This window comes from Ruditapes philippinarum, unplaced genomic scaffold (genome assembly GCF_026571515.1).
Source record: "Ruditapes philippinarum isolate M1 unplaced genomic scaffold, ASM2657151v2 ctg5031_1_1_1_1, whole genome shotgun sequence".
In the NCBI taxonomy this organism is placed as follows: domain Eukaryota; kingdom Metazoa; phylum Mollusca; class Bivalvia; order Venerida; family Veneridae; genus Ruditapes; species Ruditapes philippinarum.
Window position 1 is genome coordinate 1 of NW_026863685.1, and position 62,767 is coordinate 62,767.

General features: G+C 31.4%; 2 protein-coding genes across 13 annotated transcripts; both read left to right on the plus strand.

Moving 5' to 3' along the window:
• Window positions 1-8,490: 8,490 nt before the first annotated feature.
• Window positions 8,491-15,375, plus strand: LOC132722981 (dual specificity protein phosphatase 18-like). Its single transcript, XM_060707611.1, has 3 exons — window positions 8,491-8,909; window positions 9,672-9,804; window positions 11,560-15,375. The coding sequence occupies exons 2-3, from the start codon at window positions 9,711-9,713 to the stop codon at window positions 12,081-12,083; spliced, it is 618 nt and encodes a 205-aa protein (XP_060563594.1). The 5' UTR covers window positions 8,491-8,909; window positions 9,672-9,710; the 3' UTR covers window positions 12,084-15,375.
• Window positions 15,376-18,711: 3,336 nt separating this feature from the next.
• LOC132722982 (dual specificity protein phosphatase 14-like) lies at window positions 18,712-57,950 on the plus strand. Of its 12 annotated transcripts, none has more exons than XM_060707625.1 (4): window positions 33,428-33,483; window positions 36,961-37,504; window positions 56,196-56,229; window positions 57,228-57,950. In XM_060707625.1, exons 1-3 carry the CDS (start codon window positions 33,443-33,445, stop codon window positions 56,202-56,204), a joined length of 594 nt encoding a protein of 197 aa, XP_060563608.1. In that variant the 5' UTR covers window positions 33,428-33,442; the 3' UTR covers window positions 56,205-56,229; window positions 57,228-57,950. The 12 variants fall into 12 exon arrangements, with proteins under 12 accessions (XP_060563602.1, XP_060563600.1, XP_060563599.1 ...); XM_060707623.1 differs by lacking the exons at window positions 56,196-56,229; window positions 57,228-57,950 and adding exons at window positions 51,819-51,852; window positions 52,840-54,565; XM_060707621.1 differs by lacking the exon at window positions 56,196-56,229 and having other exon boundaries at window positions 57,228-57,949.
• Window positions 57,951-62,767: the final 4,817 nt, after the last annotated feature.

A 62,767-nucleotide genomic window follows, 5' to 3' on the forward strand; every position in this document is an offset into this window, starting at 1 on the left:
TGTAAACCCCAAGGGATTAAAAAATAAAACAAAAAATTTAAACAATAAATAGTGAAAACCCCAAAACCTAAATTTTATTAATTGAAAAGGGGCCGGTTGCCCCGTCCCGGGTTTTGGAATAGGGCCGGGGCTGACTCGGGGGCCCGATACGTTTTAGGGCCCAAAGCTGACCCGGATTCTTTCGATTTTATTAGACGGGCAAAACGACAATTTTAAAAATTTGGGAATATTAACAGATGTTCCCTTTTACAAAAAAACCGGCAATAGGGCCTACAATTTTTTGGCTTGTAGCCCGTTACGCCCTCTCCCAAAAATGGGGAAATTCCCTTGAAAAATTTCAGAAAAATTTTTAAATTTTTGCCCTTTAAAAATTTTAATTATATCTTTTTAAAAGCCCTAGTCATTTATTTTGGGTCATCTTTTTAAAATTTTGAAAAAACATTTGGAAAAACGAAGGGGGCAAATGATCAAAAAGGTTTGAAACAAAATTAGTGTTCAAAACATTCATAAAATGGAAACTTTTTATCGGGGAAAAAAATTTCAGCCCCTTTCATGAAAAAATACCTTCAAGGGAACCCCCTTTAAAATTGAATTACATTTTTTTTAAAATGTATGGGTAAATCCTTTTTTCAGTGGTTAAAATTTTTTCTTTTCTATTAATAAAAGGTTATATTTTCCCCAAATTTTAAAGCCACAGGTTTTTTTTTAAAGTTAAAAAAAAAAATTCACTGCCACTTGAAAATTGTTAACCTAAAAAACAAAAAGGCATTTAAAAGGGTTTTTAAACCCCAAAACCTCTTGATTACAAGGCGGGACACAAAACCATGTCGCGAAAATGTCAACACAACAGAAGACTGGGGAAATGATCTATCTGTTCCAATACAGGGGTTGAAGTAATTTATCAGTGTTAATTAGACTTTTATAATTAGGGTTTTAAAAATTTTTGACATACTGATATTCACTTTTTTTTCAAAAATTCTACATGTAAAAAATAGATATATAATAAAATGATGAAACATTTTCTATTTTAGGGGGAAATACTGTGGAGTAATTTTTATTAATATTTTATTACATAAATTTTTAAATTTTAATTATGTCATTAACATGTTGTCCCACAATCAAATATTTTTAAAACATATTTTATACATTGTGTAGACACATTTTACATTGAAATATACCAGAGACTTTTTAAAAATTACATAAAATGATTTATATGTCTTTTAAATAAAACACACACTAAGAGAGTAGTTTTGGGAAATGATTTTAAAAATTAAATTCAAATTTGAAAAATTTTTCAGGGAAAAAAAAAGATTTTTTTATTTTTAATATTCATTTGGGAAAGGGCCCTGGAAAATGTAGCTAGAAAAAAGGGAAACAGTATAAAAATTTAAAAAAAAGGGAAAAAAAAAAGAAGATTATTACAAACAACAGACTTATATAATATTTAATGTTATTTCAAAAACCAAACTTTTTTCCAAAAAAAAATTTAATGAAAACATGCATTTTTACCAGGGGGCACCACGGGTAAAATTAACAGACCCATTCCCAGTGGCAAATAACCCCCAAATTGCTTTTTTTTTTTTCCAAATTTTTAGAAAAAAATTCATAAGTAAAAATTTCCCTTTTCAAAGCTGACAATTTTTTTTTCATTCCATTTTAAATCCAATAGGGGGGTTCCCAGACAGAGATTTTTAAAAAAACACATTCCATTGTCAATTTTTTGTTTTTTTTTATGTATTTTTTAGGGCCTTTGAATATATAAAATTTTTTTTGGTTTTAACCCAACTTTGTACATGGTACTAAATTATTTTCCCCAATAAAGATGCAAACATTTCTTAACCCATTACTTCAGAGCATTGGGAAAAAATGGCTGTTTTAATTGAAAAGTCTCCCTTAACAGTTCAAATTGAATATGAATTTACTATAAAACGCTTCAAACTAATCAAATTGGCACAAAATGTTGATGGAAACCATTGCCCTTGCAACAAAATTTGCTCAGGTTTTAAATTTTCTGTTCCCCATGGCAACGATGGGACATATAAAAATTGCCCAAAATCATATTTTTGCCTCGTTTTTTTTCAATCAAAATTGATTTCAAACAGTGATGCCACTTCTCAATGGTTTTGAGTATAGTCAAATGCTTCTTCAGCGTTGGGTTACACAATTACCTTCATGATCAATCTGGGGTCATTTACAAGCCTCTAACAAGTCCAAAAATTTTCTTGGCATCATGTTAGAATGGTATCACACAGGTCAGTAAGACCGGTGTACACAATTTACTGCCCTGCACTTTATTTTGTCAAAAAAAAATATCACAAAAAAAAAATTTAGATTACATTAAAATGGAGTATTTATTTTTAATTAAAAAAATTTGTATTTCAAATATATTTAAATATATTTTAAAATTTCCATTTTGGGAAATAAACTAAAACACAAATTAGGGGCTCTGTTTATAAATTAAGAAAGACAAATAAGAAAAGAAAATTTTTTTTGAAAATATTGCACTTCATATAATTTTTTTTTTTTGCTTTTTTTTAAGTGGGAAATTGTCACGTCAAGCAAATGAAATAAGCTCACACTCAGGGGGGAATCCCCATTTTTCCCGATGTAGTGATCAAAACTGTATAGGCCCCTTTAAAACCATTTTGGACTAGTTGGGTATTTTAAAAGGGCTAGTCTGAATTAAATCCCCGTCAATAGTAAAGGCCGTCAGGGAACATTTTTGTTGAAGGAAAATTTTAAAAACTGGGTTTTTCCGGGTTTAACCAATCATTACTTTCCCCTTATTTTCATTTCGGTAATGAAATGTAAGAAAGGGTTTTACTTTCTGGAAGGGGCTGTAAATTTTTTTTAATTTTTAGTTTTTAGTTTTACGTGGAAAGGGTTGTGAAGAAAAGACTCGCAGTTTGACTGTTACAAGTTTCCCTTTAAAAGAAAGTATGTAAAAATTTTTAACAGTTTTTCTTTTGATTTTGTAGAAATTGCCCAGAATTCACTTTTGTTTACACGCTCGGGGAAACGTCGAAAACAAACTGCAATGATTTTTTTCAGTAAAATTTGGGAAAACTTGTCGTATTTTTGGGCATTTTGTAGGATTTCGAATGAAGTAAAAAGTGTTTATGATAGGATACATTATTCCTAGAGACAACCACAAAGATAAAATAGTGAATCTGGTGTATTTTTACCGAACAGTTCTTGTTTGTTTTGCATGATATTTTTTCTCTCGTTAGGGACCTTTATTCTTTATATATAGTATTATGAGCGTATATGGGTAAATGTGGTATATAGTGCCTGTGGTTTTAACATGTATCTTAGCTTGCCTGGTGTAATGATAAGTAATAAACCTGAGAATTGAAAACTATGAGAATAAATTGTTGTTATTAGTCCCCTTCTATTTCATTAAGAGGGGACTAAAGGCTGACCCATTTCTGTATGTCAATGAAAAGCTGAATTTTGCTATAACTTAAATGGTACAAAAGTAAGGTTCATCATACTGGTATCTGATATAGAACTATACAAAGATTTAGCATGTTATTATAATTTATGCTCCTGAAAGGGAGAGAATATAGTTGCGGTCTTAACCATCTGTCGGTATGGACTCAAGTAATATTATGGATAAATATCTGTGTTCATTCCATACAGACTTGTACTTTTGGGAAAAAGGGTTGCTCATGGAGGAAAATATGTTTTTAATGGTGTTTTTGAGATTTTAGTTGATAAAGGAAAAAAAACATAGTCTGTACTTAGGAAGACATTTGTCCTTCACACTCTTGTCCGAAATATGAATATAACTAAATATGTATTGAAGGGATTTTATGTAAACTTCACAAAGTGATAGAGACTTTTAAGAGGAAGTGCAATGTTCAAGAAACATAACTCTACCTTGCTTCATGTTTTAATTATATCCCTTAAGTTAAAAATGCTTATTCCAAACTATCACTGAATCTACATCAACTTGAACGACTCGAATTTTCCAATGTGTCAAAGAACCATAACTCCATTCCTTAGTTTTTAGCTCACCTGTCACAAAGTGACAGGTCAAGCTTTTGTGATCCCTTTTCGTCCGGCCGTAAACTTTTACTTTAAATGACATCTCCTCATAAACCACTACGCTAATTTCATCCAAACTTCACAAGAATGTTCCTTTGGCTGTCACCTTTAAAAATTGTCGTTGTCGGCGTCCCCTAAAGCTTGTCCAAAGCATAACTCAGTCACTATAAGTCTGATTGACTTCAAACTTGGTATGCATGCTTCTTTTAATAACCCGAAGTGCAGTGCACAAGGACCGGTACTCTGCAGTTCTTATTTTTTGAGTTATTGCCCTTTGTTAATTTTCATACTTTAATTTTGTCCGGGCCATTTCTCTTCAACTAAAAAAGCTATGGACTTGATACTTCATAGGAGGATAGATCTCATTAAGAAAAAGTGCAGTGCACAAGAACCAGTACTCTGTACTTCCTAATTTTTGAGTTATTGCCCTTTGTTAATTTTCATATTTTATTTTTGTCTGGGCCATTTCTCATAATGAATAAAAGCCATGGACTTGAAACTTCATAGAATGATAGGTCTCATTAAGAAGAAGTGCAGTGCACAAGAACTGTTACTCTGCATTTCTTATTTTTTGAGTTATTGCCCTTTGTTTATTTTCATACTTTAATTTTGTCCGGGCCATTTCTCGTTAAGTATAAAAGCTATGGACTTGAAACTTCATAGGATGATAGATCTCATTAAGAAGAAGTGCAGTGCACAAGAACTGGTACTCTGCATTTCTTATTTTTTGAGTTATTGCCCTTTGTTGATTTTCTTTCTTTATTTTTGTCCTGGTCATTTCTCCTCAAGTATGAAAGCTATGGACTTGAAACCATCATAGTATGATAGATCTTATTGATAAGAAGTGCAGTGTTCAGAAACTGCTGCTCTGAAATTATTATTTTTTTTAGTTATTGCCCTTTGTTATTTTTCATATTTCATTTTTGTCCTGGCCATTTCTCCTAAACTACATTGTTCACAAGGCGACACATCCGACTCGCGGAGTTCTAGTTTCTAGCTTAATTTTACAATTATCATCTCTTAAAATACATGTACAACAACTTTTAAAATAATGGTTGTCTGGAGTAAATCTTTTCAATGATATCACACTCAAACTAAATACAGTTGTAGAGACTAGTGAGCAGAAGTCTTGTGTCAAATAACCAAAATTCTACATTACTTAGTTTTTGAATTATCTCCGTATATATTTCATGATACTGTTCTGAGAGAGGATTAAAATATTGAAGGAATTTGATTGAAACTTTATAAACGTTATACAGTGAAAGAGATTAGCATGAGAATTGCAGTAAACAAAGGCCATTATAAGTTCTAATGACATGGTCACATTCATATAATGTGATGCAAAAAATATTGACCATTTGACTGTTTACTTGATACTGATAGGGTTTCTTAATCAGACAAAAATCATAATCGATCATCGAAAATAATCGAACAACCTTTTTCAATCAATCATCGATTATATAATCGAAACATTTATGATAACAAAGTAAATATGTACAATGCACATATCATGCTTTGATATTTATAAGAATTCCATTAATATTCTATATTTTGTGTAACTACCACTTAATCAACTGAAATAAACTAGATAGTCATGCTTATTTCCATCCTTGAGTAAAATATTTTAATCAATTAAATTCATTATATCTATGAAATTATTATGTCTCAATTCCAATAAAGGAATGGATAAGCTATGTATGGGAACAAGAGAAGTTGGTCATTAATAAAAATGCCAGGTTTTTTTAATGACACTATATATTTATATTGTAACCATCTTTAGTTAGTGTGTAGAATAATTATATACATATCTTCTTTGTTTGAAGTCAAAACATGTTTATTTCATATTTACAAATAGACTGTGTAGCAATTTTCTAATTTCAAATTTGAGCATAGTATGTCTGTAAACTAGAATGCCTCACTGTCAACTATTAACCTCATGGTCACCAGTATGCTTTCTCATTCATTTTAATGAAAATTATTGGGTTAACCAAAGCTGGCTTTAATTTAAAGTGTTGTTATAATACAGTGAGTCACTTAAGTAACAGCAAGAAGATAAATAACCGATGATCGATTATTGAACTTTGTATTTGATCATCGCTAATCGGTCCTATAAACGATCAATTATCGATTATACTCGATCATTGTTTAATCCCTAGATACTGATACAGAAAATTTGATATATATCACAATTGATTATTTTTTCATAGCTTTGTCTCCCTTTATAATGTCATGTGTTAAAATAGTCAAGCTTGCAGTTTCCTCTGGTAGCTCTAATTTCACTTGTTTTTCTTGTCAAAAAAGGCCAATAACGGTTTATGATCGACCTACACGTACATGTAACCTAAATATTATATTTGAACATGTGTGTCATAGAATAATTGTATCAACTACTGTTCATTTACTGAATTGTGCACTTTATATTTATCAACCGGCAACACCCTTCACTCATTGAATTATCTGCCCCGAAATAGAAAAAATAGTTATTTGATCCTTCATACGTCCCAACTGCAGTGCCTTCAGCACTTTGATTTAATTATTCCGAATACAAAGTTTTTCGGTCCTTTGTTACTAGTTACTTTAAATAGTCTGCAATTCTTATGTAATTTTGTTGTGATTAATGGTTTCGAGGGATCACTTTGTTTCCAGATTTTTGTATACCTCTAAAACTTCATAATGCCAAGATGGTGTCAAAAATGGAGCAAAATGTAAACAAAGTAGTTTTTAATATAAACAAAAAACAACAAGAACAAAAAAACAAAAAAACACAACAACAACAGAAAAACTAAATCACTATGGTATTATCTGCACTAATTTCCAAAAGGAACAAACGTTAAAACTGTTAAGGGAATAATAATTGGACAGTAGGTAACATTTTGGAAACTATAACAGGATACTAAAAAATAAGAATATAAGCATTTCGAGGGAATTTTTGGGTCTTTAAGCTGTAAACATAGGCAATTATAACGGCCCATTTATAGAAAATGAATTACAGCAGTACCTGAAATAAGAAATATAGATTGAGTGGAATCATCCCACTTTTTATTTTATATGAAAAAAAAACGTTGCACACAAACAAATAAACAATCAAATAAACAACCATCCAAACAAACAATAAGCTGAAAATTACCGACTCGGTTTAATAAAGTCTTCATATTGTATACATTTAATAAAAAGTACAGCATCTCTAATTGCTTGGACTGGTTCCGAAGCGGAACCTATTCTTTACATTTTTTTATTTTTAAGACAATGCTTCATGACCTTGTTAGGTTTAGTTTCATACTTGATCATATGTTCTGACGGTGAAAGGTCTTCTAACATCAACATTTCCTATAATGAACAGATCCTGGCACATTTTGTGTCGCCAAAATATTAACGTGATGAATTTTAGGAGATTCGTTCTACAGACAGTACAAAATTTTTAGAACATTTTATTTAAAAAGGACCAATACTAATCGAAACGTATAAAGCATTATATTGAATACATTCCAAATACTAGCTAAACTTATGCGCTGTTAGACTGATAATAATAGACAGTCATCTATACAGTTTTATCTTTGTTGTTGTGTGTCTCAAGATGAGTCAAATATTTCACGAAAATATTTTAAACTTAAGAAAAATAAGACTTTAAGAAAAGTAAAAAGATTCAAGATTCAAGTAATAAAATATATGTTATATATGTGCCATTAATGAATGATTTCGCTGTATTTATCACCATATTACTAGTGCGTGACTAACGCATTAAGAGCTGTTTTAGCATACAATAGAGCCACACCTTACGATCACTCCATTTTCACGACCAGCCCGCTATAAGGACCAAATTTTCAAAGAGCGAACTTTTTTCATCTTATTTCAATGGTTTGTCTATCCAAAGTTGAGACTATACAGCTAATATTACGTAATGCAACCATTTTCTCCCGACCAATTAACAATTTTGCATATATTTCAACATCTTCAATGTATAAATTACTTTCTTTGTTCACTTTACAATAGTTTACTTTCATATACATTTTCAAAATTTTCATGAAAATTTGCATCAATCTGGAGTCATGCTGCTAAAATAATCAAATTTTATTTTGAAAATCTCTCTAGGATATTTTTTACTTGAATATGTATACATCTTTAAAAGTATAGATCAGTCCCTTGATTGAAGTAAAAAGATCTTCTTTTTATGTGTCGTAAATTTCGTTATCATATTTCAAGTATGAAAGTAGGTTTAAGGACCATACCTCAATGTCAGACTATTTAACGTCCTGTAACACATGACCAGCTATTGGTTGCAAAAAAGTGCAGGAATTGAAAGACCATGGATTTAATGGGACATGATCGAGGAATTTGATTGAGATGGCATATTTTTAAGTATAAACACTAATTTAAAAACTAACATTACATTGTCAGCCCTGTGATCAGAAAAAAAAAAATCAATAAAAATGGGGAGAGGGGGGAGTAAATCCTATTTGAAATCATTTTGCAAAAAATGTTTGGCTACTCCTAAATAACAAGATCACTTTTGTGTGTCTGGCATATCATTCTCCTTTAGCACGTAAACTAAATTTTAATATAGGATAAGGGACAATTTGTAATAATATAGGCATATGTAAAAATCAATACGCTGGTCTGACCTCATAATGGCAATAAGGGAAATGAATACATTAATCTGACCCGTACACACCGGATGTTGATGTTATGTCAATTTTGACAGGTTGGCTCCAAATTTTAAATTAAATGAGTCACATACTTCTAGCACTTTACCAGTCAGTTTTGTATAAATAGGGTGCCCTATATGGAATATCTTATCAATTCCGATAAAAGAGAAAAGGCCAAGGTTTTCAAAAAGCGTTGCCACTGGTAGAAACTCGCAGGTAAGTATATATTTGAATGTCATTATATTTCGCGATTTAGTCTTTTAATTAAACGTTCAAATTTGTTTTACGGGGTTCTATGGTATCTAAGTACTTAACGTTTAACAGAAAACATGAAATATAAAAATACGTGATCCTTTTCCAAGACCCTAGCTCTTGTCTGTCAAAAATTTATTTCTGAACATCCAATTTAAATGTCAGTTTTGAAACTATTTCTATTGTCTGCCAATTTGGGTGATTTCAGATGAGGGTACAACAGTATCATGGTAATTCCAAAAATGCAAGATGTGTCATAATCTTCAAATTAAGTTGTGAATATCTTCCGACAACAGCTTGCTTACAAACGAAAAATAAAATTCAAGCTACATGTTTATCATGTTATGAACTGTCAATATGCCAGAATATTGGATTATGACATATTTCTTTTGACTGTGTAAAAACAATTAAGGGAAAAAATGGTCAAATATGAAGATTTTGTAAAATAGTTTTCTTACAAGGAATGTATTCATTATTCACAAATTAAATTTATAGGCAGACGCTATACATGTACTGATGTAGATGCGATTTAGTGTCACAGTAGATAAGTATCATTTGTTGTTTCCACTTGCAGTCACAGAATATGTAAATACTGTGATATCAAAGAACCCGTCATATCATAGGAACTGAGCATTTATGTTTACTGGTATTCTCTTTTCAAATATTTATTTTGATATTCAGTCAATTATCATGTATTAATTTGATAGATTTTATCTTTTTTTATAGATATATGTATCATATGAAGTGGATTTGATTCTTACAAATATGAAGGCATTTAGAAGTCCAATAGCCAGCATTACTGACAACCTTTTCCTGTGTGGAGTTGGCTGTTTAAATACAGAAAATTTACAAAATAGAGGTAGAATGATTCTTTCAACATTCACTCACCAATATTGCTTTTTCATGGCAAAGAAGTTAATAACCTAATAGATATTAAATTTACATTTGAATGCAAATAATTTTCTCGATTAAAACAATTTTGTTCATTTGATAATTTAGAAACAAAGAAAAGTAAAATTTATATAATTTTGTAATTTTTACCTTTAGTCCTTTATACTAAAAAGTGTAATAATTACCCTACATATATATTCCATTTTTGAATAACACTTGCTTTTTGTCAGTTATAATCTAGCCTTATTTATTTGGCGCCAAAGGTCCGACCAATTTTACTGACAGTATTTCCTACTGTTAAACAAATAAAGGCATTGCATTTCAAAATGTATATTTGATGTCTTTTTGACAGTCTTATTTAATGTACTGATTTGTACCATACTTATTTAATTATTGCAACGTATATTCCACCAAACTTACTTAGCCCTGGCTTCCATAACTTTAAATGTCGCTTTTATTTTGACATTGTGAGGTCTAGCAGTACTATAAAACCTGTTCACTGAAGTCTCTTTAGCTAAAATTACTCAACAGTACACAGACAGACAAGTGGATAAAAGCAGCTAATTATATACCCTGCTATCCTTTGTACAAATAAAATAAAATTTGAGAGTAATTTTAGTTCGGACATTATTTAGAAGATAAAAAATGTGTTACTAAAAGTGTGTATACATGTTTTATCACACCTTTAATTATATTAATTAAACTAATTCATTGAATTAATTAACTGAATTAATTAAAGCTGTGATTTTATATTCTAGTACAGCCAAGTTTTGTTGTTTTTGTGTCGCCTCTACGGAGTAGTGGCGACATATAATGATCACTTCTCCGTCGTCTGTCTGTCCGTCTGTCACAAAACTTGTCCGGACTACTCCTCATAAACTACTGGTGCAATTTCATCCAAACTTTACAGGAATGATCAGTACCAAGTCTAGTTATGCATATTGTTAGCATTTTCCGATTCAATGATTTTTGTCAGAGTTATGGCCCTTTAATAATTTTTAAAGTTTGTCCGGACTACTTCTCTTATACCACTTATGCAATTTCAATGAAACTTTACAGGATTGATCTGTAGCTCAAGTCCTTGCGCATATTGCATGGGTTTTCCGGTTGAATGATTTTTGGCCGAGTTATGGCCCTTTGATAAAAAGGTGTTTTTTTCTGTGTGTTGCCATATACACAAAAGCTTGTCCGGACTACTCCTCATAAACTACTGGTGCAATTTCATCCAAACTTTACAGGAATGATCAGTACCAAGTCTAGTTGTGCATATTGTTAGCATTTTCCGGTTCAATAATTTTTGTCAGAGTTATGGCCCTTTAATAATTTTTATTTTTAAAGTTTGTCCGGACTACTTCTCTTATACCACAAATGCAATTTCAATGAAACTTTACAGGATTGGTCTGTAGCTCAAGTCCTTGGGCATATTGCACAGGTTTTCCGGTTGAATGATTTTTGGCCGAGTTATGGCCCTTTGATAAGAAGGTGTTTTTTCTTTGTGTTGCCAGATATACAAAAGCTTGTCCGGACTACTCCTCATAAACTACTGTTGCAATTTTATCCAAACTTTACAGGAATGATCAGTAACATGTCTAGTTGTGCACTGTCCGTCTGTCACAAAACTTGTCCGAACATGAAATTGGCCATCATGAGGCGACACATGTGATCACTGATCGCTCTTGTATAGTTATTTATATGAATTTGATGTGTTAATTTTTCATTCCAGGTATAACACATGTTTTGAACACTGCAGAAGAACTAGAAGACTTCAGATATCCTGAGTTAGATTTACAAGTCAGACATATTTTAATGAGAGACTCACCAGAGCAAGACTTACTGAAGTTTCTAGATGATTGTGTTGATCATATACAAGACATTTGCCAAAATGACGGTCGTATCTTAGTCCACTGTGTTGCTGGTGTAAGTCGCTCAGCAAGTGTATGCATAGCCTATTTAGTAAAATACAAGCGTATGTCGCTGCGGAAGGCATATTATCATGTGTTTAATAAACGACCATGTATTTTCCCAAACTTTGGATTTTGGAGGCAATTGGTAGAATATGAAAGATGCATAAGAGGTGAGACAAGTGTAGAGTTACTGCCCTTTGTTATGGGACTGGTACCGGATATTATGAAAAATGATGCAGAATATAGGATCAAATTAGCCTGGATGCCAGAGCTATTATTAATGTTCAGTATTCATTTATTGATCTTGATTGCACAGATTGTGTCCTTGTATTTCTTTAGTTGATGAAATTGAGTGATGTAAATGGAAATTTCGCAATATAATTTAGTCAAAACTGAAAAAGAAGAAAAATATGTTTTTTTTTTGTTTTTTTTCTATAATATACATCTTTTCAATAGAATGTTATACATCTTTATTTCTTCATTTTTTATATTCACGTAAAATGAAGTGACAGAATTGATGAACTATTGCATTAAACTTATTTAAAATATTGTTAGATGTGAAAAATGTATTTAATAGTGGGAAGTACACAAATTATGCATTTTAGACTAATATATTTATCTTTTTGCATTGATTGATTATTTTGTTGTTAGAGTAAACTTGTACAGATTTATAACTGGTAATCAAAATCCATTTTCAGTCCTATTCATCATATGTATCAGGGATGGCAAAAATCAATTGTCTGTATTGCCGAGGTTGTTCCTCAGCCTGTACAGACAAATGTAATTTTTCAGACTTCACTTTGAAAATATAATGCAGACAAGTAAAGAAATGCTTCAGATAAAATGGGCTAGTAAATCGAAATTAGTTTTTGCCATTCCTGTAAGTAAAGTTAATTTGATCCTATTAAGTATTAAATTAAGAATAGTGGCATTAACCTCAGTCTCTATCCTGCTCAACCTTTACCTTGTTGATTTTGTGTAATGGACTCTCCCTGCTTTGAATTTGGAACTGTCCATTGTATGTTTAGGGATATCAACATCAAAATGATAAAATTGAATAACCAATCTAGTTTTGTTCACTACACATTCAATGTTATAGAGGTTTCAGTATATAAATACAAAAAAGGCCGCCAACAGTATGGAGCTTGGTCTGGCTGAGACTGCACAAATGTGCCGGCTGACTTAATGGTTCTAAAATGGTGGAAAGCAAAGATAATTTTTTAACAGACTACTATATATTACGTCCATTACACTAGTTGGTAAATGTTGATAAAGCACTTAAAGGGACAGGATGTACAGGGAATGTTTTAGTATTATTGTCATGATATTATAAAATCATATTAAAAAAAAAAAGAAAAAAAAAGATATTTATTTTGTAAAATGCCTTGTTTGTATTTGTTCTAATGTTGCATTGTCTATGTTATAACTGTGATAATCACTTATTGTTTTATAGAAATATACAATTGTTTATAATTTACATTAATTTTGTCAACTGCTTTATATAGATTTATTTATTTTTTTTAGAAGGAAGTAAGCTTGCACATGTATACAAATTTATGGGACTATCTATTTTTATATTTTGTTCACAACTATAGTATTGTACGTATAGAATGTTTAATTCATTTGTTATGATTGACACTTTTTCTAAAAGGTAGAATATTTTGCTGGAGCAAATAAATTAAAACAGTTTAGCCATTGTGTAAGAACTCCCATGACTTGAATTATTTTATTTTCTGGCAATTTGTTGGAAAAATACAAACACATGCAAAGATTGTCTGTATTAATAATTAATGATAAGTCTGTATTAATATTATACAATAGGTATAAACTTTGAAAAATGTATTTGAATTAATAATTATTTGATTTTGGTTATGAAAAGTATCTGGAAAGTAATTATTTTTTAATTAATTGATGTTACAAAGATTCTCGTGTTTCTGGCCCTCAGTGATGTGGGTCCATCCACCCCCTCACCTCTTTGAGAATAATGAAATATTTGCTGTCAAACTCATTTTAATTAAAAAAAATAAGTACACAGCAAAATTAATGTAAGCTGGGAAATTTATTTGTCTAACTAGACTTATTTAAAGCAGGGACAATTTTCTGGTAGTGATGGAAAAGAAGGGAGACAATACAGCATTGGCTTTTCATTTTGCAAAATTATTAATGTCCCTTTAGGGATTGTATTTTAAAATTAAATTGGTAAGGTTTGATACTTTTTATGTATTGTACTGAAATTTTATAAATAGTTCTTAGTTAACACAATAATTTAATTTTTAGCTCCACTTTGCATGTATACGGAGAGCAGTTCTATCACCCCTGACAAGTCCAGATTTCTGAATAAAGTTTTTGCACAGTAAAATTTTTTAAATATAACTTGTTATTCTTTATTCTTGAGAGATAATCTTATAAATGATCACAACATATTTGGTAAGATTCATAACTCTAGCACCAATATTTTCAGAATATCTTCCCTTTAAATTTTTTCTCTTTATTTCTTCAGGTTCGAGTATGTGTTTCTTATAAAACCCAGACAGGTTTAGGTCAAAGTTCATAATTCTAGCACCATAGTTCAAGAATAACATAGAGTTTAACTCACAAATTGTTGTGTTGTACTCTAACTTCTTTGTTACTAAATGGATTTAGCTTAAACTTTAGATATATTTTCCTTATCATCTTCAACATCCTGTATGAAATTAAAGATTCATAACTCTAGCATGTATACTTCAAAAATTATCTCCACATTGAACTTAGAAAGTATATATTTTCTTATCTGTATTACTAAAGGTATCTACTCCAGATTTTAGATAGTGTTATCTCCTCTTTAAACTTAAAGCTGCATGCCTCCAGATGACCCAAATTATTTCAAGAAAATTAAACTTGGAAAAACCATACTAAAACTTTGAGAAAAGTAAACAAATTAAAGATTCAAGTGATAATTTATATCTTATGTGCAATTAATGACTGTATTTTGTAGTATTTATCACCATATGTCTAATGCGTTGCTAACGCAGTAGGGGCTATTTATGCATATTTAGACCTCTTTTTTGGTAATTTACGTGGATTTTAAGTGTCGATTGTAATGTGTCATGTACTTTCCTTTTCATTACACAATAATTTACCTTTAAATACATTTTCAAAATTTTCATGAAAATTAGGATGAATCTTAGAATGTTAATTTATTATTTTTTACTCTGATCATCTTTATTACCTAAGATATTTACTTCAGGCTTTTGGTTGTTGTCATTTTCATTACAGAACGGAAATTTCTTTTAAAATTTTCCATTTTATTTTCAATAGCTTTTTGAATAAATATAATTGAATAGAAATTAAGTTTACTTTTTCATAGTTTTGTCTTTCTAAATTGTGTCCAGTATTAAATTAGTGAAGTCTGCTGTCTTCAGCGACAGTTTTTGTTCAAAATTATGAAATTGTTTGGAAAAATGAAGATTCGGAAATAAAAGGATATTGAATATAATAGAAAAACAAGAACATTTTTATGCCACCACAGCATCTGCAATAAGTGGCATATAGCAATTCACCTTTGAAATAGAAAGAGTTGTATAATGCGGTGGCATTTCATAGCATCTTATCACAAATGCAATCTTGTTTTCATTATGTATGCATGTAAAAATGAAAAAAAAGTAGACTAAATTACATCTGTCTGATTCTTTATGCCTCCATCTAAAAAGAAGAGGTGCACCTGTGTGATTATTATGTCCTGGCCCCATAATTAATAGATTGCTGGGCATTTTTTTGTCTGTCTGTTATCACAAAACCTTGATCATAACATGTGAGTCCTTCCACCTTCAGAACTTAAACCTCACAGCTGCACACACCTTGATGAGCTCTACAGGCAAATCCACTTATAGGTCAAGTTCATCAAGATAAAGGCCCGAGGGGGCATGGCGTTCAATCCAACATAATGATAGTAAAATATAAGAATTACAGAGGAATCTGACATGAAAACTAATTACATTAACAAATACAAAAGTACAGTTACATGGTTTAAACTGTAAATTTATGGCTCCCGTCTTTTTGAGGGGCCCCGTCAAGACAAAAACATAATGGGTTTTTCGACCCGCATGGATTCCCGAAACCCGCCTTTCCCCATCCGGGAGTCGAACAGCATCCATGCTGTTTTTGCTCCAAAACCCTTTCATATTTTTAAATAGAGAAACTGATAGCGAACAGCAAAGGATCCCCGATCAGACTGCGCCCGGAAACCAGGCTTTTTTGGATCCTGCGGGGGGCAAAACCCCTTATGTTTGGTTTGGGCGTGACGCGACTCAAATTTTTTTTTCATCAAATTTAAAAAGAATCAATAATTTTTCTTTTTGCTACCCCTTATAATAAAACAAAATCCCAAAAATTGGAAAAATTTTGGCAATTTGGGAAATTGAAATTTATTTTACCCCCTTTTCATTTGTATCAAATGTTTGAAATGTTACAAATATTTTCAAACCAAGTTCGGAGTTTTATTTGTTTTTTGTTCGTTTGATCGTTTTCTTTTGCAATTGGGATAGAGTACCCAACGACGTTATATGTCGAAAGAGACTGAGACTGGTGCACTTTATCAGACACAGGCGTTAACCCGAGTAGAACGACTTACCCGACTGAATACACATCTCAACTTTTGTTAAGCATTCATATCCAGAAACAATTAAAGTAGCTACTTTGTTTTAAATTGACGTAATGTTTGATTATAATTGTTATGAAAGACAAACACGTATTTATTAACATATGTTTTATACAGGAATTATCTTCCTTTGGTATTTTCAATCACCAAATGGAACAATGACCTTGTGGTAAAAATAAACGCCTCTCAACCAAGATATCGTGGGTTCAAGCACTACTAAAGTAACAACCATGTGTCACGATTACTGCTAAATTCCTTGAAGCGGATTTATAAGTGATTTTTATCACATAGCTTCACAATTCATCTTGAAAATATGTTTAAACTAAATACAAGTACGTTAAGTATACAGGTAAATCGATCAGTATTACACTGTATGTTCCCCATAATATGATAATATCTTAACAACCAACCTATTTTAGTTTCCTTGGAATGTTTGAAATTTTTTCTGATAAATGATAACGTATTACAACATGTTCTAAACATAAACCTGAAAGTGTATTTTAGAGAAATTCTGAAATGTGTGCTCTAGAAATGAAAATAACTGTGAAACTGTGCTTAGTTATATCCTTTTTAGCTGACCGGAACACAGCGTGCTCATGGTGAGCTATTGTGCCCACTGCGTCCATGATTGTTCCCCCATTAAAGTTGTTTAAATGGTCCCGGTCGGTTACATGCATGCAAAAAATAAAAAATAAATAAAAATAAGGGAATTTAAAAATACATGAAATAATAAATTCTTTTTGTTAAAGAGTACAAAACCCATATGGTAAAGATCATCATGGAGGTCCTCTACTAAAATGGTTTAAACACGCCCCTAGTTTTCCTTGCATGTTTAAAGTTAAAATCAAAATAAATCTTTTCTGAAAAAGTTAAACACAAAATTAATCTTTTCTGAAACCCAAAGAGCTAGGGTTAATATATCTGGCGTGAAACATCATCTTATGGATCTCTACCAAAAAGTGTTTAAAACATAAATAAATGTGTTCAAACACTAAAGTCTTCTTCAAGCAACAGCTTAGATATTTGGCATGAGGATCTCTATCAAGTTTCCTAAATTTATTGGCTTGGGTCAAAATAGTCCTATCGCAGAGAACATAGGTTTTCCCTATATGTATACAGTAAAACATTTTAGTCTTCTCTGACGAGTAGATGACCCCTATTAATTTTAGGTCAGTTGGTCAGAGGTGAAGATGGCAGTTGCCTTTAGCATTTAAATCTTTTCTAACTCATAACCATAGAGAACGTTATACCATTCTGCTCTCATGTGAGTGCTTCGGAACCAATATACTCTTATCAATATTGTACATTGTGAGTGATAATTTTACAGACTGAAGCACTAACTTAACCAATTTGGAACCTTACAAAACATTAGCGGCAGACATTGTGATATTCGAATTGTCAGAAATAATAATATTATTACAAAGCGACATTTCAGTGCTGCTGTTTTTGAACGGTATAAAGGCATGTCTTGGTTCTTTGAAATGCGGCAAAAAGTAATTGCCGTAAGAATACCACCAAAGTACATAATATGATAAATGATGTTTCATGAAAGAAAACGCAACGGCAGCGCGAAATCGTAACTAAACCCATTTAAACAAGCGTTAGAACATTTTGTGAGTAAACATTTTATTAAGATGTGAAAACTAAAAGAAAAAAATCAAAGTAAATACAAAAAAAAGAGAGAGCAACATTCATAGATCACAACCTACACAACAACACGTATCGAGCACTTAGCAATGGATACTAAACATATTAAGCGCAGGTCCAACAAAGATCGAATAACAGGAGTGGGGTGCAACGGGCAATAAAGAGAGGAAGGCGCATACTATTACTGGTTACAAGTATGTATTAGAACGTCAAAAAAATAAGTTGAAAAAAATCGTGTTTTATTTCATCAATGATAACTTAACATCCTATTAAAGGAGTCATCTCCTGAGAGTTGCACTGAAGCAAGCATAACCACAAAATGAATTGATCTTGAATTACCTCAAATTATAAATCAATTTTATTTACTCATCATAAATCATTACTTTATATATATCCGTCATTCATTCAATATCAGGATGTATAATTCGCGTTCAATAAAATGTCATTTTGATCTGTCTGTGCTCTGTAAAAACGACTGGGTTATTCAGTGTGCACAAATGCTAAGAATCGATTCCCCCAACATTGAGAAATTGGTATATTCTAGTGAGAATTTGTCACGATGGTTTTTCCTGTGAAACATTTGATCACTTTTACATGCGTGTGAATTATCGCATTTGTGGCTATTTTAATTTCGATTAAGTTTAACTGTAAAATAAAGTTGAGTCAGTGTTTACCATTGTTTGGAATATTGTGAACAAAGAGCTGTCGAAATGGTAAGTGATAAACTCGATTTATAAAAAAAGAAGCATAAGATCGCTTGAAGTAGTCCTCAACCATTGCGGATGCTTGTACGACTTTAAACGCTTGCACTTAAATTGGGGACACTAAGTTTTTTTTGTGACTTAAAACCCTTGCAGATACTTCTATGACTTTTATCCAATGGGACACTCATGTGACTAAAAACTCCTTTGTACACTTCTTTGTGAATTCTAACCTTTTTGGACACTACATGTATTTCGAACACCAATGTAACTCAAATACATTTGGGACACTATATCTTTTCAATAAAAACATGGCATATCAGAGAAGTTTAAACATCAAAATTTGCCAAAAAAGTATGCACTTTTAACTTAACACATTATGGATTTAAGTGTCTCAGCCATCCACTGATTACCATGCTTGTCAGCTCAGTAATTTCAAAATGTGTAATGAAAACTTTAAATACATGCATTTAGTTAGAAGATTTTTTTAAATTAGAAAAAAGTTATATGCTAAGGAGAGGCACGCTAGCTGTAAACCATTCCTTTGCCCTACCATGGACCAATTAGTTTTCACTTAATATATTTCGACGATTATTTAAGTTTCAAGAGTTATTTATAACAAATAGCGCTCTTTTACTGCATTCTTTTCAATCCTGATTTGGTAAGACAATCGTCTGTGACGTCATATCATGACAAAACAACCACTGTTCAGCTCTACATTCACCTAACCTAAACATGTGAAGCCATTTATACGCCTGATTTAATATCTCAAACAGGTGAGTGTTCATGCCAGTAAATGTAGGTACTAGTATTGTCTGCTTACTGAACGAGATCGACATCAATGAACGCTTTGTATGAAAGAATTGTAAAATATGCCATAGACAGTGATACAGGTAAACCAACAGCCACAGTTAATGCATTTTATAGGAATGCAATTGTGATGTTACTGGGGAAAATTGTTGCCCTGGAAGTAGTTTCAATACCCCTTTTCATTTGTTTGCCAATTGTGAAAACAAAGTAGAACAAACACCTTTTTGGACATGTACAGTAAGTTTATTAGTAAAAAAGTTAGTACTGGAATACCGGTATGTGCATGCATAATGGTTATACTGACACTGAGTCGTACCGCTTTTAAAATCATGATTCTTGAATATTCATAAAACTCTGTGTTAAGCAGTAAGTACAGTGGTGAGTGAGTGAGTGAGTGAGTGAGCGAATGAGTGAGTGAGTGAGTGAGTTAGTGAGTGCAGTTGGGCAAGTCTTGTCTTTGCACGTAGCAGTTTCGTTAAAAGTTTCCTCCTTATAAAAAAAATCTTGTGAAAATTACATGTATTATAAGTAAATGGAACATTGTAAAATGAATCATATAGTTTTGACTGTCCGCACGTTTTCTTAATGGGTGTTATCCTTTCTTTATGTTTATGTCATATCTTTCTATAAAGTAAATAAAGTTTTATATACACCCAGGTTCAACTTCTTATCATTTGGAAACATTTTTCACAGGCATTAAACGCATTGTAAGATAGCTTTACAGTTATGACACAGTAAACCTTAAGTGATTTTATCTGTACAAGTTTGTGACATTGTAACAATAGCTAGGGTCCATTTGATAATAATGAATGGTTAACATTTGACACACATAAAATAATTGTAAAATGTGCCTCAGTAAACCTATTTTATATATCACTTGACATACATAGTGTTATATTGACAAAAATAACATCATTTAATTTTATATACGGGTGCGTTAATGGGTGTAAATCTATATCTTATGAAATATTTTTTATAAAATTTATCAAAAGTAAAATTATATTGGTTCCATTATTATATGGCTGATTCCGAAAAAGTTGTAACATAGAATGTCTCTGTTATTTAATACACAAGCATAATGTTCGGAAACAGAAAACATGCTCCGAAACAAAATATTATTTTGCTATGTTAATTAGGGTTTTACTCGTTAAGCAACGATTGTGTGCATGCGCCATTCGCTTTTAAGGCAATAAATTTCCATATTTATTTCATACAAGCATTTTGGAAGTACACTTTAAAAAAAAATCACAACCAGCAGTCACAACAGTTCTAGAAACACTGTTTTTGTTTTACAAGATACAAAATACCGCACAAACACGAAAACGTTTGATACTGCAAAAGGTTATACCAAACCCTCTCCCCATTTTTAAAAGGATAATTATGTTTTTTTCCCAAAAGCAATGTTTTAACACAAAAATGGTGTCCCTGACATTTATAAGCATTAATCATCAACATGCGATTTTTGGTCCTGTGTCCGAATCTGTCAGAATTCAAATTGAACTCTTGGTGTTTAAAATGCATATTAAATACAATCATATCAAATGACTCCTATTTGAAACTGAGACTACAAATAATCTGGTAACATCTGATTTGCGCGCTTGAGAGCATGGGTTGCGTTTAAATCAGAAATCAGTCGAAATACCAATACTGAGACAATTTTGACTTTCAAACGAAATGTCTTAACTTACGACTATGACTCCTTCAAGTTCTGAATAGCATTGCAGATGAACAAAAACACATTGTTTTTCTTAACTTTTCTAAGAAAAATTAATTTAAAGTCTAAAGATAAAATTGAAATAATCTTAAGTTAGTTTTAAAGTTGGTCTTATGTCCAAGTACTAAGGATACACGTAGGACTTTTATGAAACGCATACCTGTTTAGGTCTAGTGACGAATTAAATAAGAACAAAAAATCTCATATGTAACTTAGCCATATATGTGAAAAAGTACAAGGTAACATTTTTATCATTCCTAAACAGAATCGAGACCAAGAATGTCTGTAAGAATTTTATCATAATCCTATAGGATAGTTTTAAAAGTGTTTGCAATAACAGAGGATTTACAGCTTCAATACATTGATCTTCTCTAAAACTCTCGTAGGTGTAGGTTTTTCCTCGTCATTAACTAGTTAATATTGAATTCTTTCCTACGCCAGTTCATTAAAGACATTTCATTTAAATGCTATTTATATCTCTTTTTGTTTATATTTGACTAATATTTTAATTCCTTCAAAGATTCCTATCGGTGGTATAGATTTATTTCTGTAAAGCATAATGTTAAGTATGGAATGCCGGTAGGGACATGCCAATTTGCTTATTTGCCACTTGCTGAATTGCTTATTTGCTAATTGCCGATTTGCTTATTTGCCAATGGCTGATAGGCTTAATGACAAATTTGCTTATTTGCCAATTGCTGAATTGCTAATTTGCTTATTTGTTAACCGCTGGTTTACGTATTTGCTTATTTGCCAATTGCTAATTTGCTTTTTTGCAATAGAAATAGTTTACACTGTGCCGGAAATATATGAAAAACAACCAGTTGAGTCATATCTGTTCACTTTTACCAACAGTATTCTTGTAAATTCAGTGTTTTTCCAAGAATACTGTTGGTCAATGAATTTAATTGCTGTGATACCTACGCAGATATATGTCTACAACTGATGGCTGACATGTTCTTGAGAACTATAGACGCTTGGGGTCAGATCCCGAACCCCAACGTGATACGTGACCCTGTAAACACTCTATTAAAAATATTTTAATATTTAAACAAGAATTGGACATCGTTAAAACTGGTTTTCAAACAATTTTTAATATACCAGTATGAAAAAATACCATATACCACCAAGTCTCAATAAAGTACTTAATGGTTTTATCGTTGTAACGGATGTCAAATTCGTATTAAAATAAATAATAGAATAGTTTTGATATAGTCTTTACAGAGGCGTATCACGTTGAGGACAGGATCTGACCCCCAGCGTCTGTGCTTGAGAATGCCTTATAATGTGTTGCAGCTATATATCTGTTTGTGCAGCCTAAGTCAGAGATTGATGGCATAATAAACACTTGATATAGTCATATATAAGTGAAAATTATTGGGTAAAGATTGAAAATAAAAGAACTTGAAAACAAAACTATTTCTTATTTTATGGCATATAAAATGTCGTTATTCTCAGCAGATTTGTCATGTAGGGCCTCATTTTAGTGGTACGAACACATAGTATGACGAATGATCCAATTGGTGCATGCCAAATATGGGTGTTTATCTTTGCATTTAAGCAATAGGCTTCGTTTTTAGCTCTGTAAAATTTGGTCACACTTTTCCGTTTCTTCATGTTAAACATTTTACATGCCATCAGGTGACCATGACCATGGTCATGACCTAGGGTATAATGGACAAAGCCTCTTTGAATATTGTGTATGCGTGATGCCTATTTAATGCTTATGTGAAGTTACAGTTAGATGTAAGCAATAGTAACAGAGATATGACAAAAAAAAACAAAGGCTTTGTAGTACAATACTTTGGTGACCTTGGCATTCAGTATATAAGGGGCACAGCTTCTTCATGTACTTTGTATGCATGCTTGTAATGCAAAGTTTATGCAAAGTTGCAGTAAGATGCATGAATCAGCAAATGTAACAGAGATATGACAGAAAAAACAAGTTACCAAGAAAACCAATGCCTTGGTGGATAGATAATGCATCCCTAGTGCTAAAACTGAAACTCAAGATAATTAAAAAGAACAACTACTTTTTGATACTGAATTTATTTCTTTTTTCGAAATTGAATAAAAAGTATCCATCTGCCTTTCTACCTATATTCTAGGTAATGATGGATTGCTCATAATTGTCCCAAGTATAATTCACAAAACTTTATAAACATAATAACATGATATAGGTTCATGAGCTTGAAATAAAGTCAACAAAGACTTGTTATTTCATATCAAACAAGAACGTACTCCGCGAGTCGGACGTTTCGCCTGACAATAGCATACAAATTTATGTATATAAGCAAATAAGCAATTAGCAAATTAGCAAATTGGCAAATCAGCAATTAGCAAATAAGCAAATTGGCAAATCAGCAATTAGCAAATAAGCAATTCAGAAGTTGGCAAATAAGCAAAGTGGCATGTCCCTACCGGCATTCCATAGTTAAGAGTAGGTGGGGTGCTGAATTATTAATTTTATTATCAATCAACATTCCTTTCGTTCTTCTACTCATTTTTTGAAGTGGATCGGATAATGTTCATTACAGTGGATAAGATAAATTTCATTCCAGTGGATCCGATAAATTCAATTCCAGTGGATCGGATAATTCCTATTCCAGTGGATCGGGTAATTTCGATTATTCCAGTGGATCGGATAATTTCCATTTTTGCTGATCGGATAAAATCAATTCAAGTAAATCGGATAATTTCGATTACAGCGGATCGGATAATTTCCATTCTTGTGGACCGGACAAATGGGCATGAATGATGATATTGGTCACATCAATTGTTAATAAATTTTGTAATAACTTTTACATCGGAATGATTTTATCTTATTTGACTATCATATTTGTGGAATAGGGATAAATATCTTCACCAAGTCGTCGACACTAGCGTAAATTTAACATTTATTTAATTTTTTTGTTGTTTTTCCTCACTTTCTACTATACCCTTTGAGGTATTGCTCTAAAACTTATAGAGTTCATAATCACAGACTCTACTTTCAAGAACGAGAGTAAAATTATACCATTTTTACTTAAAATTGAAGTTTTTAACCACCCATTTTTTTTCACCACACACTTATATACAAGTGACTTTACCGCAATCATATTTCTAGTAAAGAGCAAATATTATACACGAAAATTAATGTATGACTCGATCTTTTATCAATTGTTTTGACGACGCTACATATTGAGATATTGCTTTGAAATATGGAAAATTCACTTGTGACAGTCACTACCATAATTAGACAATAGTTCATAACAAATAAAGGCTCAGCAATAACAACAACAACAACAAGCCTCTGTTGATATTTCCAATAAAGTGAATTTGAAATCAATTTCCGCTGTTGCGTATTTTGTTTTTGTCTGCACAAAGAATCAAAATCGATATTAGAATAATTCCAATAGTGAAAATATTTGTAACAACGCATATTGTTAACGATTAATTTCATTCAATGATATGCTTGAATGATTTTATTGCCAGCTTAAATGCTTATTTTCATTAATTTTCCAACCAAGTGAGTTTATACTGAAAGTTCACGCTTTTGGATTGTTGCAAGCTTGGACAAAAAAAGTATTATCATTTTTCTAGAGGAAGTGGAATTAGTGGTGATTGTTTTGGATTTAATTTACACAACACAAATTGATGTTCAGTTGAACATTTCCATTTTCAATTTCTTAGAATTTGGTAAAAACTCACAGCAGCCTAAAATGACTGCCTGTGTCAAAATAGTTATTGAATTACAGGTCAAACACCCCTTAAACAGACATAATGTTCTTGTTTAAAATGTAAAACCCCACCAGTTTTGTTATCTCTTGTTAGGGTTGATTTTTTTTAAATGTACGTAGTTTTCAAGTATATTAAATTTAATTTTTTTATGTTTTATTGGTCTTTATCGATTCGTCAATTTTGAGAGTTAAGGACAGTAAGTTGTTTGAACGATTATAATAATTATCTTTGCCAGAATATTTTAAGGGGTGTTTGGTGCAAAGTTAAACGGATAGATGTTTCACTACAATCTTGGACTGCTTATGTAAGTGATTGGTGCAATATTTTATTGATTTTATTGCATAATGTTAAGAAGTAATTAGGAAGTGATAATTTATTATTCATAAATAATCAAACTTTTCACCTGGTAATTATCTGCAGAACGTATTCTCGAGATCGACAATAAATTGAGAATAAATATAATGCGTTTTGGGAAATACAAGAACAAAAATCATTTGCTGATCTGCGTGGTATTTTGGCAGGTTACAAGACTGTGCTAGGTTAGATGATTTTGTTTTTTCACTAACACTACGTATGCATCTTCACCAAGGAAAGAATCTCAATAAACGCTGAGATCATAACCAATTTATATAGGCTCTATCGTCTGCGGAATACACACGTACAAGTGCATGTAGTTAGAAAGATTCCAAAGCGTCTTACTTATCGTCTGCTAGTGGATAGATGGTATATTATAAGTCAGTTCATCATAGACATTCACTGGATAATATACTGGTAAATATTCTGAGTGATGAATGTGACGGAAGTGATTATATAACTTATTCGTTAGTGATTATTTTTTTGTCTGTGATAAAATTGTACGGGAGTGGAAGTTTTTACATATTGGAAATTTAATTATAAAATCTTGCAACAAGTGAGCCACATATTGATCTACATATCAACATTCCGTTTTCCTTTTCATTTTTTTTTCTCGCCGTTCTCATATCAGGTTAGTATCGTTATTTTTCCGCAGATTGATGTGATATTTCGGGTTTTGAACTTTTAAGGATTAAGCAAAAATGAACAGCACGCACTTGTAAATTTTAATTCAGAATTTATACAATGATTTTAAAATGTTATTAATATCTCATCTGAGGAAATAATCTGAGATGCTATGTTCTGTCGTGATTTTTTTATTGAAGATTTTGTATTTTGTTTTGAACAATGTACAGGTTAAATATGTAGAATTTAGACCTATTAAAGCTAGTGACAGTAAAGCTGCCATTTGATAATCACCCCTATATTGCATTAACAACATATTCAAATACCTACTTTTATAATATTGATTCATTTGTGTACACTGTTTAAGTTATTTAGTGAGATTATTTTGAAGCATGTTTATTAAATTTAATATGGTCTACCTGTTGTCTATTTATTTTACATTGTAATAAGCAAGAGTGGCTGATAAGTGCCATATGGCTAGATATACATTGAACATTTTTGGATGGTCACTGAGTCAAGCAAACATGTACAAAATGTACATCTGTTCAGTCAGACCAATATGCGCATCTGTGCAGCCCGACAAACATGCACATCTATGCAGTCAAATAAACTAGCAAATCTATATGTAGCTCAAACTTATTACAGAAAAGGTCTATTACTCATATTAACAGAGAGGCGTAAGTTAAACGAACAGAACAGGGTGTCCGGTCACCCAAAATGATCTTCCTAAAAAGGTTTAAACAAACTTGCAGTTATAATTAAAAAACAACATAGTAGATTGTAACAATGTTTACACAATGACATTGGGGGTTTAATATGTTATTATTATTATTATAATTATTTTTATCATTATTATTTGTGTACATCATTTCGTATTGACTTTATCAGTACATGGTTATGTTCCTTTGTAAAAAATGAGCGTTAACCGGAAACCTAATTTCATAGTTTAGATACACATTTTTAAGTTCTTTAAATGATCTTATTTACATGACTTGTCTACAAGAAAGAAATATAAATTGATGTAAATGACAATTGTATCGTTATGAGTATACAGAGTTCGCATTGTTTTGTTTGGCCTACATAATAATCTTGATGATTAAAATCTTGTCTGGAACTTTTCCAATCCTTCAGATATATCTTCTCGCTACATTCTGTAATTCGGTGAAATATTGTTCTTCACTTTCATGTGAATATCTCTGATGGAATTTGTATTTTCTAATGGCTTTCCCTGAGATTATCAGTTGACTGCAAAAAGGTAAATGTGGAGGCATACCTGTCATTAAAATGTCAATGTAACGGATACATGCTGGCATATATGATTTATTCTAAACTGAACGCTGTCGTTTCAAACAAAACAAAATTAAAGCAGTAAACTGGCGTTTTATGTGAAGCTAAATATTGCATGGTTTTCTCTTGTACCGAAAAGGAAAAACATAGCTCATCAATCCATTTCTTGAGATTTTCAGATTGAATAAAATATCTTTTGGGTTTCTACCACTTCAAACAAATGTATTGATGGTGGCGGCATGACTGAGTGGTTAACGCGTCAGACTAGTAATCTAATGATCGCTAGCTGCATGAGTTCAAACCCCATCAGGGGCTAGTCGTTGTTTTCTTGAGCAAGAAACTTTTCACTCATTGCTCAGTACTACTACCAGGAACAGATTCGAAAATGTGTCTATTAGCTTATAGCTTCCTTCACAATCAAAATAAAATAAATTTAGTAAACCAAATGTATTGATGCAAACGATGATGCACCATCTTCCTAGTTGTGCGTGTTTTGGCAGGCAAATCTCATTGCACATCACTAAGATAATATACATAATGTTTACAAGAATAGGAGTCTGTAATGTATGGTGGCCGATTTGTGTCATGTCGTATTTTCGCTCTGCGGGCGCAGAGCGAAAGTACGAAAAATGGTCACATTGTCATACATTCGTGTTTTTGTGTAGCGCTCTGCGTGGCGAAATTATGACAAAATATTAACTTTGTCGTATTTTCAAGTTTTCGTCTGGCGTCCCGAGGAGCGAAAGTACAACAAAATGGTCAATTTGTCGTATTTTTGTGCTTGGCTCTCGGAGCAAAAATACGACATGGCACAAATCAGCCACCAAAGTTATGAAACAGTCTTTTTGATATTTTTATTTTTTTACAGCAAGTTATGCACGGTGGACTAGACGTTAAAGTGTCTGCCTTTCAAACAAGGGATTATGGGCACAAAACTTGCTAGGGTCACAGTCATGTTTACCAACATTACACCACAGTTCTTGTTACTTCCAGGCAGGGTTCTCGATAGTTATTCAAATAGACTACAAGTTTTCCAGATAAAAATGTTTAAAACAAACTTAACTATCCGGCTTTTTCCGTCATGCTTTGGAATATCGTCGCTCGAAAACTGTAATGTTCTATCTCCAGTTTTTCAAAAAGTTAAATACACAATTTTGTCCGTAATGGACTGTGCTATCTCCTTGGCATGTTATATAAGTGCTTAAGAGCTTCATAAATAAATTACAACGAAACCATGCTGTTCTATCTCCACAAATTCAGTATATCTTGATAAATAAACTGTTCTAACTTATTGAACCAATCATATCATCGATAAATGTCACGTGAACTGAGGGGCATATGCAACAAACTGTTCTACATCCAAATTATCGTATCAAAACATAGCATTAAATCACGTGATAGCAGGACAACCGCCTTGTTGTACGAAACATTTTGAGTTAACTGGTTATACAACGTTTGCTGTTTATTTCATATTAATACTAAATGTAAGTATTGAATGATATTATGTATCAATCATTGACATTTTGAAGTCATATCAATTTAATAGCAAATAAACTAATCATGATTTGCAAGTAATTTTGGATGTGTATTTTCGGATAGAAACAACTGTGATCATACAATTTTATCAAATAAATTCGTAAATAGGGAATGTTTATATGTTCTAAAGTTTCTTTAATAAAAGGCAAAGTAGTACTTTGACTTCCATTAAAAATACTAAATGACTGTTATTGTACTTATTGCCAATAAGAAACAAATGCATAAATGCATAAAAACATTTTATACCAAAGTCAGAAGGAAGAAATATATTCCTATACGTATATATTTAGTTTGTCTTGTAATTTGTCTTTGAAGTTCTAAATTTATATTTATAAAACATTATGTTTGTTATGATTTGTACATGAACAATCTTTAAATATGACATTTTTCAAATATAAGTCATGCCTTCTTCTACCTTTAAGGTCTTTTCTAGCAGATATGTTTTCATTGCAAATTTAAGTTAAAGCAACACATTTTTCATATCTACAATTATTAAAACTTCGTACGAACACAAACAGAACGTGTAAAAGCATTACAAACTAATTGCTACAATTTTATACTTTGGAAGGAATTTGATATTGACCATTTTTTGAATTTTCATGAAAAAAAAAATTTAATTTTTTTTCCAGCATTTTAAAGGATTTGAAAGTTTTCTATTCCGTTTGCGGCTACAGCTTTCTTTTTCTAGACATTGAATCACTTTGAAGGTATTGAATTGTAATGGCTAAATTTATAATAATGGATAAAAATGTCTACAAAATTTATATGGGTATTTTATCTTTGTTTACTTACATTATTTGTTTTAATGGCATTTAATACATATTGTTTACGAAATAGGGTGGTGTCAATGACTACTAATCAAGGGATAATTAGCCGATAACATTTTTGTCAGCGTTTAAAGATAAAACATACTGTTTTATGTGACATAAATCAATTCAACTTAAAAGACATAATGTTCTAAGTCATATTGAACACTTTGATTTTAACAATTTTTTAAAAAAAGTTACAAGGACTGTTCTATCTCCAAATGTTTTCTTCGTTTTTAAGCATGGAATTTTTAAAATCCACATATCTTTAACGGTATTGAGTTGTTCTCCTGACATCACGTTTAGTAGTTTTTTAAATTTTCAAAATCTGACAATAAATAAAAAAAGTTATGCAATTCTTAATCTTTACATGCTTTTTTCTAAAAAACTACAAAATGGCATTTAGAACCAATCTGCTACTTTCAATCTGCGTTGTCTCCTAGAAGAATATAATTGGTTAGGAATGGTTCTCTTGTTGTATGTCACATCTAGTCTTGGTATTCACATTAGTGATCACTTGTTATATAGACACAGATAGGTTTTCACGAACTTGTGAGGTTTCGTTAACCTCGAAATGGTGCATGCATGGCCAAACCTTGTTGGTACGTTGTAACGAGATTTCTTTGACGATCTTTGACGTCATCCTTTACTTAGAGATTAACAAAATGGCTGCTCCTGAAGCTGATCGAAACGGTAAATACATGTAATATTATTGAACTGATATTAGTATTATCGTGCGTTGAGTCGCAAAAAAATGTTTTTAATAAATAAATGTAAACAATGTCGATATGCATATTCAGTAGACATAAAAAACACATTGATTTGTGGAAAAAATGGGTCTATTTCAATATTTGTGAAAACCGAAATGAAAAGCCAGAAATACATTCTACTTAAGGTGAGAAAGTAGGTACCGTACGAAAGGCATAATAGTAGTTTGCTGCGTTGTAATTTAAAAGTAGATTTGTTTCATCTAAGGTTGAAATGATAACCTTTTTTTTTATTTTAGCTACAGAAAAAATCTCTTATTTGTATGTCTTGCTCTTTTCCCCAAAAAAACTTTAATTATGTAGTTAATTGTGAAGTTACCCTGTAAGCTTTATCTGCAAAAACAAACATTGTAGCCACTTATTTTTAATTTTACTGTCCATAGTAAAATGCGTGCATTTTTAAAGCAATCTCTCCCGTTACGTGCCCTTGCTATACACACCTGTATATAACGATTTATTGATTCCGTCGTTTTGCTGAGACATTAATTTTCTATATATCACCCCGCTGTTCAATCTACCTGCCGATCAGCTTTAAATATAGAATAATACGCGGTAGTCCATACTTAACTGTGCGATTGAATAGATCGTTATTTTTTGGTTACTTAACCAGATTGGCATAAGTTCAAAATAATAAACGGTTTATTTCATTTAAATAAATGTTGAACGTGGACGGTTAACACGGTATGGATATTTATCCAGTGAAAGAGGTAGTGTGATTTTCTGTATATTTAAAGTACAATTTACATGTGTTAAATGGTCAGGGAATAAATAGATCTTTTTCCGGTATCGCTATCTAGTTTTAATTATTATGTTCATTTGATTTATTGTGAGATACTAAAATGCTCTGACGTTGTGAATTTATTAGTCTTTGGGTCTGTTTAGTACGTCCACAATGATTACTGGTTATGAAACCCAGGCACATGTCTAGGTCTCCGGTTTGACATTAATGGAAAGGACAAAATACCATGATACAAACATATGCCTATGGTTCATATACATTTGCATATATTCAACACTCGCGTCAACACTATTTCTCGTGTTTAAACTTAAACTTTTACACTCATAACCACACTTGTAGTTCATATTTATATTTCACAATCATGGTTCATACATATTTGAGATTAAGACTTATCAATTTATTGAGACCTGTCTAATCAATTTGTGTCATATATGAGCGAAGGTATATCGATCACGGGAATCGCGAAAGATTACCCCTCCCCCCACCACCTCAACCCCCCCCCCCCCCCAAAAAAAAAGAAGATAAAAGTTACACTAGCCATTTATTTATTTTGGGAATTTACATAAAACAGCCAATGTTTTTTGTTTGTTTTGGGTATAACGTCACATCGACACAGCATAGGTCATATCGCGACGTTCCAGCTTTACTGGTGGAGGAAGACCTGAGGTGCCCTTCCGTGCATTATTTCAGGCACGAACGGGCACCTGAGTAGAACCACCGACGTTCCGTAAGCTAGCTAGATAGCTTCCTCACATGAAACAGCCAATGTAAATGAATTACATTTTTACGGTAACCTTTCTTTCTGTTCCAGTCGTATGAATAATAACGACAGCGTAATTGTAATTTATTTACTTTTGAAAAATACCGACCTGAACTTGAAAGCAATTAGGCTGCCACCAGTGTAGAGCCAGGGTCATATTGTACGTCCATGCAGTCTGACCAGGTTTTTTAAACTGTTGGCTGACTGACTGGACAAGTCCATTTAAGAAATTCAGCAGAAGTGATTTAATTAATGTATAGAGTATATCGATTGAAATAAATCATACTGATTTAAGACAAGTAGCGTTATATCAGACGCAGACGGCATGCACTTTAATTTCCGCTAGGTTAAAACCACTTCATATAAAGTCTGTTGAAATATCGATCTCGGCTTAATACAGTTTGTATTTCGCAAGCAATCGATTGATTTTCATTGACATGCCGTTTAGATCAGTATCAATAATGTATATCATGTCCCTGAAAAGTGCTCACTATGTTTTGTAAATGTCAGGATTTTTTTTGTCAAGATTTTTGGCCAAATGACGTATATCTTAAGAAAGAAAATGTAGAAATAGTATTTTATATAGACAAGGCAATACGTAAATCCAATAATTAAAGTGCTGAAAATATATATGACGATATGGTATGTTTAAAATGTTCGCCTGTGAGATCGTAATTTACATTATCAGTACCAATGACACATGTTTATTTAAACTCTAAATTAGATGACTATTTGATAAAGCTGTAACTACTCTTATGTCTTTGTATTAGTAATGAAATTACTGTCATCATGAATTCGTGGACATTCGGTAAATTTCGTAATTTACGTGATAACGTTCATTTATAGTAAAGCGTGGTAATTATTGAAATATTTAGTGTGGGATGAAAATAAAAAAAAACATTCCCAGTCTTAGTATGAGTGCACCCAAAGAGAACCTTCCATGCATGTATGTGATTGCGTCATTTCCGTTTTCGTGAGACCATTGCCGCCTTAATACTTTACTGATGGAATTTCTTAAAATATAGTTCTATAATGATTAAAATGTTTATATGATAATATAAATAAATATGGTTAGAAATCTTTACACAAATTAAGACATCTTACATATACGTATTACCAAGTACGTTTTTCGTGCTGTGAACGCACTTTAATATTTCATACAATATCAAAGCCCAATACTTAACACTTGATGCAGAGTCAAAATCACAGCGTGTAAATATTATGGTATGACATATTTATAGGTGGGTTGATGTCAATGGCTTGTATGCTGTTTGCTTTAAGACGAGCTATTAAACTTTAAAAAAAGAAATGGTGGCGTGGTGCTGCTATGACGCACGGCTTAAACCAACCCTGTCTAGTGATGCAGGAAAAGTTGTAAAAAAATATGAATGAAACAAGAAAACATACACTAAAACGTCCTTTATGAGTCAAAAATTGGCAGTGATACTTGCGGTAAATCGAAAAAAAAAGAAATCTGTTCACTGTAATGAATGGACATTCAAAATAAATTGTTAAGCTTTATTTATCATTTCGTAAGGGAGAAATTGTTAAAAACAAACCTTAAAAGCATCGTATGTGTCGGGAATTTATGAGTATATGTCATGCATTTATATAATAGATTTTATGATATATTCACAGAACGGTAACAACATTCTATAATTATTATTATTTTGAGAGAGAAAAAATAATAATTTGAAAGTGAGCAATCATTTCAATAAAGAAAGTGTGATATTTGGTGTAAAAGTTTTAAAATCCACGAGCCCACTATACATGTTCTCATATAAGATTTTTTACGTGAATAAATTTCTCTTCGTTAATCATTTCAACATTTTTTACATATTTTGTCAAGCCATTAATGACCAACTGACCCAAGGCTAGCACGAACGAGAATTCATAAAAAAAGACGTACCATGTGCCAAAAAAGAAAAGATAAAAAAACGACCGCGAAAGTTTCTTACTCACTGTAAAAATATAAACAGCCAGGTTTGAAAGTTTCTCTAGTTTGTATTGTATTTTTTAGGGCTATTGACCGTTAGTTAACAGCTGGATTACATTTTGAAAATTTAAGTTCAAACGGATTTATTCTATATATTAAAACTATAGCGTTTCGTAGAGGACAGAATAAAAACCATGTTTCGGTGAGTAAATAAATAAGAAACACTACTGATTAGTTTATTTATCTAATCAGATGTGTCCTCAGTTTAAAGGGAGATAATACAATAATTATTTCTAATAGTTTATCGCACAATATCTTCACCTAATTTATACCTGTAAGTACATGCAACTTGACACTTGCTGGGGCTAAATATTTCAAATACGTCGCGTTATAACAAGTTTCTTTAAATGTAACTTAATAACATTTTGAAATACGATGTGTGAAGAAATGTATACGACTTTCTTATATGTAGTTTCAGTTTACTGTTTAAGTTCGTTACAACTTCCTAAAAATTTCGTTTTGTATTGTATGTAGTATAAATAAGCCAATGTTTTTTTCCTGTCTTTTGTAAACTTCGATAAAAACTTTTATGACAAAACGTTGCTTTTTCTTATATATCAAATCCATCTTATTGTTGTCCCATTATCTCATTTATTAAATTGAAGAAGAAAGTAGCAACGCATGTGTACAATTATTTGATCTTCAAAATTAATGCGCGGACAAATTATGTCCGCCCTAATTAGATAGCTTTGTCAAATTAAAGCGTATCGTCCCTGAAGGTTGAAAAACAAGGCGTAGATAACCCGGTTAATGAGTATTTAAATGAGCCGTGTCATGACAAAACCAACATAATGGGTTTGCGACCAGCATGGATACAGACCAGCCTGCGCATCCGCGCAGTCTGATCAGGATCCATGCTGTTCGCTTACCAATCCTATTACAAGTAGAGAAACTGATAGCGAACAGCATGGATCCTGATCAGACTGCGCTGTAGGAGCACATTTGTCTCGGAGCACATTTGTCTTACTTAAGACCGATGCGGTCGCATTTGTCCCACGTGAGACAAATGGGACCTCAAATGTCTACCCAAAAAAACTTATTTGTGTGACAAATGTGCTCCGATCAAGTTTTTTAAGGGACCAGAAAGCACATTTGTCTCATGATTTTTAAGGGACAAGAAAGCACATTTGTCTCATGCAATTTTTTTTCGAGTTTTGCCGTTTTACCTTATGTCAAATGTAATAAACAATAGGTTTGCAAATTGTTTTATTATGAAATCTTAAACCTAAAACCCAAAGTGGAACTATAAATTATAATATCTCTAATTCGCTAAACCTGAAGGCGAACACTGAAACATACGGAATCCCGTTCGCGATGGTACAATGGTAAAAACGCGATGACACTATGGCATGATGATGAAAACACGATGATACAAACTTGAGACAACGATTGTACGATGGTGAAACAGCGATGGCACGATGATGAAAACGTGATAGTACGATGGTGAAAATGCGATGGTACGAAGATGAAACTGCAATGACATTATATTGAAAACGCGATATTGTTTTCAACATCGTGCCATCGCATCATTGTGATTTCACCATCGTGCCATCGTTGTTTTATCTTCATGCCGTCGTATTTTCATCATCGTACCTTCGCGCTTTTAATTACCATTGTACTATCATGCATATCGGTTTCAAGGAGACAAAAATGTTACGGATCACCGTAATCGGGCAATATTTGAACGATACAATATCGCGACTCGTTTCGCATCTCGCCGGAATCTCGAGTCTCGCTTCGCATCTCGTACGTTGACTCGAAAGAGGCAATATACCACTAAATAGTATTCCCTTTTTTATTCTATATAAAACAAATCCTTATAATTTTAAAGAGTTATGATAAAACTAATATAAAATGATGAAAGAAAACTTTCTAGCGTCATATTTGTTACTGTAAAATCACTTAAGAGTTACACTGCTGTGACGTGAAACAAGAACCACCATTGAGAGAACCACCACCTAAAATTGAAATACAAATGCAAATTCAAATACAAGGCTTTGCTCGCATTATTTCAACCGAAATGATAACGATAAAAATCTCGCTGCATATGTGTTTGGGTTCTAGATACTGCACTGGTAGAAATTTTCATTGTGACACGCAGAACAGGGATATTCTTTAAGTTAATATGGGACTACTATGCAGAGGTAGGAGTTTTTGATTGGCTGGAAGTGACCTAAAAACGGTATTATAAACACAGACAACACAGAACAATGACTGGTTGCCAGGAGACGGACGGGCATAATTATTACCTTTTTAGAATTTTATGGAAGAATGTGAGACAAATGTGCTTCGAGTGTCCTTTCTATTGTGTGTCGAACACATCTGTCTCATTTCCCATTTTTCTGAAATATGAATGTTTACGAGCACATCGGTCATACCTCGTGAGACAAATGTGCTCCGAGACAAATGTGCTCCTACACTGCGCGGATGCGCAAGCTGGTCTGATCCATGCTGGTCGGAACGCACTATGTTGGTTTTGTCATGACGCGGCTCAAATCATTATTAACTACAGAACACTAACTTAATTAAGGACTTATACAAAATGTGTCAAGCATATAAACATAATATTTATATAGAAGTAAACAAAATAAATTAAAAAGTTATGTAACGTTATAAAGAGAGGATGAGGATCCTGTTAAAAAAGAAGAAAACAATAACAAAAACAACAACAACAACAACAACTAAAGCAAAAAAAAACACAAAAAAACACACACACATTTATAAATTATTATTTGGTTCAGCAAAAGTTTTCGTGTCTTTCATATTTATTAATTTCGTACAGATTCTGCGGTACTCAGATTTCTGAATAAAACTGAGTATAACAGGAAATTAGGAAAATAATTGTCCCACAACATTAAGCCTGTTGGCGGCTACAAAATCTTCCCCAACTGACAGGACAGTCCTATCTAGATCAGCCGGCACATCCCTGCCTCGTGATCATGTACTGTCCTTCTGATTCATTATCCTTAGATTTATCTTTAATCAAACGCAAAAATCATTACATAATGTGACCTAAAAGGTACCTTGATCACGAAATGGAACTAGTAACATTGCTTTCTGTTTAGTTATTTTTTCCTGTTTGTCTTTGGAGATGATTGTGAATTTGTTTTCATATATTTTCAGGTCTAAATCACATCGTAAACGCAAAATGGATCTAACAATGTTCAACCAAATAGCACAAATAAATGACCATTTGTTTCTGAGCAGCGCAGGCGCAATAAAGACTGACCGCATTCGCTCTCTCGGAATTACAAATATAGTGAACTGTACCATGGAAATACCTAATCTAAAGTTACCTAGTGTAGAATGTGTTCAAATACATGTTGAGGACACACCTAGTGCACGTTTAGGAATGTATTTTGATAGATGTGCTGATAAAATTCATCAAGTTCACAAAAGTGGCGGGAAAATTCTTGTGCATTGTGTTGCAGGCGTTAGCCGCTCGGCTAGTTTATGTATGGCATATCTAATGAAATATCAAAGAATGACATTAGACCAGTCATACTACCACATCAAGAAACGTAGACCAGTCATCCACCCAAATGTTGGCTTCTGGCGCCAACTTATCGAATTTGAACGCCGCCTCTTTGGCCGGAACACGGTGAAAATGATTCCATCCGGCATTGGACCGATACCGGAAGTATACAAGGAGGAAGTGAAAAATATGGTGTGGTTTCCTTCTAGAATGCCTTCGTACAAATCTAGTAGTAGCCCTAGGCACAGGTCCAACATGTCGTATAACACAACGTATTCTCGTTCATATAACGCACTTCCTTTCCGGCATGGCTTTTCGTAGATGAACATTGTCGTCTGCTTGATTTCTCATTTGATATTTTGTTTTCGTTTTTATTTCTTTTGAATTTGTTTTACCTTTCTATGTACATATATACAAATAACATGATGTTTTTGTTACAACAGTTTTCGAACTAACATACAAGAAGAATACATTTGCAATTGCGCTCTATGACGCGTACTTTTTGTTCTTCTATTTCATAAGCGACATTTAGTGTAATACAGAATTTGTGAATAAAAACCCCTAAGTTTGTTAAAGGCGAACTTTCTAAGGAAATAAGTAATGAACCAAAAATAGCATATGTTTCTTTCTCAGTGAGTTTTGACTTTTTAAATTGATGCTTTAACTGTTTTTTTTTCTGAAAAAGAAATGTATTAACATTCTATACTTTAATTTGATAGGACATCGCTGGCTTGCATGTAAGAACGTAGACATATAATCTTAATTATATCTAACATTTTATTGCTTTTCTTTGTCGTAACGTTTTTGTAAAAAATTGCTTAGAAAGGTATTGAAATCATGATTTTTTTCAATGTTTGTTACTCCATATTTAAATATATCTTCATTTGCCTTGATTTTTGTATCAATCAAACGTACAAACAGAGGTTGCTGGACGGCCAGTATAACATTTTTCAAAACAACTGCATTTTTCGTTTAAGTTGTAATTTCGCTACACTTTTATCCATTTTAAGACATATTCGTTTATTTTTTTCTCATTTCGCATAACAAAATGTAGCGTTATTACGGAACGAAATAGCTGACTGAAATGAAGCAATGCTCGGATTAACAGTGCCTGATTTTCCTTTAATATTTTGTCTTTGTTATTACAGTCGTTTTCGACTATAATATTACTTATATTGCCGATTGTGATACAGCATTTTTTTTACAATATTTTTAGGGAAAAAAAAACACCTTAGAATTGACCAAATAATAAAATAAATAAATGACTGTAAAAGCTTTGTTTTAAAATGTTATTTAACCATCATCATCATCATTATGGTAAGGTTTCAATTCATTTTTCATGTTTCAGATCTGGTGAGGACAGTTTATTCCGTTTCTTTGTGGAGATTTAAATTCAATTAAAAAGTATGAGAAGATATGAAGGGGTACAAGTTGTTTTGTTCCAAACAATGACAATTGAAATGTTTCCATAGTAACCGATCACGTGTATTGTCCACATGACATCTACAATGTCAGTTGATAAAAAGATGTTCATTACTTCATTAAATGACATATATTTAGAAATAAGTAATAAAAGGTATGAACAAATATTCAGTTTTATTCGGCTTCTGTGAATGTTTTAAAGCAAAAATAAAGTGCAGCTTAAAAATCTGTTTCAAAAGTCTGCTCATTTCCTGTCAATGTTAGATGTGAAATTCTTGTTTTCCTTTTATAAAGTATGCTGTTAAACAATTTAATATGTCAATATTTAAGAATGTCAGATTTTTCTCTCAATATATCACACAATGAAAATGGTTTCTTTTTGTAACTAGATCTAACATTAGAGACTTACAATAATAATAAAAACAGTTGAGTATTACTAATTACAGTTCGTCTCGGTCGATTTGATTTTTTCATTATTTCTGTATATCAGAGCTTTCGTAAACATTGACTTGAAAAATCTTTAAAGTAAAAGTATTTATTTTATTATATAACTATTTAATGATATCCTCTTCAACAGTATATATATTTTGTTGCACTGCAGAATGTGTTTCTTAACGTCCCTCTGTCATCTTCATGTAACATTTATTTTACAACTTAAAGCTGCACGCCTCCAGATGAGCCCAAATATTTCAGGTAAATCATTATTGAGAAAAAAGCACTAAACTTTTAAGAACGCTAAACAATTTAAGATCTAATTTATATTTTACATATTGTTAACACTTATTTTGCAGTATTTTATCACCATATGTCACTGCGTTACTAACGCAGTAAGGGTTGTTTTTGCATGTGTTGACCACTTTTTGGTAATTTTCGTGGATTGTAAGTGGCGATTGCAGTATGTAAATTACTTTACTTGTTCATATAACATTATTTTACTTTTAAATACATTTCCAAAATTAACATGAATCTGGAGGCGTGCTGCTTTAAAATTCGAAAAGTATTCTTGACCTTTTTATAGTGAGGCTCGGATTTTCCTGTCAAATTTAATAAGAATATTCTATAAGTCTTTGTTATAGGTTCATATAAATGCATGTTTTATAGTTGTTTTTTTTATTAAAAAACTTTGTTTGATGTTGTGTGTTTCTTTTATTTGTTTCTTTATAATTACTGAATGTTCATATAATAGTGAAGATATAATTGTACAAATAATAAGTTAACATGTAAAGAAAGGTATGCCCCCACTTTCCTACTTATAGACATAGATACACACCACTAACTGCTACATGTTTAGAATAAGAACATTTAATTTCAAACCAGCTTGCCAAGGGATTTGCTTTTACTTATATATTTTTCGTATAATACCGCTAGTTATCAGTTGGCCCATCGTTTAAAGAATGATTCTGCAAGTAACGAAAAGCTCTGTTTTGTGAGTATAAAGATAAGATTCTAGTTTATGCCTGATAAATCGGTTTTAACTAGTGACGCATTGGAACGCATTGAATCCCGCCGAAGGAAGATATTCCAATTGTTTCTACATTAGTTTGTTATGTATAAAACAAGTTTCTACCGGTTTACTTTTGCTAAAAATGATCTACTGTACAGCTTTGTAACACCGCACTTTGGGGTTAAACGCACTTTGGGGTCCGACCCCAAAGTGCGTTACGTACTTTGGGGTCCGACCCCAGAGTTTCTTGCATAGCAGACTGGCGTTTCCGTGAGTTTTACCCATGCCGGAAATTTCATCTGGCATGGGGGGTGCCAGATGAGTCGCGTGCCAAACAACAACGTCATTTTAGCGCAGTTTATGAATGAACCGCGGTAAAATGACGTCGTTTTAGAAGGGAAATATGTGCTTAGGATGACGTCATTTCGTCTTGTTATTAAAGTTGTAAGTTCATACGCTATTTTAAGAAAATAGTTAGGGATGAAATGACTTTAATTTCCATGAACATATATCATATTGAGGTAAACCATTTTAAATATGAAATAATATGGCAGAATATGCAAGAAAAAATATCTGACATATGTTTGCGGTTCGGACCTGAATATCCGTCCCTCGGGAACCCGCCCATGGGCGGTAACTCGGCAAGCCTCGTTACCGCCCAATGGGCGGGTCCCCTCGGGACGGATATTCCGGTCCGAACCGCAACATATGACAGATATTATTATTCTTGCATAGCAGACTGGCGTTTCCATGAGTTTTACCCATGCCGGAAATTTCATCTGGCATGGGGGATGCCAGATGAGTCGCGTGCCAAACAACAACGTCATTTTAGCGCACTTTATGAATGAACCGCGTTAAAATGACGTCATTTTAGAAGGGAAATATGTGCTTAGGATGACGTCATTTCGCCGTTGTTATTTAAGTTGTAAGTTCATAGGCTATTGTAAGAAAATAGTTATGGATGAAATGACTTTAATTTCCATGAACATATATCATATTGAGGTAAACCATTTTAAATATGAAATAATATGGCAGAATATGCAACAAAAAATATCTGTCATATGTTTGCGGTTCGGATCGGAATATCCGTCCCTCGGGAACCCGCCCATGGGCGTTAACTCGGCAAGCCTCGTTACCGCCCAATGGGCGGGTCCCCTCGGGACGGATATTCTGGTCCGAACCGCAACATATGACAGATATTATTAGCCTTAAACAGGTACATATGCATTTTTTAACATCCGGCAAACGACCGCACTTTGGGGTCATAGAAAATTAATGTTCATTGTGTTTTAAATAATATATTGTAGTCAAAGCCAATGGTAAACAAAAAAATCAAGGTATTAAATAGACACAAACATGTGCCCTGAATTATAGTAGAATAAATAGGGATTTAAATGGTCTTGATTAGGAAGTGAAGAACTTTCACCAAATAAATCACCAAATAAAGAATTTGTATCAATTACTTAAAATATTTTTTTCTCAAATTTTCCATTTATTTTAAAAGAATGTACACCTTTCATTAAATCCATTGTTTTTAGCTAACTGCATTATGTTCCAGTTTTTTATTTACACAATTTATAGAAATATGATAGTCTTAGCATAGACAAAGGTATAAATTCTGGTAAAAAATGTGCCTGATAATATGTTGAAAGAGCCATTTATTTAGCTAAATGTGACATATAAGAAACTTGACTAGGTGTAGATGCGGCTTTAAGTAGTAGTCCGTACAGGTAGTACTAAAAATATCAACTATTTAAGTAGTCGCACATTAAAAGCGGAGCTTCAGAATAATGTAAAATTCTCACTGGGGGTATAAAGGGGATTGTGGGGTATCGATCCCCCCGAGGGTTAAAAATAACGTTTTAAATACCCATTATGCTTTTATTTGTTTTTCTTAAAAGCTTTTTTATTTTGATGTTCTTCTATATTATCCAAAAATACACATTGGCCAATTACCTGAACCATATTTTTCATCTGTTGCTTTTTGGCAATGATGAGTACAGTTATAGTGAATTAGTACTTTATATGAAAGTCAAATACTACAGTGTTTTGACTTCTTTTTATGACAAATAATTTCGCATTTATCGCTACTTTATTCAGGTAACAAGCATCTTAAATTTGTCTGATACCATTATTTTAACATTATAAAATTCATGTTTGCTCTTTCTTAAGAAGTATGTAAGATTTCCCATAAAAAAGCCTCTGGCGAACGGTTGTTACGGAGCTTACAGAAAACCCTTAAGTTTGTTGATAAGCTTAATAATGTATTTGTACAATTCACAATTTATAGTCCGATCGAAAAACTTGATGTTTCATCAGAACATTGCAATAGAGTATATTATAGTTCTTTGGAAAAATTATCAACTGCATTTTATTTCATTCCCAACATATTTAAAATGGGGCTCAATATGGCACCAAAATGACCGACAGAACGTGATATTTTTCGCAGCATCTTTTAATTCTAGGAATACACAATTTCTGTACTAGAGTATTTTGAACGGTGGCATAAAAGTGACATTTGTATTTTTTTGATACTTTTTTTTGTTTTCCTACATATTTTTTGTTTGTTTGTCGTAAATGTTTTTTTTAGTTTTGAATACATACTTTTTTTAGTTTTGCATACATATTCTTTTTTAGTTTGCATACATATTTTATTTTAGTTTTGCATACGTATTCTTTTTTAGTTTGCATACATATTTTATTTTAGTTTTTTGTACATATTTTATTTTTGTTTTTTCGTACATATTTTAACATGACGCCATTTGCAAAGTAGAGGTTTGGATAATTTCACCATTTGTAAAACACCATTTTCAAACACTTCGCCATCTGTAAATTACAGTACCCCATTTGCAAATGCCAAATGCAAACTATGAAAAACTAAAACAAAATATGTATACAAAACTAAAAACAAAAAAATGCAAATGTCACTTTTATGCCACCGTAATTTTGTCATATGAATTTATTTCAAGTGGTAAAATTAATGAAACTTTTAATTGATCAAGTATTGACCGCCATCTTGAACTCCACCTCAAATATTCCAATGTCGCAGATAGAAAATAAGTCAGTACTCAGTATTAAAGCAGAACTCAGATGACAACTTTAGAAATCTTGAACCCAAAGTGCGTTGATATGTAGCATATTAACGCACTTTGGGGTCAATTTCTCGATTTTGAGCCCAAAGTGCGTTTGACCCCAAACCCCAAAGTGCGGTGTAACACAGCTTAATGGCAAATGTAACGCAACATCGTTTTTCGATAAGTAGAACAAATAATTGGAAAAAAAATTCCTTCAAAACTTTCATTTTTATCTGAAACATTTTTAATGAGTATCGTTGTATTTTTTAATTGATGTAGTAAAATGTTTAAATTTTCAGATGTAGCCTAGCAATAAAATGTTAAGTGTAATTTTCTACAACAATTTAAGTTTGCTTAGTCAGAAAATAACATGAAAGTTCCTAGGACCACGCACTTACCAGCTGATCATGAATGCTCAAGTTTTCTCAACAAAGGCTACTGAATATTTCCCATATTACCTCGTGCGGTTGTTTAAGAGAAATATAAGGAATATTGCGGACTTGTCGCATATGGAGTTGATGCTGCAATATCTATCAATATCTTCCTGTTTAATCTTATTTTTTGTAAGTAGCAATAAAGGAACGCATTTTAACATATTAATAACATTTTGCGCCTTATTGATAATAGAGTTATATAACACTATATCATATACATGAAGTCATTTACAACTCTTCAATAGCATTTAATATACGACATAGAGTGTTAAAATAATTTCTCTTCACCCTGGATACCTGTCCTTTAAATAATTTGTACCCTGCGTGCTCATTTAATGCACCCAATGCCATTTCAGACCAGACGACAAAAACAGGAAACAGTATAATGGCATGAACGCCAGCCATTACCAGTATATCACGATATATAAAATTAGATTTGTATCTTCTATATTATGGTACTTAAAGACTTTCCGTATGTATCGCGGCATGATCAGAGAACATTTCCTGTTCTAGACAGTATCATTAGATCAATGACGCAATCACGAGAGAAAAATAAATCAAATATTACAAGGTTCTCTTCTTCACCATCTTGTTTACAAACAAGTTCGTCTGGCAGTGCGTCAAAATATCTCGGCGTTCAGTTACCAGGAAAAACTAATTGCGGAAACAAACTATTTGGACGTCAGTCAAAATTTAGACTCAAATATGACATGCATTAAAACTATTTTCTTAATGATTGCTGAGTCATGAGCAAATCGGTTGCATTAGGAACGGAAGTAATACTTAAGACTGCGGAATTTATACATGTAGACTGATAGAAAAATTTGTACCAATAAAGAATATCAAAGAAACACATGTTGTTTTGGAAATAATTGGAACTTAATAGAGTTAATCAGTTTACTAGATAAATTATGATCAGATGTTCTGATAAATCATATCATTCAAATTTAGTTGTTTCATTCTGAAATTAGATTTTTACAATACAAAATCTTCTTAACATTTCTCACTTACGTAATTTTCAATTTGGTAATGAATAACTTTACCAATACATTTACTGATATACATAGGTTTGTAATTTCTAATCATTTTGTCTGCGATTATCGTATTGATCGAATTCGCAGAAAACCGTTCTATAGTTACAGGATGTGTGTTTAAATGCAGGCATCGCAATAAATCATTGCATATAGACTAAACATATATGTATATAATAATTAAATATGGCGGACAGTGTATGTGCGTTTGTGATCAGTTAAAAATATTTGGATATTACGCTTTTAAGAATTATAAGATTCTGCTGAAATGTGTAATTCTATGACAGTATATTTCTCGTAAACAATATATAGTGTTTTGGACATATTTTACGCAAGAACATGGATTTAATTACGAATTTTCAAGTGCCCGTGAGAAACCAATTTGAAATTTTAGGTGAGCGGGAAATGGAGGTAACATCAATTTTGAACTCTGATACAAGTTGTATATCACGCCAAGAATTCGAAAATTCATCCATTGATAAGAAATTGACAGTTATTTTCGATGAATTGAAATTCATAAGGAACGAGCAGGTTAGTTGTAGCACTAGTATGCTAACATTCCAGAAATCGTTGTCACAGGTGAACGATAAACTAGGTCATGTTATGAATGTAACAAATAATCAGACATCCCTTTTACGAACAATCGCTTACAAATCAATAGACTTGGAAGCTAGATCACGTAGAAACAATTTAATTTTTCGTGGTTTCACCGAAAACAGAAATGAGAACTGCTATAGAATATTAGTTGACTTCCTAGAGAGAAGCTTGGACGTGCGTGAAAGTGATATTTATATTACTAGAGCACATAGATTAGGCAGTAGAGTCCAAGGGAAAAATTTTAGCAAAAGACCTATCATAGCTAACTTTCGTGATTATGGAAATGTGGAGCTGATTATGAGTAGGGTCAGTAAATTGAAATATGCTCAGACAGGAATTTCAATAGATTATGACTTTCCGAAAGAAATTCAGGAAGCAAGGTCAAGGCTTTGGCCCAAATTTAAACATTATAGAGCTTCAAACCCGAGGTCCAAAGTTGTCATCGTTTATCCGGCAAAACTGATAATGGACGGTCACTTAATTCATGATGAATTACCGGATTGGAATCACTACCTGAGAAGAGATCGATTACAGGATATAGAATATATTGGCGCTCAAAATGGTCACAGTAACCAACATCAGATGTCTGAACCCATTCGACAAAGTAAAGTCAGCACTGACAAGCCGGTTCAGGATAATCCGACACACACTCCTATACATATGCAGCATTCCAATCCGCAATTTGAAAACGTCACGCCACAGAATATGGCAGAGGCTCCAGTACCAAAATCACATGTGCACAAAGACACAAATCAATTTGTACAGCAAGATACTGAGTTGAGGCACTATGAATCCCATCAGCAGCCTCACACATTAAATAACACAGAAATATACGGTGTAAATACAGAACACAAATCGTATACGAACACAAATACTGGGGACCGTGCGAGTTCGAGCTTTACATTATCTCAAGAGAACAGCAACGGACATTTTGTCTCAGATCCAACACATACCAGCGAATCATGCCTCATTAATACTTTTTCAAATGAGAATGACACATCCACTAGTACATCCCTGTCTGATACAGCAAATTTAATATCGAGTGCAATTGTTGTTAATAATGAAACTCAATATTTAAATAAAATACTCACCTCTGTTTTATCACAAGATAATTCAGTCCCAACTGACAAACACCAAAAGACAAATAATCCAAGCAATTTGAGTAACGATACACAATTTGTAAACACTTCCTTGAATTCAGTACACAAAAATGGCTCGACACATACAGAAAAACAATCAGGAGTATCTCATGTTTCTCGTGCAAACAACCGTAGTATGCGTAGATCAGTGTCAGCAAGTCCATATAGAGGAGTATCTAATAATAGAAGTAAAAAACCCACCAATGCTAATAATAGACAGGTGGAAAACCCATTGTCAGCTGAGCAAGGTCATGTGTCTAAAAATATATAGGATGAACTGGAGGAGGTGCGCTTGCGCTGTGTACTTTTAAACGTGCAAGGTCTAGTTACAAAAAGAATAAATAAATTAAAATCAGAGTTATTAATAAATATCTTTAAAGAAAATGACATTATTATGTTTACAGAAACTTGGACAAATGAATTTTCAGATATTTATATGGAAGGGTTTGAGCATTACGTTTTAAACAGAACTCTGACTAAGAGTACATGTAAACGCAATTCCGGGGGTGTTATCATTTATGTAAAAGACTATCTTGTATCCGAAAACACGTTGTTATTTACAAGTCAAGATGATATTATATGGATCAAAATTTCTGCTGAAAAACTCTGTATTGAAAAAGATCTTTTGGTCGGGTTATGTTATGTTTTGCCCGACGACAGCAGCCGACAATCGGTAGTTGAAAACTGTATTTTTGATCGATTATTAGATTCCGTAGTATACGGAGAAAATAACTGTGAAAATGATTGCTATTTGGCCTTATTTGGTGATTTTAACTCGCGAACATCTACCCTTCCCGACTACGTGTCACATGACATATGCGATCACATGACTATGCTACCAGAAGATTATATAGTGGATACAGAAATGCCGCGGTCGTCTCAAGATCAAGGTCATGTTAATAATAATGGACGGCTATTATTAGATTTTTGCCGACAGACTGGTTTAAGAATTTTAAATGGTCGAATAGATGAAGATTTAAATTTAGGCAAATATACATTTGTTAATCATCGGGGTTGCAGTTTGATAGATTATGTATTATGCAGGAAAGAAATGTTTACGTTAATTGACAGTTTCAAAGTTGATGATCCAAATATTTTATCGGATCACTGTATTTTATCATGTTGCTTTAAATTTAATAGAATTTGTACATTACAGAATGTTAAAATACACAATCAAGTACAAAATTTTGTTGAATCAAAATACATATGGAAAAATAGTTTGAAAATGGAATTTATTGACAGTTTGAGTGATAATGAAGTATCACAAAGTATTGATTTGTTGTCAAATGAAATTTCAAATTGTTGTACATATGATAGTATTGATAATTGTCTTACTAATTTTGAAAATATATTAGATAAAGTAGCATCACCTATTTTAAAAAAGAAATTAAAACCACAGTCGGACGAGATTGTTTATAATTGTGAGAATGATAGTCCATGGTTTAATGAAGAGTGTTATGAAAAGAGAAATAAATTTTTACATACTCTTAATGAATATAGATTATTTCATTCGGATGAAAATAGAGAAAATATGGTAACTGCTAGAAAAGAATATAAATCATGTTTGAGAAAGAACAGATACAATTATGATAAGGAGAAAACATGTAAGCTTTTAGATAGCAGATTTAAAAATGCACGTCTTTATTGGTCTATGTTGAAAGAGTCTGCAGGTATAAAAAGATCAAATATACAATTATCGTCTTTTGAGAATTATTTTAAAGCTGTTAATAATCCAAATGATGTATTTTTTAATCCTGACGAAGATATTTTATATTTTAATGAAAGATATTGTGATAATGAGTTTAAAATTATGTTCGAAGAATTAAATGCCATCATTTCAATAGATGAAATTTATTTAGGAATAAAACAACTTAAAAATAATAGATCGGGTGGTCCGGATCTTATTTTAAACGAATTTTTTATTGCTGGTAAAGAAATACTTGCTCCCGTGTTATCTATTTTATTCAATAAAATTTTTGAATTAGGATATTTTCCAGAAAAATGGTCTCAAGGTTATATTATTCCTTTGCATAAAAAGGGCAGTATTAATAATGTAGATAATTATAGAGGTGTTACATTACTTAGTTGTTTGGGTAAACTCTTTACTCGTATTTTAAATAACAGGCTAAAATGTTGGGCGGAAAAATATAATGTGTATGTCGAAGCCCAAGCTGGATTTCGTTCTAATATGAGTACTACTGATAATGTTTTTGTTTTGAGTGGGTTAATAAATCATGTATTAAATCAAGGTAAAAAACTGTATACATTGTTTGTAGATTTTAGCAAAGCTTTTGATTATGTTACAAGAGATAACTTATGGTATAAAATGATTAAATTAGGAATCAGGGGTAGAATTTTAGATGTATAAGTCTGTTAAGTCAAGAGTTAGATATTTAAATGAGTTAAGTGATGAATGCACATGTACATTAGGCGTTAGACAGGGAGAATATTTATCTCCTTTTTTATTTTCATTATTTATAAATGATATAGAAGACATTTTTCTGCAAAATGGAGAAAATGGTATTGATGTTAATATGTTTAAGATATTTTTATTGTTATATGCTGATGACATTGTTATATTTGCAAATTCAGCTGAAGAATTACAAAAGTGTATGAATCTACTAAATGATTATTGTAAAACTTGGAAGATGAAAGTTAATGTTTCAAAAACTAAAGTAATGATTTTCAAAAAGGGCGGTAATTTACCAAGAAATTTAGAGTTCTATTTCGATGGTGAGCAAGTAGAAATTGTAAATAAATTTTCGTATTTAGGTATAGTGTTTACATGTGGTGGATCACTTTCAACAGCACAAGATACATTAGCAGGTCAAGCACAAAAAGCGATATTTAGATTAAATAGATATTTGTATAAATTCACTTTTATATCTCCTAAACATAAATTGGATTTATTTGACAAACTTGTTACCCCTATTTTAAATTACTGCAGCGAAGTATGTGGTTTTACTAATAATGTGGCAATTGAAAGAATTCACCTTCAGTTTTGTAAAAGAATCTTAGCGGTAAAGAAAACAACACAAAATGATTTTGTATACGGGGAATTAGGTAGAACAAGCTTAAAATGTACACATTTTTTAAATATTATCAAATTTTGGATAAAAATTATTCATTCACATGAAAACAAATATGTTCATAGAGTTTATCATATGTTAAAAAATGATTATGAGAATTTTCCAAATAGATTAAACTGGTGTTCATCATTAAAAGAATTACTATGTACTCTTGGTTTCTTTGATGCTTGGCTACAGCAAAGTGTTGGCAACATTGATTTATTTTTGTATTTTGTAAAACAAAGAATAAATGATCAATTTATACAAAACTGGTATAGTAGAATTAATGAATCAAGCAGAGCCTTATTTTATAGAAACATAGCTTGTTTTCAATTTCAGCCTTATTTAGAATTTTTCAATGTTAACAAATTTTGTCAATCAATGACCAGATTAAGAGTATCATCTCATAGATTAAATATAGAAGCAGGAAGGTGGACAAGGCCAATCAGAACACCAGTTAATGAAAGAAAATGTAGTGTTTGTAATTCCCTGGAAGATGAGTATCATTTTATCATGGAATGTCCCTTATTTATTAATCTAAGAAAACAATATATTAATAAAAAGTTCTGGAAACGCCCAAATATGATAAAGTTTATTGAATTGTTAAAATCTGAAGACAAAAAAGTTGTACAGAAATTAGGGTTATTTATTCACAAGGCTTTCATACTCAGAAATGAATATTTTTTCAGTAACTAATAAAGAAAATGAATTTAATATACACATGGTAGAATATAATTAATGTTTGTAAAAATTATTCATGTAAGATTATTTACCTTTGTCTTATAACCTTTGTTTTCGCATTTTTCTAAAGGTTAGAAGATGTTTATTGGTAAAATTATTTTTCAACCTGTATTATGAAAGGATATATATCATTACCTTGCATTTCATTTTCGTGTAAGGTAGGGTAGAGAAAATAATGATGTATATATATTACAGAGCAATATGTTAAGATGTAAAATGATTTATACGTGCAGTCATTATATGTATATAATTACATTTCTTTTATATGTATCTAAATTAAATACAAGTTTATATATGTTACCTCCTCCCATATAGATTCTTTTTGGGAATGTATGGGTGTCATATTGCTTTTTGTTAAATTCATGCACTGTTCGTCGTATGTAGATATTTGTGCTATGTTTATCCTCATGGGCTTTTTAGCCTAATGGAATATTGAATAAAACTTTGAAAAAACTTTGAAAACATATACAACAATATATTTATCGACTTTTCACTCAATCAATGTGTCAGATAAACTACAAAAAAGCAATGGTTTAATTACAATAGTTGTTATTGAATTTTGTGTAAAATTAAATACACTATTATATGTAAATAAATCATTGGTATAAAATAAATATTGCATTAAAACGCTATTGACATTGTCAGTAGACTGTCCTTACATAATTTCATGCAGAAAAAATGACACAGTGAAATTATTGAAAGTGTTAAGTGTTGCTATCATTATAGAGCCATGCACTTTGAATAGAAAATCTTGAAAATGGTTGGACTGAAAAGCGAAATAAAACATATCATCTTTAAATGCAATGGTTTAGTTAAAGTTTATATCGTCCTTTATTTTTAATTAATATCAGTATGTCTTAATCTAATACCCGTAATATCCAGATCTTATTGATCTATTGATCATGTAATTCATAGTGACTGTTTATATATAAATATAAACTAATGCAAATGATTTTATGTTTTTTATCACGTGGAATTCAAAAGAAATAATTCCTAAAATTATTAGTAAAAATAAGAGATCTTTTTGTTGAGAATTGAATTTAACACGTTTCTCTTTTTTTCAAAAAGATTTACCTTGTTGAGCAAATGCTTTTTTATAAACTTTAAAATGAATGATTGCTTTTACATATAATTGAAATCTTAAGAAACATTTATATGTTTCATTGTTTTTCTTATAAGTTTGTAATATGACCTATATAATAAGCTCTTATCGTCACCTTTTAAACTAGAATATAGCACTGATCTGAAATTAGATTTTCGTTATGTCATCTCAATCAAAACTTTTCAAAAGTGGCATCATTTTGTAGTGTCTCTTATTGACGTTATGTGTTTCTGTTTATTTTTCAATGGAAGCATTGTTTTTGGCTGTAATGTTTAAAATTGTATCAACATTAGAATTGAATGATGCACTTATCAAAAGAGAACACATAAAATCAATTATTCTGACGAATAACATCTGATATGTTATGCAATTAACCTTCTTAACTACATATTGCTTATATATATACATGTATATAAGGCATACTAACACTCTACTAAAATCATTTTTCTTTCAGAGAAGATGACCGTAAAAGCTGAAGTTTACAGAAGGTATTTCTATAATATATGCCATGTTTAACGCCCTTTATTTACGTTTAAATCATAATCTTGATCCAATATTGGCATAATTGTTTTATTCCTTCAAATACTTAACTTAAACTTAACTCAGCTTATATTGTTTTGTGTAAGAGATGAATACAAATTATCGTATATAGTACTTAAATTACAGTAACACTTTTAAGTTATCCTGATTCGTGTACAATAGAAAATTCAATGTTGTTACACGTTATCATTATTTCTTACTCCCTGTACTCTTTCTTTTACTTAATTTCAAAATCTGTCTTATTCGATTCCAAAATATGTTTTGCAATGCTTGCTATAACCCTAACTAATTGCTTGCCTCTGTAACCTCTCTCATATAAATTATGTTTTAGCTTATACAGAATTTATTTTAGTTCGATGCTGTAAAAGAAATATTCTTAAATCCGTTTCTGGAACCAACCAGTACTAAGCAATGAGTTTAACGTTTCTTGCTGAAGAACAATTTGTCCTTGGCGTGGTTTGAACCCCGCAGCCAGATATGCTTATTTCTTGACCGACCGGTCAACTACTCGGCCATTTTCAATTTGTCAAGGCAAACATGTATGAAAACATTCAAAACTTGTATGTTCATACTATTTACAAGTTATATACATTGTTTCAACTTCAATCCGTTGTGCTTTTAGTATCTGTATCTATAATTGAAATTTCCGATATTTTCAAAGCATATCAAATAGCTTTATAAAATACGAGTACGAAAATCAACGGATTTCTTTTCAGAACATTATTTTAAAGGGTAATCAGACTGAAAAACGTATGAAACAATATTCATTTCAGGGACAGCAATCACTTTATAAACAATGTTTTCCTAATCAAATATATGGGATTTTAGATATACGCACAAAGACATCACACCTCAGTTTAATGTTGTCGGAAGTTTTAGACAAAACTTAACATGCAATAGGTGAGTCTTGTAACGACATCATTTATTTATTTCAGTACGGACTTTGATAAGATGGTCAAGATATTTGTAAGGTGATGATGACAGAAAATCTCACGACTGATGGTCAGGGATGAAGATACAGCATCAATGTCTAACAATAAAATATTAAAGTGTGACCGTACACTTTAAGAAAATTAACATCAACAACTAAACTAAATACGGAAAAGAAACATCATAACAATTTAAAATTATAGACTATAAGACATTGAAATAAAAATGAAATTCCAACTGTTAATTTTAAATTATAAATCATAGGCATATGTGGACATGTAAACAAAATTATAACTTACTGCCCAACGGCTTTTTACTCACGGTGTTTGATATTGTTACGTGTGTTATTCTCTTTCGTTTGCTATAAAAATACTTTAATAAAGAAAGAAAACTAACATTTTTGATGATGTATTTGATTTGAGTAAAACTTTTGAGACATATTAAATTTCACTATCAATATGTTTATAATTGGACAGGATAGAAGGAAAACTTTCATTAACCAGCTAAAATGACTTTATAAATCAAATATAATGGAAACTATTTATGTCCTATAAGCAGTGCTGCATTGAACCCTGCTTAGTTCGCCCAGTTTTTTCATTTATTGTATTGCATATCAGTTGGAAATATATTTTGTAGAATCAGATAAAAAATCAAATAAGAATGCAATTAAAAGTGTATGTTTTGTGCGTTCCCTTTGGCGTTAATGTCTTCTGGCAAGTGATTCTCAAAGTCGATTTAAAAGATTTCAGTCCGGTCTGCAAATGTGTACTTTTTATATAATTTCAAGATTTAATACTGCGTAATTGGTTTTCTTACAATTTACTGTAATTCACTTCAAGTGAAGTTATGTAACCATTTCTTGTAAAAATCGGTCGTTTCTTTGCACATGATAGCAAATGTCACTTACATGTAACTTTCAAATTTACATATGTTTAACCATATCAATTCTTACTTTTCCGGAAGCAAAAATTGAGCCCAGCCTTTTGTCAATATCCGTGCAGTCTGACCAGGCTCTTCTATACAGTTGGCTAACTTTTAATTGTCATCTTGTGATATCCTTAAAATTGATTACGGACAGATCCCAAAATGGGAGCTAAGGAATACAGCGGGTTAACATGGTTAAGGTTTAAATTCATCAGCGAAAAATCGTTCAAACAAATTTATTTTAGATATAAAAGGTTTTATTTTTCAAAAAGAATTTGAATATTTTTGTAAAGCCATTCAATACATGAAAACATACTACAACATTTTGTTTCATTTTTAACATAAAATTTCTGAATGATTCATTCGGTGTCTAAAAATATGGGTCCAGTTTCTTTACCAGTATCATATAAATATATATAGATGTTTCAAAGAGATTTTTTTTCAATGCACATTATGCTAACCACACAACAATTTGAATTCTGAAAATATGTTCCGTAACTGAACCATGATTATTGTTAATGTAAAGGAATTGTTTCATTTTTTGTAGGATTTTGTGTATATAACTGAATATAAAGACTTTGTCATTGTTATTTATTGGACATTATATTTGCAAGCCTACTAAGTGAATAGGGTTTCAATGCTAAGACTTGTTTATTATGTTTATGTTTATTATTGTTATAATCATATTAACTACAATGACAAACTGTTAGTAAAATGTACATGTAAGCACTACAGTTTGTTACACACGTTAACTAAGTTGTTTGTTTTAATATTTATTTAATATTTTGTGATTAAAAGTTATAACAAAACCAACAGAATCTTATTTTTCTATGCTTTTCTGTTATTTATGTCTTAGAAATTGAACTTCGATCATAATTTGGTGCTACTCTCGAATAAGCTAGATGCTTTACAGAGATTTGTTCTTCAATGCACAAAAAATACCACATAAGAATATGAGTTTTGAAAATAAATGATTGATTATATCTAATGAAAATAATGGTTTGGATACCTGCATTATATATCATAAGGTAAAGTTAAATCCATGTTTTCGTTTGAGGGAAGTTATGAAGTTTCAAACTTTGATTAAACAACAAAGCATTTATCCATTATCATTATACAATTGAAAGCGTATCATTTTCAAAGTGAATTCCATCAAATTGAGGGTTGTAAACCTATTTGTGCCTGGTTTGAATGTTGGTGCTCATGTTTTGAGATTGAAGCATCAACGTTCCATAAACCTTTTGGAAAGATAACGCGAGCGCGCACATACACACTATTTTATAAATAGTTACTGCAGAATTATAATTACATATGTCACAACGTTATTCCGAGCATTTTGCTACCCCTATATTTCAGCAACAAGTCCTAAACAAACATGCATTGTGACTACGTTAAATGCTGTTATGGCTATCAGCTTTCCCAAGAGTGTACAATGTAAATATTTAACCATTTTGAGAGAATTATTTATGAATTTGTCTGGTGCAAACTGGATTAATCATGTTCTGTAACTGATTGTAACAATTGTAATATAAATCCGTGGTTACACTGTCGTTACACAATTTCATGCAGAAAAAATGACACAGTGAAATTATTGTAAGTGTTAAGTGTTGCTATCATTATAGAGCCATGCCTTTTGAATAGAAAATCTTGAAAATGGTTGGACTGAAAAGCGAAATAAAACATATCATTTTTAAATGCAATGGTTTAGTTAAAGTTTATATCGTCCTTTATTTTTAATTAATATCAGTATGTCTTAATCTAATACCCGTAATATCCAGATCTTATTGATCTATTGATCATGTAATTCATAGTGACTGTTTATATATAAATATAAACTAATGCAAATGATTTTATGTTGTTTTTATCACGTTGATAATATAAGGAATGCAAAAGAAAATAATTCCTAAAATAACTAGTAAAAATAAGAGATCTTTTTGTTGAGAATTGAATTTAACACGTTTCTCTTTTCTTCAAAAAGATTTACCTTGTTGAGCAAATGCTTTTTATAAACTTTAAAATAATGAATGATAGCTTTTACATATAATTAAAATCTTAAGAAACATTTATATGTTTCATTGTTTCTTATAAGTTTGTAATATGACCTATATAATATGCTATTATCGTCTCCTTTTAAACTAGAATATAGCACTGATCTGAAATTAGATTTTCGTTATAAACTTTTCGAAAGTGACATCATTTTGTAGTGTCTCTTATTGACGTTTTGTGGTTCTGTGGAAGCGTTGTTTTTGACTGTAATGTTTAAAATTGTATCAACACAAGAATTGAATGATGCACTTATCAAAGAAAACACATAGAATCAACTATTCTGACGAGTAACATCTGATATGTTATGCAATTAACCTCCTAAACTACAATTGCTTATATATACATGTATATTAGGGATACTAACACTCTACTAAAATCATTTTTCTTTCAGAGAAGATGACCGTAAAAGCTGAAGTTAACAGAAGGTATTTCTATACTGTATACCATGTTTAACGCCCTTTATTTACGTTTAAATTTTATCTTTCGCTCATCAATCAATCTTGATCCAATATTGACATAATTGTTTTATTCCTTCAAATACTTAACTAAAACTTAACTCAGCTTATATTGTTTTGTGTAAGAGATGAATACAAATTATCGTATATAGTACTTAAATTACAGTAACACTTTTAAGTTATCCTGATTTATGTACAATAGATAATTCAATGTTGTTACACGTAATCATTATTTCTAAATCCCTGTACTCTGTGTTTTACTTAATATTTTAAAATCTGTCTTATTCGATTCCAAAATGTTTTATGTAATGCTTGCTATAACTCTTTACTAATTGCTTGCCTCTGTAACCTCTCTCATATAAATTATGTTTTAGCTTATACAGAATTTATTTTAGTTCGATGCTGTAAAAGAAATATTCTTAAATCCGTTTCTGGAACCAACCAGTACTAAGCAATGAGTTTAACGTTTCTTGCTGAAGAACAATTTGTCCTTGGCGTGGTTTGAACCCCGCAGCCAGATATGCTTATTTCTTGACCGACCGGTCAACTACTCGGCCATTTTCAATTTGTCAAGGCAAACATGTATGAAAACATTCAAAACTAGTATGTTCATACTATTTACAAGTTATATACATTGTTTCAACTTCAATCTTTTGTGCTTTTAGTATCTGTATCTATATTTGAAATTCCGATATTTTCAAAGCATATCAAATAGCTTTATAAAATACGGGTACGAAAATCAACAACATTATTTTAAAGGGTAATCAGACTGAAAAAACGTATGAAACAATATTCATTTCAGGGACAGCAATCACTTTATAAACAATGTTTTCCTAATCAAATATATGGGATTTTAGATATACACACAAAGACATCACACATCGGTTTCATTTTTATTTTTGGAAGTTTTAGACAAACCTTAACATGCAATAGGTGAGTCTTGTAACGACATCATTTATTTTTTTCAGTACGGACTTTGATAAGATGGTCAAGATATTTGTAAGGTGATGATGACAGCAAATCTCACGACTGATGGTCAGGGATAAAGATACCACTTCACAATAAAATATTAAAGTGTGACCGTACACTTTAAGAAAATTAACATCAACAACCAAACTAAATAAGGAAAAGAAACATCATAACAATTTAAAATTATAGACTATAAGACATTGAAATAAAAATAAAATTCCAACTGTTAATTTTAGATTATAAATCATAGGCATATGTGGACATGTAAACAAAATTATAACTTACTGCCCAACGGCTTTTTACTCACGGTGTTTGATATTGTTACGTGTGTTATTCTCTTTCGTTTGCTATAAAAACACTTTAATAAAGAAAGAAAACTAACATTTTTGATGATGTATTTGATTTGAGTAAAACTTTTGAGACATATTAAATTTCACTATCAATATGTTTATAATTGGACAGGATAGAAGGAAAACTTTCATTAACCAGCTAAAATGACTTTATAAATCAAATATAATGGAAACTATTTATGTCCTATAAGCAGTGCTGCATTGAACCCTGCTTAGTTCGCCCAGTTTTTTCATTTATTGTATTGCATATCAGTTGGAAATATATTTTGTAGAATCAGATAAAAAATCAAATAAGAATGCAATTAAAAGTGTATGTTTTGTGCGTTCCCTTTGGCGTTAATGTCTTCTGGCAAGTGATTCTCAAAGTCGATTTAAAAAGATTTCAGTCCGGTCTGCAAATGTGTACTTTTTATATAATTTCAAGATTTAATACTGTGTAATTGGTTTTCTTACAATTTACTGTAATTCACTTCAAGTGAAGTTTATGTAACCATTTCTTGTAAAAATCGGTCGTTTTTTTGCACATGATAGCAAATGTCACTTACATGTAACTTTCAAATTTACATATGTTTAACCATATCAATTCTTACTTTTCCGGAAGCAAAAATTGAGCCCAGCCTTTTGTCAATATCCGTGCAGTCTGACCAGGCTCTTCTATACAGTTGGCTAACTTTTAATTGTCATCTTGTGATATCCTTAAAATTGATTACGGACAGATCCCAAAATGGGAGCTAAGGAATACAGCGGGTTAACATGGTTAAGGTTTAAATTCATCAGCGAAAAATCGTTCAAACAAATTTATTTTAGATATAAAAGGTTTTATTTTTCAAAAAGAATTTGAATATTTTTGTAAAGCCATTCAATACATGAAAACATACTACAACATTTTGTTTCATTTTTAACATAAAATTTCTGAATGATTCATTCGGTGTCTAAAAATATGGGTCCAGTTTCTTTACCAGTATCATATAAATATATATAGATGTTTCAAAGAGATTTTTTTTCAATGCACATTATGCTAACCACACAACAATTTGAATTCTGAAAATATGTTCCGTAACTGAACCATGATTATTGTTAATGTAAAGGAATTGTTTCATATTTTTGTAGGATTTTGTGTATATAACTGAATATAAAGACTTTGTTATTGTTATTCATTGGACATTATATTTGCAAGCCTACTAAGTGAATAGGGTTTCAATGCTAAGAGTTTCTCTTGTTTATTATGTTTATGTTTATTATTGTTATAATCATCTTAACTACAATGACAAAGTAAAATGTACATGTAAGCACTACAGTTTGTTACACACGTTAACTAAGTTGTTTGTTTTAATATTTATTTAATATTTTGTGATTAAAAGTTATAACAAAACCAACAGAATCTTATTTTTCTATGATTTTCTGTTATTTATGTCTTAGAAATTGAACTTCGATCATAATTTGGTGCTACTCTCAATAAGATAAATGCTTTACAGAGATTTGTTCTTCAATGCACAAAAAATACCACATAAGAATATGAGTTTTGAAAATGAATGATTGATTATATCTAATGAAAATAATGGTTTGGATGTCTGCATTATATATTATAAGGTAAAGTTAAATCCATGTTTTCGTTTGAGGGAAATTATGAAGTTTCAAACTTTGAATAATCAACAAAGCATTTATCCATTATCATTATACAATTGAAAGCGTATCATTTTCAAAGTGAATTCCATCAAATTGAGGGTTGTAAACCTATTTGTGCCTGGTTTGAATGTTGGTGCTCATGTTTTGAGATGGAAGCATCAACGTTCCATAAACCTTTTGGAAAGATAACGCGAGCGCTCACATACACACACCAAATTGTTTTAGAATTGTTTTATTTTCTATGTGTTGTCCATGTCATTGTTTATTATAAGACTGACATGAATTGTTTCTGTTCTATTATTATATTTATATTCATATTGTTCTTCTGTTGAAGGAAAACGCAAATACGTCTCCTCTGGGCAAAACTGTGCCAGATATTACATTCATCGACCGGATAACAGACCTCAATATTATTGCTCTGTTGATAAAAATAATTTACATGATTGATTTTCTTTCATATAACCGTGACTACAAGGATGATTTCCATTACAATATATTTTTCACTTCATATAAACAAGTAATAATAAAATGCCGAATTGTTATTTAAGCAATTTACTAAAAAATATGAAATGAAGGCAGAGCTTCAAGCTAGCGAGGCATTAAATTATTTCTAAGATATCATTTTTTCAATAAATGACATGAAATTTAAGTATTAACATTTTATTACCAGTAAAAGCTGCTATTAATGTAAAAGACCACAAAACATTATTTTACATAAATGCTACTTTATGACCTTATAATTCGAACACCCACTTCAAGTACATTTTATTTAGTATAGTATTACCAGTCATGTTACAAACTCATACACTGTCGTAAGTTCGCTTAAATCTGCTATCTTATTTGAATGATTTTCTTTGGTTGGGTTTTATGTCGCTTCAACCCAGCAGAGATCATATGGCGATTTTCCAGCTTTAATGGTGGTGTCCTCCGTGCATTATTTCAGGTCCCAAAAGGCAACTGATTAGAACCAAGAACGTTCTGTTAGCTATCGGGATAGCTTTCTCATATGAAAGAATCCAAAGTCCCATGCGGGATTCGAAACCACAAGGGTGAGGGCAAGAAGTATGAAGTCAACAAAAGAAAATAAAAGACTAGGTATGGTACTGGTAAACAAAATTTAATTATGTGGCTAAATGAATGGCAATTCCTTAAAGAGTAACAAAATGTCATAAAAATTAGGATCAATTGTGGAGAAATGTAAGTTGTCTATTCTATTTCCTATTTATGGGAAACGTATTGAAAACGTCTAGCTAAGTCTATTTATTGTGGACAAAGATAACATAAACGTATGAGTTTTTGTAAGGATGTGCTAGATTAACCTTTCTTAGGGAGAAAAATAAAATGCAACGGTATACATATAATTCTTTTGATTTTATGAATATTACAACATTTAAGAAAATACTTACGTCCATTTGCAGAGAAACTTACACATGTTACCAGCTTCTGTTATTACTAAAAAATATTGTATTCATTACACCCACGCGAATTCATCATCTTGTAACAAACCTTTTGCCAATATGACAATAAAATAAATGAAAAAATACGATACATAAATTATGCTCATTTTTGTGTATTAGGTCAAAGATCATTATATTTAACCTACATTCATTTAGTACAGAAACAGTAACATATTCATGTGATATTTTAGAAAAAAAATTAAAATGATGGTGTTTAAATAACTTTTCTTTGACAAAGATTCACTTCAACTGCTGATCTTTGCTGTTGCAAATGTAACATATTTCACGCCTAAGGTTATATCATTTTACACAGTTGTATCATGCAATTCTTGTACTGATCTGAGTTAGAGACAAAATAGTGATAGGGTTGATTTTCTGTCAGTTACAGAACATGATAAATCCAGTTTGCACCAGACAAATTCATAAATAATTATCTCAAAATGGTTAAATATTTACATTGTACACTCTTGGGAAAGCTGATAGCTATAACAGCATTTAACGTAGTCACAATGCATGTTTGTTTAGAACTTGTTGCTGAAATATAGGGGTAGCAAAATGCTCGGAATAACGTTGTGACATATGTAATTATAATTCTGCAGTAACTATTTCTCCAGGAATATAATTGTAAGACACTTGATCGACTTCTTTTAAAATAAATATCTTTACACAGATGTATATAAATATAAGATATTTAATTTTTTTTCTTCTACAGATACCTTCGAATACAGTTTTGTTTATCCTATTTGCTATTGTTCTTCTTTATTACTTTAACATTCAGTGCACTTCCTGACATTCTGTAGCAGAAGACAAGAATATTATAATGGATATATGTTCGAATACCTGTGAGATTTCAAATAGAATTAAAAATACGTTTTCAAGATATTTCGTATAGCTCCACAAATGATATTTTATTATTATATTAAAAATGAACTTTTTCAACATCTACAAGTACAATCGTAATTTATTTCATTTTTAACACATACTGTTGTAGCATGATATTCTTGTATCGATCTTATTTCGGGAATAAACAGTAATGTAGTTGATTTTTTTGTCTGTTACAAAATAAATAAATCCAGTTTGCACCAAACAAATACATAAATGATCCTCTTTAAATGATTATACACTCTTGGGAAAACTGATGTTTATTAAAGGAAACAGTTGCAATGTATGTTTGCTCTAGATCTGATGCTTACAATACTGAAATGAAAGTAAGTAGAATACTTGGAATCACGGTAAAATGATAATACATGTAGCAATGTAATAAAATTGTTTCGTGAATGTAGATGATATCTAAATATATTGTAAATGAATTCTTAATAGTATTGTTATTTTTATTCTGAATCTTAATTCTTAATATTTTAGATATCGTTTCACTACTTAAATATACGAAATGAATTTAATGTTGTTATAAACTTTGTTGTTTCTAAATTTACTTGAAACAAGAAGGATAATAATCGGCTATAATGAACTCATAATTTTTTTTAGATGTTTCTTGGCCGCCAAAATTCTGCAAAACACTTATTATCATTATTGGACAGTTTTTTCTTGTCAAGAACTTCTATGTTGTTTTTGTCCAAACATATACATACGATAGAAATTTAAAAACATTGGTCCAAATCGAAGCTGGAGATAACAGTATTTTGCATGGTAATGGTCAAACAAATTTGTGCTTCCTTAGAGAGAATAGTCGCTCTAAAACAGCGTTTGTCTCCATTTATACGTAACAGATATAATCAGTCTAGCCTCCTACTTCAGAACTATATACAATATCAGAGTATTTGATTTAAGTAGGAGACTGCCTGGACAAACTTGAATATGTTTCCCGCTTTCTCGTCTTGTAATTATAGCTTTCATTGTATTCATAGCAATGAGGGACATAGAGAATGACTTATAGAAGACATATTGTAAACTCATTATAGATATTCTATCAAGAAGAAACGCAATAACGTCCCACGTGAGACATACTGCTGCGGTTATTACATATATATCAGCCAATCTACAGAACTTAGTACTGTTCAGGAAATAAATTTTGATTGATTCATATTTCTATAGCTTCATGCATGATTATAGCAGCAAAAACATGTATATTTTTATTTTTACATTGAT

What these genes read in the sequence shown, in the direction of transcription:
- LOC132722981 (XM_060707611.1), top strand. Translation starts at nt 9,711, where the DNA reads ATGAAGGCATTTAGAAGTCCAATAGCCAGCATTACTGACAACCTTTTC. An exon ending in AGAAAATTTACAAAATAGAG is followed by an intron (nt 9,805 to 11,559) that starts GTAGAATGATTC and finishes TTTTCATTCCAG; the next exon opens with GTATAACACATGTTTTGAAC.
- LOC132722982 (XM_060707612.1), top strand. Translation starts at nt 33,443, where the DNA reads ATGCATTTATATAATAGATTTTATGATATATTCACAGAACG. An exon ending in TATGATATATTCACAGAACG is followed by an intron (nt 33,484 to 36,960) that starts GTAACAACATTC and finishes ATATATTTTCAG; the next exon opens with GTCTAAATCACATCGTAAAC.